At 53.1% G+C, this 69,288-nt stretch overlaps 3 protein-coding genes across 6 annotated transcripts in view; 1 reads left to right on the top strand and 2 right to left on the bottom strand.

The window, feature by feature from the left end:
• Window positions 1-1,924, top strand: part of CBX7 (chromobox 7) — a 20,377-nt gene extending 18,453 nt beyond the window's left edge. For both annotated transcript variants that reach the window (XM_047064838.1, XM_047064839.1), the window contains exon 6: window positions 1-1,924. This exon is cut by the window's left edge and continues 1,218 nt beyond it. The gene's annotated coding sequence lies outside the window, so the exon portion shown is untranslated.
• Window positions 1,925-20,388: 18,464 nt separating this feature from the next.
• On the bottom strand, window positions 20,389-25,585 carry LOC124501387 (DNA dC->dU-editing enzyme APOBEC-3H). Of its 3 annotated transcripts, none has more exons than XM_047065516.1 (5): window positions 25,407-25,585; window positions 22,431-22,587; window positions 21,513-21,780; window positions 21,198-21,313; window positions 20,389-20,658 (listed from the first exon to the last, which is right to left on the bottom strand). In XM_047065516.1, the coding sequence occupies exons 2-5, from the start codon at window positions 22,578-22,580 to the stop codon at window positions 20,611-20,613; spliced, it is 582 nt and encodes a 193-aa protein (XP_046921472.1). In that variant the 5' UTR covers window positions 22,581-22,587; window positions 25,407-25,585; the 3' UTR covers window positions 20,389-20,610. The 3 variants fall into 3 exon arrangements, with proteins under 3 accessions (XP_046921472.1, XP_046921474.1, XP_046921473.1); XM_047065518.1 differs by having other exon boundaries at window positions 22,431-22,737; window positions 25,407-25,494; XM_047065517.1 differs by lacking the exon at window positions 25,407-25,585 and adding an exon at window positions 23,439-23,586 and having other exon boundaries at window positions 22,431-22,737.
• A 2,765-nt stretch (window positions 25,586-28,350) lies between these two features.
• On the bottom strand, window positions 28,351-41,781 carry LOC124501386 (DNA dC->dU-editing enzyme APOBEC-3Ca). Its single transcript, XM_047065515.1, has 7 exons — window positions 41,693-41,781; window positions 40,015-40,171; window positions 37,715-37,994; window positions 37,373-37,484; window positions 30,899-31,055; window positions 28,917-29,196; window positions 28,351-28,686 (listed from the first exon to the last, which is right to left on the bottom strand). Exons 1-7 carry the CDS (start codon window positions 41,716-41,718, stop codon window positions 28,571-28,573), a joined length of 1,128 nt encoding a protein of 375 aa, XP_046921471.1. The 5' UTR covers window positions 41,719-41,781; the 3' UTR covers window positions 28,351-28,570.
• Between the last annotated feature and the right edge of the window lie 27,507 nt (window positions 41,782-69,288).

Genomic DNA, 69,288 nt, shown 5'->3' with positions numbered 1-69,288 from the left:
TGCCCTCCCAGAGAGGGAGGGAGCGTCCCGTCACCTTCTCAGGGCAGCCTTCTACTCCCGAAACTCTCCCTCCTCCCATTCCGTGTCCCCTTCCCATTCGTCCGAAATGCCACAGCCGGGAGCGACCTAGTTTTCCTTTTGGGGGGACCTCTGCCATGTCTCTCTGCCGTCTGGCTGCGGTGGACGGTGGGTCAGGCTGTGTGTAAGCCCCGGGCCCACCCGGCAAGGGGCTGTGGCTGCCAGGAGGAGGGGCCCTCGGTTCCTGGTTTGTGCAAATGTGCCCCGAGGGCAAGTGGCTTCCCAGGCGATGAGGAGCGTCCTCTCCCCCTCTCCCCTGCCCCAGCCCTGTAAGGGAGAAAAAGCCAGATGGCAGGGGCGGGGGGGGGGGGGGGGGCGGCGCCAGGGGAACAAAAGTAAAAGGCTGGCTCCCTCTCCCTTTCCCCCATCATCAGAGTGGGGGCGCTTGGGGGGGGCCTGCCCGCCCTCTCCCAGGGCTCTCTCCCCACTCTGCTTTGTCCTGAGGAAGTCAGCAGAACCCTGCTGAGGCAAGGATAGGGCGGTTCTTCCCCCAGACCCCTTCTCCCCAAGTTCCCAAACCAAAGACAGCCTGTACCCCATTTTTGTTTGGGGTGCCCTGCTGGCAAGATTCCTAAATCCCTGAGTCTCTCTCTCCCCTCCCTCCTTAATCCTTCGTTGTCCAGGGTCAATTCAGTGCTTCCATTGGGGGGTGGTCCCCTCTGGTGGTTCCTCCCAGCCTGGGAAGTTGACTCTAGAGGAGTATGTGGGGGTGGACCGGGGAAGGAGGGGCAGCTGGACACCTCCACCCTGCCCAGCTGGGAGACCCTGGGTGGGGGAAGGGCAGTTTGGAATTGGGGGGGGGGTGTCTCCCAGGACAGGGGCTCCCAACAGATGTGAGGGTGGTGGGGAGGGTGGCCGGGGGTGGGGGTCCGTCTGATTGAATGCCGTCGCCCGTGGCTTCGGGACCCGGCTGGCGGCTTGCAATAGAAGGAACCCCCCCCTCCCCCAGGGGACATGGGACCTCCTCCTGCCTCATGGGCACTTTGAAAGAGCTGTTTGTGCAATTAGCAGGCCTGGAGATTTGGGGGGCTCTTTGTGGAGTGAGACGGCTGATGTTCTGTCTGCTGCAGCAAAATGCTTCTTGCCCCTTCCTCAGCATCCCGCGTCTCGGGGAGGGCAGAACCCTGGGAGCCGGGGCTCCCCGCGGCTCCCTGGGATGGAGACCTCTATGAGGGGCTGGGTGCGGCCTGGCAGGCCTCTTCCCGGCCCTGAGCGTCCCAGTGGGGCCTGGGACACTGAGCTCCCACCCCACCCCTCCCCAGAAGGCCAGTACTTGCAGGGGTGGGGGTTCTTAGAAAGAGACGGACCCCCTGTCTTCCCCCCCCTCCAGCCCCCACCCATTTTGAATGTAGAGAGCCCGGTCGGTACTTTCCTCTTGCTGTGGGATGGGGCGAGGAGAGGATTCCTCCACCCCCACACGGCCACTTGTGATGCCCAGCCGAGCCCTGTCATCCCTCCGGGGTGATGATCCCCTTGCTGACTCCCCTCCTGCGGGGGCCGCTATGCCCGTGTAAGGTGGCTTAGCTTTGCTTTGTAAGTGGCCAGCCCGGCCTCCACGTCTCAGCACAGGAACGCTGCCTTTGCGCGGAATGAGCGTCGAGCTTTGTTCAGACAACGTGAATGTATTTGGGAGGGTTGGGGGTGTGAGTTGATTCCAAGCACATGCCTTTTCCGAGTGAGTGTGTGCTGGGAGGGCTAGAGCGGACGCAGAGCGCGGTTTATTTTTGTACTGATATTGGTAAGAGACTGTATAGCATCTATTTATTTAGATGATTTATCTGGTAAATGAGGCAAAAAAAATTATTAAAAATACATTAAAGATGATTTTGAAAAAAAAAAAAAAAAAGCTCTTGCATTCGAGCCTTCGTTTTCGGCGGAGTCACAGCTGGGCCGAGGAAGGAGCTCCAGCCCCCAGGGATTTAGGTCCCAGGTCTGCCATTTGCTGACCGTGATCTTGGACATTTTCTGAGCCCTCCAGATGCACAGCAGGATTACTTTGGGTGGGGGTGGGAAAGTGGTTGGGGACTGGAGGCTGGAGCATAGATGGGCAGGCGCCCACCATTAGGGTCCCTCCAGGGTGTCATCAGAGGCTGGGATCCCTTCACCTTTTCTCTGCTTCCTGCCAAGAGTGTTCTTTTCTAGAACCCAGGGGTGGTCCATATCCCGAGTCTCTGCAGTTGCAGGTTCTGGAACCCTGGACTCTCATGGGCTGATGCTCACCTACCGTTCAGCTAAGCTCGGCACACCTGTCTGGGCCCACAAAGTGGCGGTCAGAGCAAACATGAGTGGGGGCTGGGAGGGTCCGCTACCCTCCTCTGCATTTAGGCTCATGCTGGGCTCAGGGTAGAGACCGAACAGGAGCGTGCCGGACTGGTAACAGAGAACAGGTAAGAGTCAACTTGTGTCCCAACCCTCCCAGTGGCCGCCCAGGTGGGGAGTGGTGGTGCCCACAGCCACGGATGTGTCAGGGAAAGAGGGAGAACGGATCGGCTGGCGATAGACTTAGGTGGTAGAATTACCAAGACTTGGGAAACGATTTGGCGTGAGGGCGAGGGAGGCGTCACGATGATGCCCCGGTTTCTGGTTTGGACAACTGGGTAGATGGTGGTTCTTCGTGTGGGTGGAGGCTAGAGGAGGAGAAGCGGGTTTGGAGGTGCCTTGGTCACCCCCAGAAGCAGAGCCCAAGACAGGGGTTTTATTTGGGAAGTGATCCAAGGAGTAGGGGTGAGGGGGGTAGAGTGGGTCAGGGAAGGAGGAGAAGCCGCAATGAGGTGGGCTATTGAGCTCACCATTATGGCAACTACCATGTCATTCCACCTGAGGTCACCCCAGAAGGACACACGTGTCGCCCAGAGTCGCCCATTCCCGAAAGATGAGGGCCGGGAGCATTATTCCCTGAGCGCTGGTCAAGGGTTGCCCCAGGGTTTGCGAACCCACCCCCCAACTTCCAAGATTTGCACATGTCGGCGGCCACCGTCCATTACCCCATCTGTCTTATTGGAAGAGCCTGGGGCAGAAAGGGGAGACGCGCTGCCAGTCTAATTGCACACGGAACCGTCCCCTTCCACAGCTGACCCAGAGCCGAGGCCAAGTGTGCCCGGGGGGCCACTAAAGGCGTCTGACACGGCCCACGCCTCACACCGCTCCTCTGTGCGTTCGCCACACAAATTCACTCTCGTGGAGTCTTCCAGGCGGTGGCCAGTTACACTCTCTAAACAAAGACTTAGCAGCGAGAGTCCTCGGTGCCATAGCCAACCCCAAGCCTGTGTCTGACCCTCACCATCTCCCTCACTCAGCCCGAGTTCCCATTGGTCCAGGCTGTCTGCCCGGTGGGGTGACCCAGCCTCTTGTCCACGAAGAGTCTGAGTCCTTGTCGACTCGTCTTTGTCAGATCAGCTGAGTTTGCCGCGAGTGCCCGTTTAAAGTCGCCACCGGGCACCGAGAGATGCCTCAGTGACCTCTCTACCCGCAGCATGTGGCGGTGACCCTGGCATCTCGGGTAAGCAAGGTCAGTTCGCCACATCAGTTAAGTAACCACGCTTTTCGCCAAAGTGACCGGCTGGTGCTTGTAGCTTCCGAGGGATTCCTTACCCTGTGCCGGAAACCAGGTCGACCTCTGATTGACCAGGGTCTACACTGCCGCGGTGGGGAGGACCAGTGTAGCGTCTGCCCCTCGGCTCTCCCTGGACACAGCACTGTTGGTGTCTACACTAGGTCCTGGCGGGCAATGGCCCAGCTCTGCAGGGCGATGGTGGCGGTGATGGGATGGATGGGTGGTGTGGGCAGAGAAGGCAAACCCTCATCGCGCGTTGGTGTCCGATCTGCTAAGCGCGAACTGCCGACTTCTCCAGGAGGGAAGGAAGCCAGTGTAATCGAAGGGTCGTCGACCCTTGCCACGAAGGGTCCGGCCGATCTCCTTGAAGGATGATGCCATATCGAGGGCGAACCCTCGGCACCTGCCTCTGACAGGTTGGCCATTCATCAGCGATGGGAACTAGCCTCGGGACAACTTTGTGAAAGGAAGCCCGGGCGGCCAGGCCACGCACACCCTCCGTGTCACACCCACTATGGTCATTCCGCTGGCGGGTTTACTGTGCAGGCACCGGCTGTCAAGGGCAGAGGCTGGCTGTCGTCCCCTGTCAGATGGATCGGTGGCTCACCCTGTCCTCCTTGTGAGATCCTCTCTGCGGCGAGTGCTCTCCAATGGGCACAAATCCAGCGGCGCACGAGAGAAGAACGAGACACGAACAAGTCAGGGGCAAGAGAAAGGGAGCAGGGGTCGACAGTTGGAAGGACAGTCGCCCCGCACGGCTCCTCATTCCCATATTTATCGGGAAAGTGCGAACCATCAACAAAAAGACTTCAAGATTCACTAGAGCGTTCAAAGAGCCTTCTCGGGAGAAGGACGGAACTTGCTTAAGCGCGTGGCGGGAATCATCTAGGGTCGAGCGGGCACAAAGACCCCGATCGGATCCGTGGCAGGTGGTCGTGGTCTCTGAGGAAGCGGAGAAGTACAGACCAAAGAGGCAGGCGGCGGGTCCACCTTGAGCGGGTCTCCCAGCTGCTCGGCTTCGCGACGTACATCAGCCGCCTCTCCAGAGAGACCTTCCAATATACATTTTCTCAAGGCTCTATTATTTCTGGCATAGCTCTGCGTGGTGTTTTTCTCCAACCATCGCGTTGTGGTGACGGGCCGTCACTGTGTGCCCCCTTCAGGGGAGAGCAGGTTCAGATGTCAGAAATCCATCCCCAAATTTCCACCAACCCGAGCCTTCCGACCCCTCGCTGGCAACTATGCCCAGGCGGGTTTTAGCACCTGTTGCGGTCACCTGTAGAGGCAAATGAGCCCCACCCACCCCCCCCTCCCAAATTTGGTTCAGATGTTGAGATTCATGCCACACACACACACACACACACACACCAGAAGGGTGTGGAACTACCGATTACATGCATAATTGAGATCTCTGGGGAGAGTGGGGGCGGGGTGTCTCTCAGGCGGGCCCAGAATGACCTGAGAGGAGAGTGGCCCGGGTTTTCTCGCTGTTGGAACGGCGGGCCGGGGCCAAGCTCCCCGGTGCCGGCCAGGTTTGAATCTTTTGCCCAGATGTAGGCTTAAAAGCTGGCAGCAGTTAAACACCAAGATGGGGATTCAGGTCCCTTCCGACAGCATCTCCATCCCACAGTAGGCCGTCAGGGCCAGGCTTTGCGGGGCCACCTTGGCCGTGCCCCGGCGCTGTCACCAGGTGTCCTTGTCGGCTGGGGAGATCCTGCGGCCTGGGGACGCTCTCACGCCGACATCTTCTGTACGCTTTATTCGCGCCACTAAGTCTCAAACCCTCCAGTCCAGCCCCGCGTTGCGCGCTGCGCATTCCTGCTCCGCTGTGTCCGCGGCTGCCCCGGCTCCTGGGAGCGAGTTGACAATTTCCTCCTGGGGAGGGAGCGTGTTTCCCTGCTTGGTCCACGCCGGGATAAGGAAAGGAGGCGGAGGGGAACCTTGAGAAGGAAGAGTGTAATCTGGAGGGGTATCTGCCTCAGGTGAGGCCTTCACGCGGTCACCAAGCGAGGGGTCTGCCCTTCCCCAGTCAGGGTGACGGGCTTCCGATGCCAGCCCGAGGGGTCAGGAGACTCTGGCGGTCAAGTTTCTCAGACACCTTATCCCAAATGTTTCCATCCCGGGGCTTAGGGTTCTGTTCCTTCCCTGTCAGGGTCCCCAATAAGAGGCCTGCCGAGGCAATGTGCCCAGCCTTGTCTGCACCTCCTGTAGCTAAATATCGGGCCTGATGGTCAGCAAGACGTACCCCAGGGCTTTGGGAGATCAGGGGTCTTTAAACGCTGTCATAAATATGAATATATGTCATAAAACATGAAAAAATATGATATATATATAGACATATATATAGACACACATATATATAGACATATATAGACACATATATATATAGACATATATATAGACATATAGACCGTTTATATATATATGCTATATATATATGTCTATATATATATGTCTATATATATATGTCTATATATATATCATATTTTTATGTGACATATATATATATATAAATGAAAAATAACTATTTTCCCAAACAAAAAACTTACAAGAGCTTTCACAGCATAACCAGAGTTGACGGTGGCTGGTCTGAGGCCGCCATTTTCTTTCTCCAACGCCACCATTCAAAGACTAGAGCCCTCGCTATCCCAGCACCCTCACCTGTTACGGGTTCACTTGTGTCCCCGCCTCCCCCTGCCTCCCTAAATTCACGTATTAGAGCCCTAACCTCAGGTACTTCAGGATACGACTTAATTTGGAGACAGGTTCTTTACAGAGATAGTTAAGTGAAAATGAGGCCACAGGATGGGCCCTCGTCTGATGTGGCTGATGCCCTTAGGCAAAGGGGGAATGTGGGGCCCAGAGACAGAGATAGAGGGAAGACGATGTGAAGGACACGCTGAGGGGAAGGCCGTCTACAAGCCGATGACAGAGACCTGGCACAGACCCTTCCCTCACAGCCTCAGGGAACCAACCTTGCCAAACACCTTGGCCTCAGACTTCAGCCTCCAGAACGTTGAGCAAATAAATTTCTGGTGTTTGAGCCACCTGGTCTCCCTTTGTTACGGAGGCCCCAGGGAACCACTACCGCGTCCGTGAGAACGGAGTCTGAGACGAGGCTAGTGTGCAGGCACCGTATTTGGGAGGTGGTCCTAGGAAGCAAGAGTGAGGACGGGGGGTCATTGAGGTTGATGCTGTAGGAAACGAGGGCTTGATTCCGCCTGAACTTTCTGAGAAGCCTCCAGATGTCCCTCCAGTTCTCCTCCGGAAGGACCCACACAGGCCTGCTCACTCACAGGCCTCTATCCCTCAATGTCAAGGGGCGTCGACTCCTTTGTACTTCCGAGCTGTGCAGAGGGCAAGGGAGTTCCCACCCAGGGTCAGAGGAGCCCCCCAGTCAGGGGGTGAAGGTGGGGGGCGTCGACCCAGCCGGAGTCAAAATCAGAAATGCGGGCGAGAGGACCGAGTTGAGCCCAGAAACGTGTGCAGTAGAAGACAGAGGCACGTTTTTCATTCTGAGTTGAAGATGTCTGTGTGTAGAGAGGTCCCGAAAGCAGTCCACATGCCACGCTGAAGCTTGGGGAGAGAAACATGTTTGAAGGAGTCTCTTAGTTTTAAAACTTAAAAAAAAAATGATTACGTATTTATTGAGAGAGAGAGAAAGATAGAGCGAATCCCAAGCAGGCTCCTTGCTGTCGGCACAGAGCCCGATGCGGGGCTCGAACTCACAAACTCAGGTGAGATCATGACCTGAGCCGAAATCAAGAGTCAGACGCTTAACCGACTGAGCCACCCAGGCGCCCCAGGTTTAAAACTTTTAAGGTGAAAAAGCTCCAACCTATCCCAAAGCAGAGGCCACAGTGTAAAAAGCGCCCACGGGCCGCCTCAGCCAGACTTGATCTCAAGCAATATTAGGAAAACCTCTGGACCTTGCAGATCCCTGAGAGGGTCCCTGGGCCACACTTGAGAGCCGCCGCTTTTCCCCTTGTGACTCTGGGACGGAGGCTGGCGGGGCTCTGGGTCTGATGCCCTCCGCCCTCCTAGAAGGCCCTTGCCAGCTTCTCCCGGGTGTGGCCTTGAGAGAGCTCCCTGCCATCTGTCAAGTCCCCGCCACCGCCACCTGCTTCGCTGAAGGCTGAGGAAGAAGTTTGAAGGGAGGGAGGAGGAAGAAAGAGGTGGGAGAGAAAAGCGAGGCAAGAGAGGGAGGATTTAAGGCCAGTGGGAGGAAAGGGGGGGGCAGTGGAGCTGGGGGGGTAGAAGGGGGCGGAGGCTGGACCCTGGTCTGGAGGAAGGGAGGGTCCGGCCCAGGGGAGGCTTCAGGGAGGGCCAGCTACGGTCAAGGAGAGGCAGGCTGATGGTGGGGGAAAGGAGAGGGAGGCCGCCCTGGCTTTGCAAAGGCTCCCAACTTTGGAAAGGGGAAGAGACAGCCAGGTCCCTGGGCTGGGGGCTGCAAGCCCCACCTCCCCGCCCCCTCCCCACACCGCACGACAGGGCCTTCCGTCTTCTCCTGGGCCCCCCTGCTTAGGTGGCATCGGAGGGTGTCTGAGCCTGGTGTGATCCTAACAGCCCTGAGCTCTGAAGCGCTTTCCTGGAAGTCTGATCTCTCCTGCCCTCTCCTTCCTTCTGTGCGTGTCTGTGCCCTAATCTCCTCCTCTTATAAGGACACCAGTCATACTGGATTAGGGTTCACCCATATGACATCACTGAATCTCTTTATTTTATTTTTTTAAAGTTTATTTATTTATTTTGAGAGAGAGAGAGAGAGGAAGAGGGTGCGGGCGGGGGAGGGGCAGGGAAAGAGGGAGAGAGAGAGAGAGAGAGAGAGAGAGAGAGAGTTCCAAACAGACGCCTCGCTGTCAACGTGGAGCCTGACGTGGGTTCGATCGCACGAACCGTGAGATCACGACCTGAGCCCAAATCAAGAGGCAGAAGTGTAACCGACTGGTTACCACCCAGGTGCCCCTAACCTAATCTCTTTAAAGGCTCTGTCTCCAAATGCAGTCACGTCCTGAGGTCCGGGCGGTTCAGACTTGAGCACAGGAATTTTGCAGGGGACACATTCCAGCCCATCGCACCTGCCCACCAACACCCTACTCATCTTGCTGCTGACAGAAGCTTCATTCAATTGGGAGGAGTGGAAGCCACGACTTACCCAACCTCCCTCCCCAGCTCCCCACCGCTAGGGGTGCTATACGACCCACCGATAACAGGTGAGCGCTCTGTAGAGTCTGCAGCCCGAACTGGGGCTCATCGGATGCGTCCTCATGATTAGGTTCCGGTCCTCATGCATCTTCCACAGGGACATGACCAAAGTGATGCTGTGTTCTTCTCAGGGTACCCTGGCACAGAGCACCTGGTGTCCGTTTGTCCCACCGCTCCCGGCATCCGCTTGGATCATTCGGTTAAGATCCCTCCCCACATTTGCAAAGTAGTTATGTATTTATGAGTATGGATTCATGGCTTCCTATTTCATTCAACGGGCTATCGTTCGCTGTACCGTTATTTACCTGAATGCTCAAAATTTCTCAGATTTGGCTGGTGGGAGCCCTTGTAACTCGTTTAGCTACTCTAGCTTTAGGGTATGTTTAATCTTCAATATTTTTAAGGTTTTAAAAATACTTTGCAGGGCAATTCCTCTCCTTCCCCCGCCCCCCCCCCACATTGTTATTCTTTTCCAGAATTCTCTTGGCTATTCTTGAAGATTTTCTCTTCTCATACTGAGATGAAAACTGATATGGCCAATTATGGGGGAAAAAAATTCAAAGGGAAACTTTGGTTAAGATTCCTGTGACTTTAGAGAAGAAAAAGAAAAAAAAAGTAAAATATTTTCTGTAAGGACATTGCATTTTTCCTCCCTTCGCGTAGCTTCTATTTTTATGCCCTTTATTCAAGTTTTTAAATTATGTTCATAAAGCGTACCTATTTCTTCTTAGGGCTTTTCCTCTGCATGTCACAATTTTTGTGACAGTTGTGAATAGTATCCCCCCACTAACCACACATGAATATTTTTAAGCTGGAGATTGTTAGTTCATAGGACCCCTATTCATGTATACATTGCACTCATTTCCAGGGCGCCGTGACAAATGATCACAAACTGGGCGGCTTTAAGCAATGGAAATCAATTCTCTCACCGTCTGGAGGCTGGAATTCTGTCATCAAGGCAGGCTGTGCTTTCTCTGAAGGCTCTAGGGGAGGATCTTTCTCGCATCTTCTATACATGGGGCCTTTGCCCTTCTGATGGCCTTCTCCCTGAAAGTCTGTCTGCGTCTCTTCTCTTGTTTTTGTTTTGTTTTTTAGAGATAGAGGGTGCAAGTGAGTGAGGGGCAGAGGGGGGAGGGGAGAGAGAGAGAAAGAGGGAGGGAGAGAGAGAGAGAGAACCGGGGCTCACCCGGAAGTGGAGCTCGAGCTTACCTGACATGGGACTTGAACTCACAAGTGGTGAGATCATGACCTGAACCGAAGTCAGAAACTTAAGGACTGAGTCACCCAGGTGCCCCTGAGTCTCTCCAATTCTTCTCCTCCTCCTTCTTCTTCTTCTTCTTTTTTATGTTTATTTACTTTTGAGAGAGAGAGAGAGAAAAAGCACGAGTGGGGGAGGGACAGAGAGAGGGGGGGACAGAGGATCCAAAATGAGCTCTCTGCTCTCAGCGAGGAGCTTGAACTCATGGGGAGCTTGAACTCATGGGGGAGCTTGAACTCATGAACTGAACCATGAGATCATGACCTGAGCTGAAGTTGGGCGCTTAACCAAGAGAGCCACCCAGGAGGCCCCTCTCCAATTCTTATAAGGACACCGGTCGTATTAAAGGCCCATGCTGCTTCAGTGTGACCTTATCTTAAATGCTTCCGTCTGCAAAGACCCCGTTTCCAAATAAGGTCCCATTCGGAGGTTCTGGAAAGGATATGCATTTTGGAGGGAATACGATCCAACTCAACACATACACATTTCACATTTATTAGATACTTTCTCATGTATGTGGCACAGACTACTAATTGTTCCACTCTATTTATTCTCCTTTTTTGTCACTGTATAACCCCTGAGTTTTTGCAAGTTACATGGCCCTCCATACATAATAAAGGCTACATTTCCCAGACTCCCTTGCTGCCGGATGTAGCCGAATGACTAAGTCTTGGTCAATGGGATGTGACAATAAAGGCCAAATGGCAGCTTCTGGGACCCTTCCTAAGAGACAGCCAGCTTGGTCCTTTGCCCCTTTCTCCTCCGCTTCCCCAGCCGGGCTGACAGATCGTCCTACCTCTGCAGCTTATATCTGGACTTTTCTGTTTGAGATAAACCTCCGCCCAGGGAGTCCCATACTGCATATACTGTCCCATACTGCACAAACCTAGGGGGTGCGTTCACACGGTAGAAGACAGAAAGGAGACCTTGGAGCTTTGAGGTGAACAGACCATCCTCAGAGGCCCCTGCTCCCAGCTGGTTTCAGCCTCTAGTTGGGGGCTTTCAGTTACTTTCAGGCAGTCTTGATTTCACGAGTACATTTTTGACAGTTCTTTAATATCCAGTAGGTTTTTGTGCCCGGAGGGGAGCACTCAATTGTATTGATACTTAGTGTATTGGACAGTTTATGAAAGTAATAGAACTCTGGAAATCAATTTTCCTTGAACATTTAAACATTATTATTAATGTGATTAATTACACGTCCTTAAAACTTAAATGGCAATTATAAATCTAGTGTGATTGATTTTTTTAGACCCTTTAGACATTTGAAAAAGATTTTGATGTTTATTTATTTTTGAGAGACACAGCACAAGCAGGGGAGGGGCAGAGAGAGGCAGAGACACAGAACTGGAAGCTGGCTGCGGGCTCGGAGCTGTCACCACACAGCCCGACACGGGGCTCAAACTCATGAACCGTGAGATCATGACCTGAGCCAAAGTCAGACACTTAGCCAACCGAGCCACCCACACGCCCAACCCTTTGGTGTCTTAAATAACAGGTCAAACATTATTTCAGGCTGATTGAGATTTCAGGACTGAGGAATCTAGACTGATTCTTTACTGAGATGCACACACGAAGGAAATTTAGACTGAAATCTTCGATTGTTAGGCTTGGTCTTTTTAACAATGAATTTGTGATATTTATTTGTGGCATCATCAGGGACTGTTACGTTTCCCTTTGTCATTGAGACTTTATTTTTGAAACTTGGCGTCTTTCTTAGAATTTCTGCATTTTCTAAGTTTGCATGGCAATTTGGGGTCTCTTAAGATTTCACTGGAATTTTAGGATACTTTTTCCTGTTCCAGCAAAAAATGAGCTTAAGATTTTGATAGTTACTGCACTGAATTTGTCAGTCGCCTTGGGTAGTTTCGACATTTTAACATATTAAGTTTTCTAATCCATGAACATGAGGCATCTTTGAATGTATTTGTGTCTTTTAAAATGTCTTTCAGCAGTGTTTTAAAACTGGCCATGTCCAGGCCTTATGCCTGCTTATAATCTCTTAGTAACACTGAAATTATATATTCTTTAGATGTATGATAAAAAGATGAAACGTACTCTTAAGTATTTTAGTCTTTTTCCTTAAACGGGATTGTTTTCTTAATTTCCTTCTCAGATTGTTCGTTAGTGGATAGATGTACAATCGATTTTTGTATGAATTGGATTTAATACTTTTTATTGCTATTCTAAGTATAATACTTTCCCCTTTTCCATTTTTAGATGATTGTTGTTGATATAGAGAAAAGGTTTTATATATTTATGTTGTGTTCAGCTGTCTTATTTACTCTTTCTTTTTCCCCACGAACTGGAGTCTCTTGGGTTTGGAGGGTGTCAAATTGTCAACAACAGAAGACAGTTAATATCTTTTTTCCAGTGTTTACACTAATTATGGAGTTTCTTTGTTGTATTTCATGCATTAGAACTCCAAGAAAACGTGGAATAAATGGTGATAGGTGCCCTCCCTGTCATATTCCCGATTTAATTGAAATGATTTTAATGTTTTACCTTTTATAATATTCATTGCTGCATTTTCCATGAAAATCTTTTCCTACACTTCAGCATTTTTTATTTTTCTTTTTGCTTAATCTTTTAACGCTGGCCACGTCTTATGAAATTCTGTTCAGCATGTATTGACGTGACACCACATGGTTTTTCTTCTTTAATCAGTCATATAATGGATCACGTTGATCTATTTCCTGTGTGTAACTATACTTGCATTTTTGGAGTAAATCTTACTTGGTCATAATATATTGTTCTCCTCATACGTTGTTGATTCTATTTGTAAATATTTTATTTATAATTTTTGCATCTATATTCATAAGTGATATTGACTTATAGAACTTAATGTTCTCTGTTTTGGGTGCTATCTTTATCAGTTTATGTATTAAGGCTATCTCTTTACAACAGGAGTTGGGAGAAATTTTCCATATTTTTCTATAACTTTTAATCTCTTAGTAACACTGAAATTATATATTCTTTAGATGTATGATACAAAGATTTCTGGGGCGCCTGGGTGGCTCAGTCAGTTGAGCGTCTGACTTCAGCTCAGGTCATGATCTCACACTCCATGAGTTCAAGCCCCGCGTCAGGGTCTGTGCTGACAGCTCAGAGCCTGGAGCTTGCTTCTGATTCTGTGTCTCCCTCTCTCTCTACCCCTCCCCTGCTCATGCTCTGTCTCTCTCTGTCTCAAAAATAAATAACAACATTAAAAAAATTAAAAAAAGATTTGTGAATACAATAGGTCCTGGTGGGTTTTTTTTGTTCTTTCTTTTTCTTTCTTCTTTCTTCTTTCTTTCTTTCTTTCTTTCTTTCTTTCTTTCTTTCTTTGTGGTAGACCTTTAATTATGTTTCCAATTTCCTCCATGAGAATAGGTTTATCCAAGTCTTCGATTTCTTCTTGGGTCAGTTTTGTTAATTTATGTTTTGCCAGGAAATTATTCATTTCCTCAAGGTTTTCAAATTCATTTCTATCAATTCACATGAAATATTCTTTTGTAATTCTTCTAGTCTTTTTGGTATCAAGGTTATATTTTCTTTCTCATACTTTATTTTTGTATATTTTGCTGTCTTTTTTCTTCCATCAGGTTCTTGCTGGATTTATTTACTTCACTAATCTTTTCAAGGAATAGATTTTTTAATTTATTTGTTTTTCTTACCATCTAAAATTTTCTAATTAATTTCAACTTTGATCTTTATTAATTTCCAATTTTTGGTTCCTTTCATTTTTCTAATTTCTTTTTGAAAATTTTTTCTTAATTAAAAAAATTTTTTTAATGTTTATTTTTGAGAGGGCGAGAGAGACAGAGCATGAGCAAAGAAGGGGCAGAGAGAGAGCGCAGAATCTGAAGGAGGCTCCAGGCTCTGAGCTGCCAGCACAGAGCCCAATGCAGGGCTTGAACCCACAAGCTGCAAGATCATGACCTGAGCCAAAGTCGGATGCTCAACCAACTGAGCCTACAGGTGCCCCTAACTTTTTTTTAAGCCATGTTTTATAAACAGCCCCTAAGCCAAGCCCCTAAATCATTTTTTTTTTTTTAGGTAAACTCTATCCCCCAATGTGGGTCTCAAACTCATGACCCTAAGATCAAAACTCATGCTCTACCTACGGACTGAGCCAGCCAGGTGCCCCTCTGAGTATAACTTTTGCTGTGTTCTCTAGATTTGGGTTTGAAGTTACATCAGTTAGGGCACATTCAGCTACAAGTAACAAAATATCTGACTCACAATCACTTGAATAATGCAGACATTTATTATCTTACTTAAAGGGAGATTGGAGGTAGATGTTTCTACCTCCAGTGGCTTAACAATGTTATAAAAAAACTCATATTTTTTCTAGCTTTTTGCTTCACCATCCTCAATATGTTGGCTCTGTTTCCTCATGGGCATCATCATCTTATGGTTGCGAAATAATCGCCACAGTTCCAGTCATCACGTGTTCTCTCCCACTCATAGGCAGGAAAAACAAGGGAGGGACAGTGCAGTGAAACCCTACTTGCCTGAAATGTCTTTCCAAAGCAAAAACAAAACCAAAAAGCTCTCCTAGTAGACATTTTCTTATGTTTGATTGGTCATAAGTGGGACACAAGGCACTCCTAGCTTCAAGAGAGGCTAACATGTGGCAAAGGGCAATAGGGTTACATGACAGATACAGGCCAGTCATGATGCAAACACTTAGGAGGCACAGGACAGAAACTAAAGGAATTTATGACCACAAAACCAAACCTGCAGGAGATCCTAAGGGGGACTCTGTAAGTGGAAGGCAGCAAAGACTACAAAGGATCAGAGACATCACAACAAACACGAAGTCTACAGATAACACAATGGCGCTAAATTCATATCTTTCAGTAATCACTCTGAATGTAAATGGACTAAAAGCCCCAGTCAAAAGACATAGGGCATCAGAATGGATTAAAAAAAAAAAAAAACAAGATTCATCTATATGCTGCCTGTAAGAGACTCATTTTAAAACCACAGGATACTTGCACAGGAAAAAACCTCTTTGATCTTAGCCGCAGCCACTTCTTACTCAACACATCTCCGGAGGCAACGGAAACAAAATAAAAAATGAACTACTGGTACCTCATCGAAATAAAAAGCTTCTGCACAGTGAAGGAAACAATCAGCAAAACTAAAAGGCAACCGACGGAATGGGAGAAAATATTTGCAAATGACATATCAGATAAAGGATTAGTATCCAAAATCTATAAAGAACTTATCAAACCCAACACCCAAAAAACAAATAATCCATTGAAGAAATGGGCAAAACACATGAATAGACACTTCTCCAAAGAAGACATCCAGATGGCCAACCGACACATGAAAAAATGCTCCACATCACCCATCATCGGGGAAATACAAATCAAAACCACAATGATATCACCTTACACCTCTCAGAATGGCTAACATTAACAACTCAGGCAACAAAAGATGTTGGTGAGGATGTGGAGAAAGAGGATCTCTTTTGCATTGTTGGTGGGAATGCAAACTGGTGCAGCCCCTCTGGGAAACAGTATGGAGGTTCCTCAAAAAACTAAAAATAGAACTACCTTACGGCCCAGAAATTTCACTACTAGGCATTTATCCAAGGGATATAGGTGTGCTGTTTCGAAGGGACACATGCACCCCCATGTTTATAGCAGCACTATCAACAATAGCCAAAGTATGGAAAGAGCCCAAATGTCCATCGATGGTTGAATGGATAAAGACAATGTGGTGTATGTATATATACAATGGAGTATTACTTGGCAATCAAAATGAAATCTTGCCATTTGCAACTACATGGATGGAACTGGAGGGTATTATGCTAAGTGAAATTAGTCAGAGAAAGACAAAAATCATATGACTTCACTCCTATGAGGACTTTAAGAGACAAAACAGATGCACATAAGGGAAGGGAAGCAAAAATAATACAAAAACAGGGAGGGGGACAAAACAGAAGAGATTCATAAATATGGAGAACAAACTCAGGGTTACTGGAGGGGTTGTGGGAGGGGGGATGGGCTAAATGGGTAAGGGGCACTAAGGAATCTACTCCTGAAATCATTGTTGCACTAGATGCTAACTAATTTGGATGCAAATTTAAAAATATAAAAATAGGGGCGCCTGGGTGGCGCAGTCGGTTAAGCGTCCGACTTCAGCCAGGTCACGATCTCGCGGTCCGGGAGTTCGAGCCCCGCGTCGGGCTCTGGGCTGATGGCTCAGAGCCTGGAGCCTGTTTCCAATTCTGTGTCTCCCTCTCTCTCTGCCCCTCCCCCGTTCATGCTCTGTCTCTCTCTGTCCCAAAAAATAAATAAACGTTGAAAAAAAAATTAAAAAAAAATATATAAAAATAAAACAAGTTAATAATAAAAGTAAGTAAATAAAAATTAAAAAATTAAAAAAAAATAGACCACAGGATTCCTGCAGATGGAAAGTGAGGGGTTGGAGAACCATCTATTATGCTAATAGACATCAAAAGAAAGCCGGAGTAGCCATACTTATATCAGACAAACTAGACTTTAAAACAAAGACTGTAACAAGAGATGAACAAGGGCATTATATCATAATTAAGGGGTCTATCCACCAAGAAGAGCTAACAATTGTAAATATTTATGCCCCCAACATGAAAGAACCCAAATATATAAATCAATTAATACTTTTGGATAATAATGCCATAATTGTAGGGGACAGATCATCTAGGCAGAAAACCAATAAGGAAACAATGCCTCTGAATGACACATTGGATGAGGTGGACTTACCAGATATATTTAAAACATTCCATCCTAAAGCAGCAGAATACACATTCTTCTTGAGTGCACATGGGACATTCTCCAAAATAGATCACATACTGGGTCACAAAACAGCCCTCAACAAATATAAAGGGATTGAGATCATACCGTGCATATTTTCAGATCACAACGCTATGAAACTTGAAATCAACCACAAGAAAAAATTTGGAAAGCCCCCAAATACATGGAGGTTAAAGAACATCCTACTAAAGAATGAATGGGTCGACCAGAAAATTAAATAAGAAATTAGCAAATACATGAAAGCAAATGAAAATGAAAACACGACAGTCCGAACCCTTTGGGATGCAGCAAAGGCAGTCCCAAGGGGAAAATACATTTTAATTCAGGCCTATCTCAAGAAGCAAGAAAAGTCCCAAGTACACAACTGAACCTTACTCTTAAAGGAGCTAGGTTTGGGCAGCAAATAAAGCCCAACGCCAGTAGAAGAAGGGAAATAATAAAGATTAGAGCAGAAATACATGATATAGAATCAAAAAAGCCCAGTAGAACAAATCAATGAAAGTACTGTGTTTTTTTGAAAGAATAAACAAAATTGACAACCCCTAACCAGACTTCTCAAAAAGAAAAGAGAGAGGGCCCAAATAGATAAAATCATGAATGAAAGAAGAGAGACCACAACCAACATCACAGAAATACAAACAATTGTAAGACAATATTAAGAAAAACTATATACCAACAAACTGGACAATCTGGAAGAGATGGACAAATTCCTGGACACTCACACACTCCCAAAACTCAAATGGGAAGAAATAGAAAATTTAAGCAGATTCATAACCAGCAAAGAAGTTGAATCGGTTATCAAAAATCTCCCCAAAAATGAGTTCTGGGCCAGATGGCTTCCTAGCAGGAATTCTATCAGACATTTAAAGCAGAGTTAATACCTATTCTTCTCAAACTGTTACAAAAAGTAGAAACGGAAGGAAAGCTTCCAAACTCATTCAGTGAAGCCAGCATTACCTTGATTCCAAAACCAGACAAAGACCCCACTAAAAGAATTACAGGCCAATATTCCTGATGAACATGGATGCAAAAATTCTCAAAAAGATACGAGCATATCGAATTCAACAGTACATTAAAAGAATTATTCACAATAATCAAGTGGGATTCGTTCCTGGAATGCAAGGCTGGTTCACTATTCACAAATCAATCAATGTGATACACCACATTAATAGAAGAAAAGATACGAACCATATGATCCTGTCAATAGGTGTAGAAACAGCATTGGACAAAATACAGCATCCTTTCTTGTTAAAAACCCTCAAGAAAGATGGGATAGAAAGAACATACCTTAACATCATAAAAGCCATATATGAAAGGCCCACAGATGATATCATCCTCAATGGGGAAAAACGGAGAGCTTTCCCCCTGAAGACCAAACAGAGAATCAAAAAACTATAAGACTAAATCCAGAGAAAGAGAAAGGAAAATAAAGAAGAAGAAGAAATAGAAAAGGTGTAAAAAGAATAGAATAAAAATGCCTGATCAAACAAGTAAACAATTACGTGTGTGTATGTGTGTGTCATATATATATAATAAGAATTGACTAAAAACAAATCAGAAACTATAGCTTGATTGCAAAAGGAGAAAAGAAGAGGGTAGAAAGAAAAAGAAAAGAACAGAACAGAAAAGAAACAAGCAAAAACAGTTGTCTGGTGGTGCCTGGGGACCAGTAGCTGTGCTGGTCTGGAGTGTGGTCAGTGTAGATAAGCAGTTACCAGGCACAGAGGGGCGGGGTCTGGTATAGACGGGTCCTGCCTCCACTGGGGGCTGCTGATTTATTCCTGGAAGACGCATCGTGTTGGTGATGAGGAGAAAAATGGAAACACCCCAATCTCCCCTCCCCAGGATGGGTGTCTCCAACCATGCTGTTCCAGCGGCCCTCAGAGAGTAGCGGGTGGGGCCATTTGTCCTGCTGTAAGGTGTCCCGTGCCTCCTAGGTGCTCAGCTGGGATCTAAAACCCGCTGTCTTAAAGGATCCTGCACTGTGTGGACCCAGTTCTGGGGTAGTGCCACTCTGCCCAGCCGACAAAGGCCTTTGGCTGGTGTCTGCAGAGTCTTTTGCTCTTGTGGGGCGGGGGGGGGGGGGACAATAGACCCTCTTCCCACAGTGCTCGAGGGAGGGGACTGTTATCTCCCAGTGCTCCCCCATATTGCTACCGGCTGGAGGTCGGCTCCCCCACAGTGGGTGCACACGGCGGCGGCATCACTTTGAAGAAAGTCCCACACTTTGGAACCTCCAAGTTTCAGCTCCTAAGGCTGTTTGCAAAATAGAAACCAGTTCTCTCTGTATTTCTCTTTCCCTGTCCATGGTCTGGAGAGGTTTTCCTCTTCTGCTAACTCAGTACCTCAATTTCACAGTTCCTCTCTGCCTTTCTCTTCCTTTTGTCGTCCACGGAACGGGTTCCCTCCCCTCTGTGCCTACTCCGTTTTATCTCCCCCAATTCACATACATGCACCGCACCTTGATCCCGCCAAGCTGTCTCCTTCCAACCGTGGAGATGCTTCTGCCACTGCAGATTGATTTCCTGGGTGTTCCAAGTGATCTGACCTCAATACAGCTCTGTTTGAAGGAGGAGGGAAATCCTGGTCCCCCTACTTCTCTGCCATCTTAACTCCGCCTCTTGACTATTATTTTATTCTTTCATTGTTCCTTTATATCATTATGTTAATTAAGTCCTTTAACCTGTTCGATCCATTAATGTATACCTTGTGTGATATTGCCAATATTGCTTTTTTTTTATTTGCCTGCTCTCTTTGTTCATTCCTTTTATTTTCAATCTCTGTTTCCTTTTTCTTTCTTTTTTTTTTTTAAAGAGTGCCTCTTGGGAGCAGCATGGAAGAATTTATTCTGTTCGTATTTAGTGTTACACACTCGATTTTACTTTTTTCATCTTCTGCTGTGTTCATTATTTATTGTCACTTGTTTCTTCTTTCCTTCTCTCCATCCTGGGCGGGGCTGTCCCTAGTGGAGGCAGCTAAGGCAGGCCGTTCTGTGTCAGCATCCGGCTTCCAGGCACGGCTGGGGTGAGCGGAGCACGCAGCCATTGGCAACGCCACCTTCATTAGACCAGCTCTGCAGCAGTGTGGGGGCTCCTTCCTGGCTTGGGAGCCTCCAAATCTAGCTCTCCCTCTTTCCTAGAGTTTCAAGGAATCACCCAACATCTTTTTAACAAATCTTTCTTTTCTGCTTTAATCAGCCAGAGTCGGTGCCTATTTCTTCAGCTAAGAACACCAAATAACACTGTTCCAAGTGGTTTTCTTCCCCCCTCCCCAATCAAGTCTATGAGCAACTGTGTGCGTTCAACAGTTTTACCCTATTTGTTTAGATACGCAGTAGATACTGAGAAAGAAAAGAGCATATTCGGGCGACGAAATGATCCAGCCATTCTAGACTACAGGAGCAAATTCCCAAACACATTTTTTTTTTCTTGGTGCCGTAAAATGAAAATCCTTTAAGCTCATTTTTTACGAAGGAAAGCCCTGATTTCCCTTTCAGAAAGTAACCCAAGTTTTACAGACTTGAAAATCATCTTTATTTTTTCAATTACAAAAATATATACCCACTTATAAAAGAAAACAGAAGAATGAAGGGGAAAAGAAAGGTTTCCTGGACTCGGGGAGGAGGGTCCGGTGTGCACGTGGAGCTCACAACTTGCTCCTAAGAGTCAGCAGTTTATGAAGCATTGAGATGCTGCAGGAACAGGGTGGGCGGCGGGGGGGAGGGTTGATGGTCATTCAAGTTTCAAATTCCTGAAGTCATTCCTTAAATCATTCAGGGGCTGTTGAGAGAGAAAGAGAACAGTTTAAAGCGTCACTGGCAACAAGCAGTGCAGGGGGCAAGAGAGGGAGGGGGACCAGAGGAGCCTGGTCAAAGAGGCCAGGGAGGCCTTGAGGGAAACGGAAAGCTGATGAGATCCTTTTTTTTTTTTTTTTAATTTTTAATGTTTCTTTATATTGGGGGCGGGGGGGGGGGGAAGGGGCAGAGAGAGAGAATCTCAAGCAGGATCCTTGCTGCCAGTGCAGAGCCGGACGCGGGACTGGAACTCACAAACAGTGAGATCGTGACCTGAGCCCCAATCAAAAGTCGGACGTTTAACCGACTGAGCCACCCAGGTGCCCCAAGATCCTAAGAAAAGGGAGCTAAGGAAGGAAGTGGGAGCCTGGGAGCCCCTACTGGGGGGACGGGTGTCTCAAGAAAAGAGAAAGGTATGGAGGGGCACTGAGGACAGAGAGCAAGGACAGAGAAGGGGGCGGTGAGCTGGGAAGGGGAGTCCCGGGGGAGGGAGGCCAGGCGCCTGCAGCAGGGACAGCTTCTCACCGTCAGGATCTTCCCGAGCCTACGTTTTATGCTTTGACTGTATTGGTCCAGGTTGTGCCAGGGCTGGAACGGCCTGTCCTGGTGGTCCACAAAATTCCTCCAGCAGTCCTCAAACTCTGAGACGGAGGAGGAGAAGGCAGTGAGGTCCCAGGACAGGGGAGCAGCCTTCCTTTTCCCTTCCGGGCGGCATCACATCTTGGGCCTCAGCTGGGGCACCCCGCTTCGGTCCAGCCTCCCCACCCACCCCCCGCAGTGGCTTTTCCCTCTTGGAACCGCACACCCTCCCATCCCCTGACAGCTGTGCCCTCTCCCCACCTGGGAGGCTCATGACAGCCACTGGGATCCCGGATGCGTGCAGGTGTCTCAGCCCCTGCTGATACTTCCAGTGCCAGTGGACGTACAGGCGGGAGGCAAAGATCTGCAGGCTGAGGTGGGGGTTGTCTTTGACAAACGCAACCAGTTCCTCGGCACAGAAGGGGCAGGGGCTCCATGTGATATAGCAGATGATTTCGAATCTCTGGGATGTGTCCCGCGTCAGTGACTTGATCTTGTCAATAAAGCACATTTCTGCATGGCGCTTTTTCTAGGGAGTGTCCCAGACAGAGAGAAGGGTTGGTTACAAGGCAGAGGCCAGAGGTCACGCGCTGTGGGTGCCATTGGGGATGACAGGCTCTGCTCTGTGAACTCACCTGGGACAGGGAAAGAACCTTCCTTCCCTCCTTCCTTCTCTTACCCATTAATTGAGTACCCCCAAAGCACCCGCGGCTTGATCTGAATCAGACCCAGCAGCACCCCCCCTCGGCCACAGACACCCCTACAACACGGTCTCAAATGCTCTGCAGACCTCGCCTTTTGGACATCTGGAGATGTTTGAATGCTGGGGGGGGGGGGTCCCGAGGAGCGAGGAGCGGGTCAGAATGGGAGGGAGGCGGGACAGGGCAGGCGGGAAGGCGGGCAGCAAAGCAGAGGGCAGGGATAGGAGGGGGTTCTCGCAGGGGGGGTCGAGCGCTCCGTCCTTGGAGGACCTCTTGGCTTCTCAGAAACGGCGACTGAGCTGAGATCCAGAAGACAAGTAAATATTAAATTCTCAAAGAGGGGCAGGGAGAGCATTCTGCTGGAGGGAACAGCTTCTGCGGAGGCCCGGGGACAGGAAAACTGTGGAGAGTTCCTGGGGAGCGGGGCTAACGGAGACCCGGCTAAGCCTGCCCTGTGTCCAGACAGCCCGCTCGGCACCTTGTTTCGAAGGCAGTCTTTGTCAATTAGGGTGCCTTCGGGCAGCTTCAGCTGGTAGCACAAGTAGGTTTTCCTCCGGTAGTAGGGCTTTGGGACCCGGTGCCGGTTGCCAAACTGACGGTAGAATATGTCTTCCTGTAGTGGATTCATTGTGGGTCTGGGCAAGAGGAAGGAAACCAAAAGGTGCAGAGAGTGTCTTCTGGTGTTTATCCCAGGCTCTGTCACCTCCTGAACCCAACTCCTAGGGTCTACTTGGGCCCCTGGGCGGGGAGGGAAGGGCCAGTCTCTTTTTCTTTGTTGGCCGGGACTGGGGAGAGAAAAGGAAGAGGGTGAAGTGAGTGCCCGCCGCCCTCCTCCCCCCCTCCCGCCACGGCCCAACCTCCAGTCTGGTGGAGCGCCCATCGTCACCACCCTGGAGGCCTTAGCAGGCAGGACGCCTTGAGCTGGGTGGGGGACCCCGCCCCGAGAACCAGCGTCACGTGTGCTTCTTTGGCTCACCCATCTTGTCCTGTGCCCCAGACCCCTCTGCTCAGGCCCCACAGGCGTCTCAACCCTGACACGTCCAGTGCAGATCCCTTCTCTCTGGGGCGGGAGGGGGTGCACTGGCACTTCTAACTCCATGCTCTTTGCCTAGGCGTGGGTATCACAGCTTTGTCAGTACAAAGCCCAGAGAGGCTGGTGAACAGGAAAACCTGCTGTCACCGAGGGAGAGCTGTGATGGCGACTTTGGCCACAGGACTCACACAGCTTTTCCTCCCCCCCAGCGGTGATTACACTCTATAGACGTTTCCGTCCCGTATCTTGCTTTTTGTGTTTTCATTTAATGTTACATCGCAAAGTGACGTGGCTCATGTGGGCGGACGTGCACGGATTCTTTTTGATAAATGCTGTTGGCTCTGCACAGATAGAGGCAGGTGGACAGACCTGGGAGCCTGCCTGCCTGCCTGCCCGGGACAGGTGCGCGAATCTCCGTCTGGCGGAGCCCCACTGCGTGTGGACGTTACTGACCAAGCAGACGCCGAACGGTCTGAAGAAACTGGGGGAGCTTGATGGAGCCCCAGCCGCTTTCCTTCCGGACACTCCAGCCAAAGGCAACGCGACCTGGGTGACCACGGAGTCTGGCTCAGGTGACCACAGACACTTGGAACTGGACACAGGAATCAAGCCGCGGGTGTCTTTGCTCAGGGCACAGACTACGGGGTCCGTTCCGTGTTCCTTGCAAGGCCAGAAATGCCTTCCCCAGATTTCCGGCCAACTCGTTGAAAGACAACCGATTCCACCAACCAAGCCATTTCTGTCCTCTGATCTGCCGATGAACACAGCCACCAATTTCATCAATGGAAACCCATCCCTGATGTCTCTTATGGGCATCAGTAAAGCTTCAGGTGGATTTGGATGACTGTCATTGAAGAAGCCATGTCTGCCTCGTGGCTTTGGATCACCCCTCAGCGACCTCACCGGAAGCTTGGTACTCTCAGGTAGAGACCCCAGCTGCCCTCACCATGAGGATTGGGTTGAAAACCCCCATTCATAGCACACTTAGGACAGCTGACTGGCCCGGGGCTCCGCTTCCTGATTTTAGCACTGAAGTTCCCACGTTCTGGGAAACTCCCCCAGTCCCTGGCAAACCCAGACGCTCAAGGCAGAAACACTTCAAGTTTTGGACAAGTGCACTATGGTAACAGCACAAATGTGGAAGCTTGACCTTGCACGGCTAAAATTCAGGGATGATAGAAACAACTTGTGAGAAACATTTCAAGACTAATTTAGTTTTTCACAGCTGGTAGCGAGTTCATGGGAAACAGTTTATCTTCTTGTCTTGCAAATGAGTGTCACGTCCACAGAACAGAAACGAAACCGTCCACAGAATGAAGTCTGCAGAAAGGCGCGACGCCCACGGTTAGAGATACGGGACAAACACCGAGAGGAAACTTAAGACTGTGCTTTGCTTAAGATGATGAATGCTACCCAGGGAACAACAGTGAAATAGCCTGCAAGGTCGTCACGGTCAGGAGGCGTTGGGCTGCTTCTGCCAACAAAGACAGCATCGCTGACGCACGTTGCCGAGATGGTCCTCAGACCTGGACCGCAATCTGGATGAAACCAGACCGGTGGGTGCCAGAAAGCCAAGCTAATCGGTCTTGACGTTTACCTAACCCCCGATCAATCAGAAGAACCCACGGCCCTGGACCCCTGACCCTTAATTGTTGCCCGTAAGCACTTGCAGACCCTAGGGGAGTTCAGGACTCTGGAACACGCGCCCCCTGTCGTCCTGGGTGGCGCCACACTCTTAGCGAGCCTCTCTTCCCTGCAGAAGCCCAGTGTCAGTGTCTCATTGGTTTCCTGAGCATCCGGCAGATGAACTCTTGCTCAGGGTGGTTACAGACACGAGAGGATTCTTGGCCAAATCGTGCAAGTCTTTAGACTAAAATGTATGAATAAGCTTTTATAGCTGACTCCAACAATTGTCTCAATCATCCTTGAATGGAAAGTCTGTAACGAAGCCTAAACAAAGCACTTTAGAAAGACCCATGGCCACCCCCATGGGATGGGAGGCAGAGGGGCCGCTGGAGGCAGGGAGGGGGGTGGTAGTGGTGGGACATCGGCCCTGGCGGTGCCCACAGACCAGAGGCAGGAGCAGACCCTGCGGATGAGGTGTCAGAGAAGGAGAGGACCGAGGGCTGGGGCAGGACGAGGGCAGAGAGGAAAGCAAGCAGTGGGACCTGCTTCCTGCAGCCGAGTGCCAGACTCGGGGGCAGGCTTGTCCCATCCTGCCTTGGGCTTTGTGCTCTCCAGCACCAGTTCTCTCTCACAAGGCTGCCCTTGGCCTTGGGAAAGCCCCTTATCTGTGAGGGTCCTCCCAGATTAGTCTGAGGGTGGACCCAGCCCCTTCCTGCCTGACACAGCAGGGATGGAAGGCCCCAGGTTGGTGTTGCTTCTCTGGGCTCCCACCCCCCTTCTTTGCTCCTGACTTACCTGCCCCTGACGGGCCCTGTGCAGCTGTCCCTCCTCAGCTGATTTGTCGCAGCCCTGCCTTTATCCGGGGCACCAGGGCTCCATTCCTCTCACCGGCTTTGCTTTAGGAGAGCCCCAGTGTGACAGTGACCTCCCAGGCTGCCTCCTCAGAAGCCCCACCTCCTTCCTGCTTTGGCCCCAGGGGTGGGAGGGCCCGCAAAAGGTTGCACTTCCTCAGGCTCAGAGCACCCATCCCCAGGGCTACGCCCCCCGCCCTGGGCACAGCCTCCCTCAGAGGGAGATGGGCCCCATTGGGCAGCAGGACCCAGGTTATGGAAAAGGGAAAGAGAAAGTACTTTGCCAGAGGGGGTTGGGACACACACTGGCTGGAGAGAGCAGGACAGAAGCTGGTGGCTGGGGAGGGGCGGGCTCTCTGAGTGGCATGAGCCCTCTCCTGTCCACCACTGTGTGACCCTTAGGAGCCATTCAGTCCCCCAGCAGGACGCTGGGTGTCTGGAAAGGGAGGGCCAGGGCTCAGCCCTGCAGATCTTCATCCCCATTCCAGGAGAAGGCAGGTGTGTTGAGCACATCCTCTCCCACAGCCCCCAAGAGCTTTGGGAGGGGCCGATCACTGCCCTCCCATCTTAGATGAGGTCCCAGCACAGAGAGGCTAAGGTACTCTCTGGAGCCACTCAGCAAAGCAATGGCCGAGCTGGAATGCCTTCCAGGGGGCCTGGCCTGGCTCCTCCTGCTTCCTCATTATTCCATGGATAGGAGTGGGTGGGGGGCACAAGGGGAGGGCCCTTGCTGCCCCTAAAGGCCTCCCAGGTCAGGGATCAGGGATCTGGGCTTGAAGCGTGCATCCGGTGAGCTGTGTGCTTGCCTCGCCACGTGTCCACCAGGACCCCAGATGGAGAAACAAAGAGCAACCGGGAAAGGTGACTCCTAGACAGGAAGAGGAGGCCTTGGAGCAGACACCTGTCACCCCAGGCCAGACCGCACGCGCATGCGAGTCCCCAAAGAGCTTCTTCCGGCTGGTGCCCCCACACCACCTCATTCTGCCCACCGGCCCTGGGATGGCCCCAAGGGGGGAGGGTAACAGGAGCGTGGGCAAGAGTTGGAGGATTCCCGGGAATGGCGTCCCCTCCACTCCCATCTCTTTCAGTGTCCAGAGTTTCTAGCCAATGAATAATTCCAGAATGAGCCGGGCCCTTCCAAAAGAGTGATCAGATCTGCACACTCAGGTGTGGCTCAAGTTGACAGCTACGCGGTCTCTGGCCCGAGAAGCACTAAGGGTGGGCAGCAAGGCTCAAAGCCCTTCTCGCCTTTCCCTCGTGACAGCACTCCTGCAGCTCTGGCCTGGAGAACTCCCGCTAGCCCTCGGAGATGGGCAGAGAAGGGGGGTGTGCCAGAGCGCGACAGTGACTCTTGGACGAGACCTCCCGGAGGCCCCTGTGGATCTCTAAGATGGGCCTCCTGCCTTGTTCTTTTCTCCAGAAGGAGCAGATATTGTGAGCTGGCCACGGGGGCCCGTTTGCATGACCGGGACAGTGGAGAGGCGTGTGGTCCACGGGTGTGGCCCTCGGTGCCTCCCAGCTTGGAGGACGCGTGGACAGGGAGAGCAGCGGGACAGACTGAACAGCCAGAACTCTTCTGCACCGTGCCTTCTGCCCCAGGCAGCAGGGCAGACAGGGAGGGGAGTGAAGAGACAGGTGTCGGGGGTCACCGCTATGCACACCTAATGGGCCAAGGTCACAGGAAGAAACAACGGGTCCGTGTGGGACCCAAGAGGATCTCCACAGTGATTTTCTGGATGTGACCAACCGCACACCTGCCCTGCTGCTTTTCCTTCCTGGCTTTTGTCTGCCCAGAATCCCAGCATCTCAGGCTGATCTCCTCTCCTTTTCACCGTGCCCGGTCCAGGCCACCCCGTGGGGCACCGCCACTGACTTTCCAAAGTTCACGCGGTAGTCAGCTCGGCGGTCGAAGGACCAGGTGTTCCCTCTGTTTCTGTTTCTGTTTCTGTTTCTGCTTTATTGCCTCTAATGCTTCTGCCTGTTTCCCTGTGTCCCCAACTTGACTCTCAGCCACCTACCACTTTTTATTCTGCTTTATGGAAACGTCCTCCCATTCCCAACCCTATGTTTAAAAAAAATAAAACACACTTATTTAAATGTTTACTTAATAACTAATTTCTTGCTCACTCTCTGTCCTCATCCCCAGGCTGCAACCTGTCCAGAACTTTCCCTCTGGCAGCCATGTGGGAAAGGGGAGAAGGGACAAGGGAGCCAGGATGAGTGTGGCGGTGACCCGATGACAGGCGGTGGGGGGTCCAGGGTGGCAAGGGCTGAAATGGAAGCAGGTGAGACGGGGCGGGGAGGTGGCAGGTCAGGCAGAACCCAGGAGACAGGTACGCAGAACAAGGATCCTGCTCTTTCCCACCCTCTTAGCTCCAAGAGGCTGAACCGTGTGTCCCCCAAATCCAACTGCTAAAGTCCCAACCCCTGGAGCCTCAGATGTGACTCCATTTGAGGCACAGGCTTTAAAGAGATGGTTGTTAAAAGGAGGCCCTTAGGATGGGCCTGATCCAATCTGCCTGATGTTGTTATGAGAAGGGGAAACTGGGACACACAGAGGGGCACCAGGGGCTCCCCACAGTGAGCACAGAGGACAGACCATGCCAGGGCGGAGCAAGAAGGTGGCCCTCTGCTGGTCAAGGAGAGAGGCCCTAGGAGGAGCCTGACCCAGGGACACCTTGATCTCCAGTGAGATCAAGCTTCCAGTGTCCACGCTGTGAGGAAACAAACACCTGCCGTGACGTCCCTCAGTCCGTGGGGTTTTGTTCTGGAAGCCCTAGCAGAGGAATGCGGTCACTGTCCTCAAGGACCCTGGTTCTCTGATAAGTCACATCCCCGGTAAGGATGTTACTCACATCTTCCAATTCTCACAGCTAGACATACTCAAGCCCATTTACATTCAGTTTATTAACAACAAGGGGAATGTGGTGAGATGGGAGGAACCAGGCTGGGGGCTCCCTCATGGGGGAGAAGGAGGCCTTGAGGGAGGAGGGAGGATGCGCAGGAGGAAGTGGGGGTGGGGTGGGGCGGGGACCGGGGGCGCTGGGGAGGGAGGTGCTGTGGTGTGAGACGCAAGGAACAGCAGCTGCAGGGGGGCTGAGGACGCCCTCACCTAAGGATTTCTTGAAGCTCTGCAGCCAGGACATCATAATCTTTTAACAGATTCCGTCTCTGGAAGCGCATTCCCTTGTTGTACACAAAGTTGTCCCAACAGTGTTTAAAATCTGAGATAAAGAGGGAAGAGAGCAGTCATGTGGGCCCTGGGAGGCCTTCTCCTCCTGATCCTTCTGTGCCCCCCTCCTCAGGGCCTAGTCTCTTCCCCGCCAAGTGCCACCAGTCTTGCCTCAGTTTCCTCCCACTCACTCGCCCTGGGGACATTCTAGATCCTCCCCCACCCCTGGCTCGGTACTACTCTCTCCCACAGTCTGGGTCCCCAGCTCCCCTCTGCTCTCACCATCATAGGACATGATGTCCAGCTGGACACCTGCATCCCGTAGTGTGCAAAGCCCCTCCTGGTAATTCGGGTCGCCGAAGTAGTAGAGGCGGGAGGTGAAGATGCTCAGCGTCAAGTTCCTGTACTCCTCCAGGAACTCAACCACCTCCTCTGCACAGGTGGGGCAGGGGCTCCAGGATAAGAACCAGGTGACATTGTAATACTCATCACGGTATGGATACTGGTCACGGAACCAAGAGAGGAAGCACTGTTCTGCATGGCATCGAGCCAAGGGATGGACCTGGGAGAAGTAGAGAAGAGAAAGGGACACTCGTGGCTGGCAGAGCAGAGAGAGTGGCAGGACTGGGTGCCGTGGGAGGAGGAGTAAAGGGGCAAGAGCCTCAGGGGTATGTCGTTCATTGATTTATCACTGCTTTCCATCTCTCCCTGCCCTGTCTTTTTTTTGGAGCCATCCCTTCCCATAGTTATCCACCATGCATCAATTCTAACATCTATTCTCCTTCCATCCATTTATCCATCCATGCAACCATCCAACCATCCATCCATCCAACCGTCCATCCATCCAACCATGCATCCATCCATCCAACCATCCAACCATCCAACCATCCAACCATCCATCCAACCATGCATCCATCCATCCATCCAACATCCATCCATCCAACCATCCATCCATCCCTCCATCTATCCATCCCTCCATCTATCCATCCAACCATGCAACCATCCATCCATCCAACCATCCAACATCCATCCATCCATCCATCCAACCATCCAACATCCATCCATCCATCCATCCAACCATCCATCCATCCAACCATCCATCCATCCATCCATCCAACCATCCATCCATCCAACCATCAATCCATCCAACCATCCATCCATGTATCCATCCATCCAACCATCCATCCATCCATCCATCCATCCATCCATTCTGCCCTCAGCCAGGCCCTTTTGGGTCTAGGCTGGTTCCCTGGGTGATGGCACCTGGGGAGGGTCACACAGCCATGCTGCCCCACAGGGGAACCGCTAGCTGCACACATCTTCAGACCACTTGACCTGTGGCTTGTGTGAACTGAGATTGGGGGCAAGTGTAAATACACATCTCATTTCAACAACGTAGTAAAAAAGAAGAATGTAAACGACCTCACGAAGAACTTTTATATTCATTACAATTTGAAAGAATCTCTTAGATATATTGCCTAATACATTATCAATACTAATTTCATAAATTGCCTTCAGCTCTTTGAACACCGGGTACTAGGACAGGTGAAACGACCTTTCACCTGTTAGTACTGCTGAAGCATACCCTCGACCCAGCCCATCATGGTTCTTTCCTGGAAACAGGCTCTGCAAAGTCTGCAGTATCGGGGGGGAAGAGGGCAGGGGTATGGTGGGACCTGTCTCAGGAGTGGCAGTGGTTAGGGGACAGGGCTGCAGGGTGGTGGCTTGGCTGTAGCAACTGCTGATGCTGGTCACTGGTGCCGTGACCTCCTTCCAGGGACATCGAGGCTGTGGCTGGGAGAAGACCAGGGGTAGGCAGGACGAGGGGTGTGGGCTGTCCTCTGAGAGATCAGGGGCCTGGGAACGGAGGAGTCAGCCGTGTGGCCAGGGGACGGCTCTACCAACGGAGCCATTACCAGGGCAGAGAAGGCAATGGTGTCCAACAGGCCCTGACTTTCGAAAGATGCTCTGTCATCCAAGACTGCCAGAGGCCAAGGTCCAGGACAAGATTTGAAGATGGCCGGAATGCCAGCAGACTCTCTGAAGGAGCCTCATCGGATGGGTCAAATGCCATCCCGTATCAGGTTCCCAGAGGGTCAAGCAGGGAGCTCATTGGGTCCATGACTTAGGACAACGTCGTGGGAAGGAGCATCCACCACTAAGAGCCCCCATCTGGCATCTTACATATAACATTCTTCTCCTCACTGCCCCCTGACTCTGCTCCTGCCTGATAGGGCCCGGGGAGGAGGGCAGGGGGTGCGTACCTTGTTCCGAAAAACTCCCCGGTCGCTGTCATTATACGAGAAGTCGTCTTCTCTCTCCACTTGGAAGCAGAGATAACAGAGTTTCCGCCCATTAGCATAGAGCAGGTTTCGAAAGTTGAAACAGAAGGTTTTAGGATATATCCTGTCCATTGGGTTTCTGGGGGTAAAGGAGAGAAAACAGAAAATGCAGAAAGTGCCCTCTGGAGTTGTCCCTGGTGGGTGGCCTGCCCTGGGCACGGTGGCTCCCTCCAGCCCTCCTGGGCCCTACGCAGTGCTGCTGCTTTTCCAGGCTGGAAGGGGGACGTGCCTCCAGGGACAGTAGGGACAGGGACCCCACCTCTAGGGCCCCCTGGGCCCTGCTCCTTCCAGTAGCACACACACTCGTGTTTTCCTGCCCGCCCTACCCCCAACCCATTAGAAAAATAGCAAAGAGAAAGAGAAACTTCTCTATCCCAAAAGAACAGCTTTTTGAAGACCTCAGTTCGATTCATTCCTGATTTTTCACCTGTTTGTTTTTTCTTTTTAAGTATCAGGTTAATGCTTAAATTCGGAGGCTCAGGCTACTGTTCCAAGTGCCTCAAATATCTGAACTCACCGACTCCTTCCCAGATCCTGGGGGAGTCACACCCACACTTTAGAGGGACAGGAGCAGGGGCTCTGGCAGGTGAAGCAGCCTAGCCAAGTCCACGGCTAGTAAGTGATGGAGCTGGGGCACCTGTCCAGACAGGTTATTTCCAGCAGGGACCTTACATGGCTGCCGCAGCAGCATATGCAGTCTTAAATGTGTCTTTTTTTCTACTTCCTTTTAAATAGGCACATTCCTTCCAGCCAAGGCATCTTCCGGTGGTAGTTACAAACGTGAAGCATGAAGCTCTCTCCCCTAGGTTGTGGGTAAGGTTGAGAACAGTCTGCATTTACACGAAAACCTTGGATGGCGAGTAACCTGTCCTGCAAGTGTTCTGCAAGACGAGCAAACATTTTTCATAAAGTTTAACTTGATAAAGGAGTGATGTCTTTCAATATGAGTAGTTCGCGATGCCAAAGGTCACATGATCACAACTGAGCCAATGGTTCTTCTCTCTGTCTCTCTGTCTCTCTGTCTCTCTCTCTCTCTGGCTGCAGGATGGTGGGTGATCATCTCCCATGCTCGGATGCTCGGTCTCAGGCAGGGGTGTTTGGCAGAAATGGGTGATTTTTCAGAACGTTGGAAGGTGCCCACAACCGACACTAACGTGTTTTTTGTCTCTTCAAAGTTCCTATGGACAGTCCTTTGCTTTTCCAGACAAGAGTAAGCTTAGGAATGCTTTGCTTCATTCCAGGTGAGGCTGCCTGCGGATATAGACCCTTTCCTCTGCTGCCTTATCGCCAGTTGCATTAAATACAGTCTATGACAAGAGTTTATTAATACTGTACTATAGTCAACATCCATTAGTAATAGTGAAAGTTGTCCTACCAATAACCCTCCTCTTTCTTGTCTCCCTCGCTCCAGCCACGAAGGTTTTCAAAGGTAAGTGCAGGTTAATTTGTTTCTTTTTCTTTCTCTTTTGTGTTCTCCTTATTATTTTGTATTCTATTACAGCTTTGTAATCATTTTTACATGAATATTTGGGGTTGTGGAATGCATCATCTGAGTTTCCATCATTTCTTTTTTAAACAAAATTTTTAAAATGTTGTATTTATTTTTGAGACAGAGAGAGACCGAGCGTGAGCGGGGGCGGGGGGGGCAGAGAGAGAGTGAGACGCAGAATCCGAAGCAGGCTCCAGGCTCTGAGCCATCAGCACAGAGCCCGACGCCGGGCCCGAACCCACAAACTGCGAGATCGTGACCTGAGCCAAAGTTGGACGCTCAACCGACTGAGCCACCTAGGCGCCCTGAGTTTCCATCATTTCTTATGGGGAAATTCGCTTTGACATACAAGTGCTTTGGATTACAAGCACGTTCCCGGAACAAATTATGCTCACAAACCAAGGTTTTACTGTACTCGTCTGTGGCGGAGAGAGCTTTGCAATAGACGACTTCTCTTCTTGCCTCTGAGAGCTATCCTCACACTGTGCTTATTGTATTGTAAATGATGTGGGAAACAAAGGCAGAAGAAAACATTTCAATTTCCTACTGCCGATGGCCCATTTAGAAGTCCTTGGCACAGGCAGAGTGACCTTCCTCTAGGAGCTTAGCTGCCTCAGTGATGACACTTTGCTAAGGGCCAAAGGGAATCTTAGCTAAACATTATCCCAACCCCTAGGACCTGCTAAGTCTACTTTAACATATACAAATTCCTTGGGGAACCTCCTTTATCTCTACCCCCCAAGACGTATGTTGGCAATCATCCTCCAGACATATGGCCGACCGATATACATGTGAAGGGTCTCATGACTGAGTTTTACTGAACAGTAATAAATGACCTTGTCCTAACAGCAGCTAGACCCTCAAAGTCCTGGAAACCTTGTTTCCAAAATAACTTAGAGACTTATGCTGTCCCTAACCCCCTCCCAACCTGTATGTATATAATCATTCACTCTTCAGAACCCCAGTGTGTCTCTTCCTGCCCATGAGCCCTGTCCCCATGCTTTAATAAAACCACCTTTTGGGGGGCACCTGGATCGCTCACTCAGTCAAGCATCCGACTTCGGCTCAGGTCATGATCTCGCAGTTCATGGGTTCGAGCCCTGCGTAAGGCTCTGTGTTAACAGCTCAGAGCCTGGAGCCTGTTTCAGATTCTGTGGCTCACTCTCTGCTCCTCCCCCATTCACATTCTGTCTCTGTCTCTCAAAAAAATAAATAAACATTAAAAAAAATTTTTTTTTTACTGAAAACAAATTTAAAAAATAATAAAACCACTGTTTTTGCACCCAAGACGTCTCAAGAGTTTTCTCGGCCATCGACTCCGAACCCCTACACTTCAAACCACATCATAAATATGAGAGAAAAACCGATTCAAGTGCTTGAAAGGAAATCCAGCAACTGCTTCGACCACCCTGTGGTTAGATTCGAAGCGTTTAACAGAGCACAGGAACTTCCGGAAGCCTCTGAAAGTGGGCATCACCCGGCACAGGCAGGGCCAGACATGCCCAACAGACTTTCAGACCCAGAGGCTGGCCTGGGGGGGAGGCACGGGGGGGGGGGGTGGGGGGGGAGGCGGGAAGGGGGAATTCAGAAGCAATCCCGGGAACATCCCGGGAACAGGGTGAGGATCCAGTTGGGAGTGGGTCCTGCGGAGAAGGAGCCCAGAGAGGGAGAGAAGGGAAGGGGGACCGCGGGGAGGAGGAGGCCAAGGACAGAGACACAGGCTGCAGGGCCGCCAGAAGGAGGGGCTGCAGAAGGGGGCCCAGCAGGACAGAGTGAGCAGAGAGCAGGGGTACCTTGGGTTGGGGCGCCAGGGCTCCATTCCTCTCTCCAGCCTTGGTTTGGGAAAGCCCCAGTGTGACAGTCACCTCCCAGGCTGCCTCCTCAGAAGCCCCACCTCCTTCCTGCTTTGGCCCCAAGGGTGGGAGGGCCCTCAGATGGTTGCACTTCCTCAGGCTCAGAGCCACCTCTCCTGAGGCCTTCCCCCCGCCCTGGGCACAGCCTCCCTCAGAAGGAGATGGGCCCCATTGGGCAGCAGGACCCAGGTTATGGAAAAGGGAAAGAGAAAGTACTTTGCCAGAGGGGGTTGGGACACACACTGGCTGGAGAGAGCAGGACAGAAGCTGGTGGCTGGGGAGGGGCGGGCTCTCTGAGTGGCATGAGCCCTCTCCTGTCCACCACTGTGTGACCCTTAGGAGCCATTCAGTCCCCCAGCAGGACGCTGGGTGTCTGGAAAGGGAGGGCCAGGGCTCAGCCCTGCAGATCTTCATCCCCATTCCAGGAGAAGGCAGGTGTGTTGAGCACATCCTCTCCCACAGCCCCCAAGAGCTTTGGGAGGGGCCGATCACTGCCCTCCCATCTTAGATGAGGTCCCAGCACAGAGAGGCTAAGGTACTCTCTGGAGCCACTCAGCAAAGCAATGGCCGAGCTGGAATGCCTTCCAGGGGGCCTGGCCTGGCTCCTCCTGCTTCCTCATTATTCCATGGATAGGAGTGGGTGGGGGGCACAAGGGGAGGGCCCTTGCTGCCCCTAAAGGCCTCCCAGGTCAGGGATCAGGGATCTGGGCTTGAAGCGTGCATCCGGTGAGCTGTGTGCTTGCCTCGTCACGTGTCCACCAGGACCCCAGATGGACAAACAAAGAGCAACCGGGAAAGGTGACTCCTAGACAGGAAGAGGAGGCCTTGGAGCAGACACCTGTCACCCCAGGCCAGACCGCACGCGCATGCGAGTCCCCAAAGAGCTTCTTCCGGCTGGTGCCCCCACACCACCTCATTCTGCCCACCGGCCCTGGGATGGCCCCAAGGGGGCAGGGTAACAAGAGTGTGGGCAAGAGTTGGAGGATTCCCGGGAATGGCGTCCCCTCCACTCCCATCTCTTTCAGTGTCCAGAGTTTCCAGCCAATGGAAGATTCCAGAATGCGCCGGGCCCTTCCTAGAGAGTGATCAGATCTGCACACTCAGGTGTGGCTCAAGTTGACAGCTACGCGGCCTCTGGCCCGAGAAGCACTAAGGGTGGGCAGCAAGGCTCAAAGCCCTTCTCGCCTTTCCCTCGTGACAGCACTCCTGCAGCTCTGGCCTGGAGAACTCCCGCTAGCCCTCGGAGATGGGCAGAGAAGGGGGGTGTGCCAGAGCGCGACAGTGACTCTTGGACGAGACCTCCCGGAGGCCCCTGTGGATCTCTAAGATGGGCCTCCTGCCTTGTTCTTTTCTCCAGAAGGAGCAGATATTGTGAGCTGGCCACGGGGGCCCGTTTGCATGACCGGGACAGTGGAGAGGCGTGTGGTCCACGGGTGTGGCCCTCGGTGCCTCCCAGCTTGGAGGACGCGTGGACAGGGAGAGCAGCGGGACAGACTGAACAGCCAGAACTCTTCTGCACCGTGCCTTCTGCCCCAGGCAGCAGGGCAGACAGGGAGGGGAGTGAAGAGACAGGTGTCGGGGGTCACCGCTATGCACACCTAATGGGCCAAGGTCACAGGAAGAAACAACGGGTCCGTGTGGGACCCAAGAGGATCTCCACAGTGATTTTCTGGATGTGACCAACCGCACACCTGCCCTGCTGCTTTTCCTTCCTGGCTTTTGTCTGCCCAGAATCCCAGCATCTCAGGCTGATCTCCTCTCCTTTTCACCGTGCCCGGTCCAGGCCACCCCGTGGGGCACCGCCACTGACTTTCCAAAGTTCACGCGGTAGTCAGCTCGGCGGTCGAAGGACCAGGTGTTCCCTCTGTTTCTGTTTCTGTTTCTGTTTCTGCTTTATTGCCTCTAATGCTTCTGCCTGTTTCCCTGTGTCCCCAACTTGACTCTCAGCCACCTACCACTTTTTATTCTGCTTTATGGAAAAGTCCTCCCATTCCCAACCCTATGTTTAAAAAAAATAAAACACACTTATTTAAATGTTTACTTAATAACTAATTTCTTGCTCACTCTCTGTCCTCATCCCCAGGCTGCAACCTGCCCAGAACTTTCCCTCTGACAGCCATGTGGGAAAGGGGAGAAGGGACAAGGGAGCCAGGATGAGTGTGGCGGTGACCCGGTGACAGGCGGTGGGGGGTCCAGGGTGGCAAGGGCTGAAATGGAAGCAGGTGAGACGGGGCGGGGAGGTGGCAGGTCAGGCAGAACCCAGGAGACAGGTACACAGAACAAGGATCCTGCTCTTTCCCACCCTCTTAGCTCCAAGAGGCTGAACCGTGTGTCCCCCAAATCCAACTGCTAAAGTCCCAACCCCTGGAGCCTCAGATGTGACTCCATTTGAGGCACAGGCTTTAAAGAGATGGTTGTTAAAAGGAGGCCCTTAGGATGGGCCTGATCCAATCTGCCTGATGTTGTTATGAGAAGGGGAAACTGGGACACACAGAGGGGCACCAGGGGCTCCCCACAGTGAGCACAGAGGACAGACCATGCCAGGGCGGAGCAAGAAGGTGGCCCTCTGCTGGTCAAGGAGAGAGGCCCTAGGAGGAGCCTGACCCAGGGACACCTTGATCTCCAGTGAGATCAAGCTTCCAGTGTCCACGCTGTGAGGAAACAAACACCTGCCGTGACGTCCCTCAGTCTGTGGGGTTTTGTTCTGGAAGCCCTAGCAGAGGAATGCAGTCACTGTCCTCAAGGACCCTGGTTCTCTGATAAGTCACATCCCCGGTAAGGATGTTACTCACATCTTCCAATTCTCACAGCTAGACATACTCAAGCCCATTTACATTCAGTTTATTAACAACAAGGGGAATGTGGTGAGATGGGAGGAACCAGGCTGGGGGCTCCCTCATGGGGGAGAAGGAGGCCTTGAGGGAGGAGGGAGGATGCGCAGGAGGAAGCAGGGGTGGGGCAGAGGGGGTGGAGACCTGAGGCGCTGGGGAGGGAGGTGCAGCGGTGGGAGACCCAAGGAACAGCAGAGGCACAGGAGGCTGAGCATGCACTTACCTAAGGATTTCCTGAAGCTCTGCAGCCAGGAAATCATAATCTTTTAACAGATTCCGTCTCTGGAAGCGCATTCCCTTGTTGTACACAAAGTTGTCCCAACAGTGTTTAAAATCTGAGATAAAGAGGGAAGAGAGCAGTCATGTGGGCCCTGGGAGGCCTTCTCCTCCTGACCCTTCTGTGCCCCCCTCCTCAGGGCCTAGTCTCTTCCCCGCCAAGTGCCACCAGTCTTGCCTCAGTTTCCTCCCACTCACTCGCCCTGGGGACATTCTAGATCCTCCCCCACCCCTGGCTCGGTACTACTCTCTCCCACAGTCTGGGTCCCCAGCTCCCCTCTGCTCTCACCATCATAGGACATGATGTCCAGCTGGACCCCTGCATCCCATAGCTTGCAAAGCCCCTCCTGGTAATTTGGGTCCCAGAAGTAGTAGAGGCGGGAGGTGAAGATGCTCAGCGTCAAGTTCCTGTACTCCTCCAGGAACTCAACCACCTCCTCTGCACAGGTGGGGCAGGGGCTCCAGGATAAGAACCAGGTGACATTGTAATATTCATCACGGTATGGATACTGGTCACGGAACCAAGAGAGGAAGCACTGTTCTGCATGGCATCGAGCCCAGGGATGGACCTGGGAGAAGTAGAGAAGAGAAAGGGACACTCGTGGCTGGCAGAGCAGAGAGAGTGGCAGGACTGGGTGCCGTGGGAGGAGGAGTAAAGGGGCAGGAGCCTCAGGGGTATGTCGTTCATTGATTTATCACTGCTTTCCATCTCTCCCTGCCCTGTCTTTTTTTTGAGCCATCCCTTCCCATAGTTATGCAGCATGCATCAATTCTAACATCTATTCTCCTTCCATCCATTTATCCATCCATCCAACCATCCATCCATCAATCCATCCATCCAACCATCCAACCATCCATCCAACCATCCATCCAGCCATCCAACCATCCATCCAGCCATCCATCCGTCCATCCGTCCATCCATCCATCCATCCATCCATCCAACCATCCGTCCATCAGTCCAAACATCCATCCATCCATCCACCCATCCATCTGTCCATCCGTCCATCCGTCCATCTGTCCATCCAACCACCCAGCCATCCATCCAACCATCCATCCAACCATCCAACCATCTGTCCATCCGTCCAACCATCTAACCATCCATCCATCTGTCCAACCGTCCATTCATCCATCTGTCCATCAGTCCAACCATCCATCCATCCATTTGTCCATCAGTCTAACTGTCTGTCCATCCATCCATCCGTCCATCCATCCAATCATCCAACCATCCATCCATCCAACCATCCAACCATCCATCATCCATCCATCCATCCATCCATCCATCCATTCATCCATCCAACCATCCATCCATCCATCCATCCATCCATCCATCCAACCAACCATCGATCCATCGATCCATCCAACCATCCAACCATCCATCCTTCCATCCATCCATTCAACCAACCATCCATCCAACCATCCAACCATCGATCTATCCATCCATTCATCCATCCATCCATCCAACCATCCAACCATCCATCTATTCATTCAACCAACCATCCATCCATCCATCTATCCATCCATCCATCCAACCATCCATCCATCCATCCATCCTGCCCTGAGCCATGCCCTTTGGGGTCTAGGCTGGCTTCCTGGGTGATGGCACCTCGGCAGCCATGCTGCCCCACAGGGGAACCACTAGCTACACACATCTTCAGACCACTTTACCTGGCTGGTGTGAACTGAGGGGAGGGGCAAGTGTAAATACACATCCCGTTCCAACAACGTAGTAAAAAAGAAGAAAGTAAATGACCTCACGAAGAACTTTTATATTCATTACAATTTGAAAGAATCTCTTAGATATATTGCCTAATACATTATCAATACTAATTTCATAAATTGCCTTCAGCTCTTTGAACACCGGGTACTAGGACAGGTGAAACGACCTTCCACCTGTTAGTACTGCTGAAGCATACCCCTGACCCAGCCCATCATGGTTCTCTCCTGGAAACAGGCTCTGCAAAGTCTGCAGTATCAGGGGAGGGGAGAGGGCAGGGGTATGGTGGGACCTGTCTCAGGAGTGGCAGTGGTTAGGGGACAGGGCTGCAGGGTGGTGGCTTGGCTGTAGCAACTGCTGATGCTGGTCACTGGTGCCGTGACCTCCTTCCAGGGACATCGAGGCTGTGGCTGGGAGCAGGCCAGGGGTAGGCAGGACGAGGGGTGTGGGCTGTCCTCTGAGAGATCAGGGGCCTGGGAACGGAGGAGTCAGCCGTGTGGCCAGGGGACGGCTCTACCAACGGAGCCATTACCAGGGCAGAGAAGGCAATGGTGTCCAACAGGCCCTGACTTTCGAAAGATGCTCTGTCATCCAAGACTGCCAGAGGCCAAGGTCCAGGACAAGATTTGAAGATGGCCGGAATGCCAGCAGACTCTCTGAAGGAGCCTCATCGGATGGGTCAAATGCCATCCCGTATCAGGTTCCCAGAGGGTCAAGCAGGGAGCTCATTGGGTCCATGACTTAGGACAACGTCGTGGGAAGGAGCATCCACCACTAAGAGCCCCCATCTGGCATCTTACATATAACATTCTTCTCCTCACTGCCCCCTGACTCTGCTCCTGCCTGATAGGGCCCGGGGAGGGGGGGGTGCATACCTTGTTCCGAAAAACTCCCCGGTTGCTGTCATTACACGAGAAGTCGTCTTCTCTCTCCACTTGGAAGCAGAGATAACAGAGTTTCCGCCCATAAGCATAGAGCAGGTTTCGAAAGTTGAAACGGAAGGTTTTAGGATATATCCTGTCCATTGGGTTTCTGGGGGTAAAGGAGAGAAAACAGAAAATGCAGAAAGTGCCCTCTGGAGTTGTCCCTGGTGGGTGGCCTGCCCTGGGCACGGTGGCTCCCTCCAGCCCTCCTGGGCCCTACGCAGTGCTGCTGCTTTTCCAGGCTGGAAGGGGGACGTGCCTCCAGGGACAGTAGGGACAGGGACCCCACCTCTAGGGCCCCCTGGGCCCTGCTCCTTCCAGTAGCACACACACTCGTGTTTTCCTGCCTGCCCTACCCCCAACCCATTAGAAAAATAGCAAAGAGAAAGAGAAACTTCTCTATCCCAAAAGAACAGCTCTGTGAAGACTTCATTTCAATTAATTCTTTTTTTTTTAATTTTTAAAATTTAATTATTTTTGAGAGACGGAATGTGAGTGGGAGAGGGGCAGAGAGAGAGCAGGAGACACAGAATCTGAAGCAGGCTCCAGGCTCTGAGCCACCAGCACAGAGCCTGATGTGGGGCTGGAACCCAAGAACTACCAGATCATGACCTGAGCCAAAGTCGGATGCTTAACCGACTGAACCACCCAGGCACCCCTCCTGACTTTGTTTTTACTGAACAGTAATAAATGACCTTGTCCTAACAGCAGCTAGCCCCTCAAGATCCTGAAAACCTTGTTTCCAAAATGCCTTAGAGTCTTACGTTGTCCCTAACTCCCTTATCATTCACTCTTAGCAACCCAAGTGCAGCTCTTCCTGCCCATGAGTCCTGTCCCCGTGCTTTAATAAAACCACTTTTTTTTTTAAATTTTTTTTTCAACGTTTTTTATTTATTTTTGGGACAGAGAGAGACAGAGCATGAACGGGGGAGGGGCAGAGAGAGAGGGAGACACAGAATCGGAAACAGGCTCCAGGCTCCGAGCCATCAGCCCAGAGCCCGACGCGGGGCTCGAACTCACGGACCGCGAGATCGTGACCTGGCTGAAGTCGGACGCTTAACCGACTGCGCCACCCAGGCGCCCCATAACCACTTTTTTTTTTTTTTTTGCACCAGAGATGTTTCAAGAATTCTTCCTTGGGGGGTCCCGAACCCCTACACTTCAAACCACATCATAAATATGAGAGAAAAACCGATTCAAGTGCTTGAAAGGAAATCCAGCAACTGCTTCTACCACCCTGTGGTTAGATTCGAAGCGTTTAACAGAGCACAGGAACTTCCGGAAGCCTCTGAAAGTGGGCATCACCCGGCACAGGCAGGGCCAGACATGCCCAACAGACTTTCAGACCCAGAGGCTGGCCTGGGGGGGAGGCACAGGGGTGGGTGGGGGGGGGGGGCGGGAGGGGTGCGTTCAGAAGCAATCCCGGGAGCATCCCGAAAACATCCCGGGAACAGGGTGAGGATCCAGTTGGGAGTGGGTCCTGCGGAGAAGGAGCCCAGAGAGGGAGAGAAGGGAAGGGGGACCGCGGGGAGGAGGAGGCCAAGGACAGAGACACAGGCTGCAGGGCTGCCAGAAGGAGGGGCTACAGAAGGGGGCTCAGCAGGACAGAGCGAGCAGAGAGCAGGGGTACCTTGGGCTGGGGCGCCAGGGCTCCATTCCTCTCTCCAGCCTTGGTTTGGGAAAGCCCCAGTGTGACAGTCACCTCCCAGGCTGCCTCCTCAGAAGCCCCACCTCCTTCCTGCTTTGTTCTCAGGGGAGCCCTCAGGTGGTTGCACTGCCTCGGGTTCAGACTCGCCTCTCCTTCTCTGAAGCCTCTCCCCTGGGCACAGCTGCCCTCAGAAGGAGACCGGCCCCAATGGGCAGAGTTATTGCAAAGGGAAAGAGAAAGGAGGATACCAGAGGGGGTCGGAACAGATTGGGTGGAGAGAGCAAGACAGAAGCTGGCTCCTGGGGAGGGGCGGGCTCTCTGAGGACTCGGGGTGAGCCCTCTCCGCGTCACCCCTGCGTCCCCATGTCCTCACATCTGGGCCCAGGTGTTGCTCTCCACAAGCCTGTTGAAAGAATGAAGGTAAGGATGCAGGGTGTACTTTATGTCAGAACTCCTGTGTTTTCTCCTGACTCCACAGTAGTAAAGGCACAGATGGGCTTTGGGTTCCTAATTCTGTGGTTGGTCCTCTGCATAAATCCCCTCAGCCTTCATGTGGCAGATTGAGGGCAGAGACAGGTGGAGACGGAGAGAGGGAGGAAGGGAGAGGGAGAAGGAGGGACAGCTTAGGTTTCTCTTCTCTTCTTAGAAGGACACCTGGGGCGCCTGGGTGGCTCTGTCAGTTAAGCATCGGACTTTGGCTCAGGTCATGATCTCATTGTTGTGAGTTCGAGCCCCACGTCGGACTCTGTGCTGACAGCTCGGAGCCTGGAGCCTGTCTGGGATTCTGTGTCTCCCTCTCTCTCTGCCCCTCCCCTGCTCACGCTCTGTCTCTGTCTCTGTCTCTCTCTCAAATAAATAAACATTTTAAAAAAAGAAAAGAAGAAGGACACTAATCCCCTCACGGGCCCCACCCTCATGATAACATCTAAACCGAATCACCCCAAAGATTCTACTTTTAACACCATCCCACAGGAGTTTAGAGCTTCAACATATGAATCTGGAGTATACAATCTTTCAACCCATGACAGTTGTGACTGACAGGATTCCTTTCGATGACTCAGGGACAGGATGGCTGATGTGTCATCACACTGCTACACGAGGGGTGAGATCTGCCTTACACTCAGAGCTGAGTCTCTAGGCCCTGGTGCTGCCTTTCTGGAGGTTGGAGGATCGAGTTCGTGCTCACCACTTCCTCACGGGAGGCCCAGAATGTTAGTGATGGTAGCTGGGCCATTGCTGCCCTTAGCAGGATGGAGATTTCCTGGTGGGAATAAAAGAAGCAAAGGTGTGTTGGCTGGGAAGTAGGTTCATAATGGATGCGCGTTAGAGGAGCTAACTGAAGCCGGTGTCTCTGGTGGAGGCTGTAGGGAGTCCTCACACTGTGCCCTGGGTGCAATCGTGACAAAGGAGTGATAGGCAGTGGGTCCCCCCTTCTACCTCACCCACCTGAGCTCTTTGGCTGGGCAAGTTCCCTTGGGTGCTTCTTTACCCTTTATCACAAGGCCCAGTCTTGACAGGTGGCATTTCCATGCCATCATGGAGGTAGTTCCCCTTGGGCGCTGTCTCACCTTTGCTCTGCCCAAGTGAACGGAGGTGAAATCAACACGCAGCTCTCTGAGGACCCCGTGAAGAATTTGGCCGCTCATGGCCCTCTCCCCACACTCACCCTGAGTGTCTCTCTGCATTTCCAACCAATCTCTGGTTCCCAGCGTTTCAAGTGCTCCCTCAGAGAGCCCCAGGCCCTTCTCAGGAACACTGGTGCCTGCGTGAGTCAGGGAAAGTGGAACTGAAAGGCAGGTCTCTGGAAGGACGGGCAAGAGGGGCAGGGATGGTATAGCGGGCTCCTGGTTTCAAGAAACAAGGTAGGGCCAGAGTGTCTGTTTTGATCTACCGCCGGTGAACCCCTCGATCCCTGTCCCTTGTCACTGGTTGCGTGACCCAGGCTCCAGGTCAGGTTCAGCTCTGAGGGCTGGCTCAGTTAAGGGCTCCTGTGGTGGGCAGGGTCCCGCTGAACAGCCAGAGTCCATGGAGCAAAGAAACAGGAAATCCAGTGACAAGTTCAGTGTTGTGCCCACCTGTCCAGCCTCTTTTTGTGTTATGTGAATTTCACCTCAGTAAATTAAAAAAGGAATGGGACACATGAACAAACCTCAAATTGTTCGAAATTGTACTGGCTCTTTATAGATCAACATGAATTTATGGACAAATTTTCAGGTTCCATGACAAATCCTGCTATCAACGTGCAGGTTAATTTTGGGAAGCATAGACATGTTTGTGGCACCGAAGGTCTCTATCCATGAACATGGTACATACTTCAATTTATATAGTTCTTCTTTTTATGTTTTCAATGAATCTTGTACTTTTTAAAATAAAGGTCTCACACATTTTGTTAGGTTCACTTCTAGTAAACTCTTTGGGAGATATTGCAACCTTTATCTACCTTTACCTTTATCTACACTTTTGTTTGTTGCTAGTGTCTGGGAACACTATTAGTATTCCTAAACTGAAGTTGGATCTACCAACCTCACTGAGAATTAGCTTGCTGTTTCTCATAGTTTCTGTTTTTTGTGTTTTTTTTTGCGATCCCCACAGCTCTTGTCCTTTATTGAAGCCTGTGGGGCACTGGCTTGGACAACAACACAGTGTTGAACAGTGACAATCATAAAGGGGACTTTTGTGTCATTCTATTTTTAGGGGAATATTTCTAAGAGGGAAATAGAAAACTGTCCCAAATTCTTCATTTATCTTTTTTAAAAAATAATTTTTTGAGTATAGTCGAAGTCCCATATTCTTTAAATCTTTCTTGGCTTGAATATTTGTTTGCTAACCATTTAATTATGATTTTTGCGTTTATGATTATAAATATGGCTGTAATTTTTCTTACTCATGTTCTCCTTATTTAGCTTTTTTATAATTATTATTTTAAAATAATGTCTACACCCAAAACCGGGCTTGAGTCCACAACCCTGAGACCCAGAGTCACCCACTCCACTGACTGAGCCAGCCAGACATCCCTCTTCTTATTTAATTTTAAATCAAGATTATTGTAGCTGCCCAAAATCAATTGGGGAGTTTGGCTTTTTTTTTCCCAATTTCCTAGGAAAGCTCAATTCTGATCCTTACATGGTTGATTGAACTCACCATAAAACCTCTGGGTCTGGTAATTTGATATGGTTGTTTATGTAGTCATTTTAAGTAATAATTGCATTTCTTTAATGGTTTAGGGTTAACCCATGTGTTGTGTTTCTTTTGGTATCATTTTTATCATATTTTTTCTAGAAGGTTGTCCATTCAGTCTCATTTGTCAGATTGATTGTGTAAGTGTGTTCACAGTATTCTTTTCTGACTTTTTACACCTCTATAAAAGACAACCCCAGGGGTGCTTGGCTGGCTTAGTCAGTAGAGCATGTGACTCTTGATCTCAGGGTTGTGAGTTCGAGTCCCATGTTGAGTATAGAGATTACTTAAAAATAAAATCTTTTGGGGCACCTGGATGGCTCAGTCAGTTAAGTGTCTGACTCTTGATCTCAGCTCAGGTCTTGATCTCAGGGTTATGAGCTTTACTTATAAATACATACATACATACATACATACATAAATACATAAATAAATAAATCTATATTTTAAAAAAGATGACCCCATTTTTCACTGATAATATAGTTTTTGCTTTCTTTCTTCATTACTTTTTTTCAAAGTACCAGGTTTTGATTTTAATCAAAATCAAATTTTGTTATTCCCATTTCATATATATATATATATATATATATATATATATATATACATATATATAAATCTCCCACATTTTCTTTACTCATCAGTCAGTTGGGCATGTATGTTGTTTCTATATCCTGGCTATCATGAATAATGCTGCAATGAACACAGGGGTGCAAATATCTCTTCAAAATATTGATTTCATTTCCTTTAGATATTGTCACAAGCACACTATGAAGATGCACACACAAGTTGTCTTTCCACAATGTCAGCGTTATTCAGTCACAAACAATGTTAATGTAATTGTAAACCTGGTTCAGGATTCCAAACTCAATGACATTTCATATGCATTTAACTTGGCTTCATACACACCGTGCCAAGCAAAGCACAAGACAAAGTCACACAACAAACAAGTTACAAGGGGTAAGAAGTTAATGAACTTAACTCGAAGCCAGTCTGTGGGCGCATAGTTGAGACGAGGCCTCCATCTGATCTGCGTCAGCTCTTGGCACTTGCTGCCTATCATATTCAAGCAGTGGAGGATCTGTATTATGCTCAGAGATCAATCTGGCAGAGCCTTTGGCCACAGTTGCCTTTCTGATGCAGTCAGATAGATGCGAAAGGGTCAGCATCTGGAGAGTCTGACTGTTGGCTGCAGCTCCTTTTTAGGCTCGTTGGAGTTTTATCAGCCTTGGGCCTTAGCAGACCTCCTTTGGTTCTGCCGGTTATCAGTTCTGGGTGTTGTCAGCCTGTGCTGGTTTCGAGGATATCTGGTCTTACCTGCAACAATCTTGGCTGCTTAGATCTCTGCTTGACAGGAATGACTATCTTGCTCTCTATAGATATATACCCAGAGGTGGGATTGCTGAATCATATGGAACATAAAAGGACTTCTTATGGGACTCTGACTTTATGCCAGTGTAGGGGCAGGTTAAGGAGTGTCGGTAAGGTATTGTCTTCATGTCTGGTGTGCAACAGACATAAAGCCCATGGGATAAACACTTTGTGACAGGATGGTGGATGTAGGGTGTGGGAGAGCAAGAACAAACTGGAGAGTATAAGGATGAGCTGTAGAGCACGTGGGGAACAGCAGAAATCCATGTCCTTTTTCTTGTCCCTGATTTCAGTGGTCTGGGTGTCCTGTGGGGTCTTGTTAAAAACAAAATTCAACAGAGTAAATTTGAAGATCTAATTGGCTTCATTAAGCACTTCATGAATTGGGTGGCACCCCACCTAGCAAGTAGAGATGTTCTGAGGGGTTGTACAAATGAAGGTTTTCATAGAGACTGGAGTAAGGAAGTTGTTAGCAAACAAAAGAAAGGATTGTTTCAGGCCAGGACATCTTCTTTGGGGAGTGAAGGGACCAGCAGTGTTTTTATCATGCAGATGACCTCACTAGTGCTGATCATGAAATTTCAGATTGACTATTAAAAGGTCACATTCCTAGGATGTGATTGCATCTGTAATTAAGTCTTGGCTTGCTGTCATGGGGGGGGGGGTGAATGACTCCATTTTGTATTTGTTTTTTCTTTCTTAACACTCCCTTCACCACAAAGCTAGAACACATGCCTTGCTCCAGGGTAGGAGAAGCTCAAGGAGGATGTGGGGGAGGTTCTCATAGTTGTGGCTTCACACAAAGGAGGTGAGTCAAGTCAGTACCTCAACACGAGAGCACATTAGAAAAGGCTGCTTCTTTAGTTGGCCAAACTAGGCCCAATCTAAGACTACTGTAAGGGGAATTCGGGCAAATGTAGTTCAGCCTGGCCAAGTCCTTGCATCAGAACTATTGCAAGGTGGCAGAACCCTGAGAATGCATTTGGGATTACATGGAATCTACAGAATTAATATTTTAACAATATGGAGTCTTCTGATCCATGAACATTGTATATTTTCACATCTTCTTTGCTTTCTCTTAGTAATGTTTTGCATTTTTCAGTGCACGGGTCTTAGACAACTTTTTCAAGATGATGTTTAGTGCTGTTTTCAGAGACAGATTTCTAGTAATAGGTAACAGCAAAACCTTCCATCATGTTTACTATAGGTCAAGCACTCTTCAGAATATATGTAGATATAAATATAAACAAATTCATTTAAGCCTCACAACCACGTAGGTGAAAGTTCTATTATTATCTCCATTTTACATGCCTACAATTTGGCTAAACAACTTGCCAGATGTCATAATCCAGTAAGTGGTGGGGGCAGGATTGGAACTCAGGCAGCCGCTCCAGAGTCTCTCCTTCCACCACTACTCTATACTACTTGGTAATAGCTGTTGGTGTTCACACACTAGCACAGAAAATCAAGACTGATACTCAGTGAATGTAAGATTTTAATCTCGTATTCAGATTTATTGAGCTAGTTCTTTGAACTAATTCTATGACACAGCAAGATCTCTCTTCCTCAATTGCTGGGGTGTTGAGGAGGGACATTTTCAACTCTGTCTTACATTATTCAGTATTTATGAAGATTTGCAGATCTTTTTAAGTTTATTTATTTTGAGAGAGAGAGTGAGCATGAGCAGGGGAGGGACTGAGAGAAAGGGAGACTGTCAGTGTGGAGCCAGACTTGGGGCTCGATCCATGAGATCATGACCTGAGCTGGAACCAAGAATCGGAGACTCAGCTGACTGAGCCACCCAGGCATTTCCCCCTGCCCCACCAAATTTTTAAATATATAAGAATGAGCTCCCAATAACTTTCGTTATTGTGGTAACTAATGTACCCCACCATTGCTTTAAGGAGTCCTCCTTTTATGGGACCCAGTTGAAAGCCAAGGACATAGCCTGTAACCAGAGTTGCTGAGCCAAGGACTGAATGAGCAGTGGGGTGGACCAGGGTCTCTGTCCATTGTTGCAACAGGTACACAATCTTTCCAAGATGGACTGAGCTGGGCATCACAGGACAAGTGGACTGTGGCAGCCACTTGGTAGAAGCTGGACATCAACACGAGAGAACAAAGGATGCTGTTTCCTGCTCTAAAAGAGCAAGGATGAAACACCAGACTCCAAATTCTACTGAGGAGCCCAGAAAGACATCCAGACACAGAGACACAAGGGGGCGTCTGCTGTCTGTGGTGATCCAAGGACGTGGCTCAAGGTTCAAGGTAGCATCTCAAAGAAGGGCTTCTTCAGGCCGAGGTCATCTGAGATGACTCATGCCAGGTCATCTTGGAGAGGAAAGTTCCAGAGAGTGCAAGGAGAAGTTAAAGGTCTTAGTTCATGCTGGATCTAAGAGAGACAAAACTCTAGTAGTCAGAGGTGAAGCTCCAAGAGGAGGAAAGAGGCAGCCATGAGGGAGAAGAGGAGAAACATGGGGTGAGGAAAAAGAATCAGGATCAAAGAGGAAGATAAAACCCTTTGGGCAAATGGAGAGAAACAAAGGATCCATGAGAAGGAAACAGAAGGAGGCAGGGAGAGAGGGAAGTAGGTAGGGAGAACAGAAGAAGGGAGGGAGGGAGACCGCAAGCAGGGGTGGGATCTGGGGACAGCAGAGAGCTAAGCTGACGTGGGCACAGGCACTGGGAAGGCGCAGCAGGAGCCTGGGACAGAAGGAAGACCGATAGAAAGGAGGGTCCCCCAGACGGAGGAAGGGCCAGTGAGGGGTGAAACGGGAAGGAGAGGGGGCAGCGGGGCTGAGGGTGTGCCACACCAGGACGCCTGCCAGCACCTCCCTGCCGGCTGTTCCAGGACTCACGGGCCTTCCCTGCCCCCGTCCCCCGAGTCTGCCCAGCATCCTCTGTGGTGGGAGGGGAGACAGCCAGCTTCCATGCAGGGAGCAGAGGCCGCCCCGCCACACACACCCCTGTCCAGCTCCTTGCCCTCACGGGGACTCTGAGAGATGGTCCCCGGTGTCACCTACAGTCCTAAGCCTGGACTCTGCCCCCACTCTCAGCGTGGGCCAGAATCCTCCCTCTGGGGGCTGACTGGGCCCTGCACACCGCCCCTGCTGGGCAGCTGACCCCCAGGGCCCCCTCCCCGAGGAGACCCCAGCCCTGGGCCAGGTCCCAGCTCTTGCCCATCTGCTGGGACCACCTGGAGTGGAGTCCGGGCTACAAAGTCCGCAGGCTGAGGTCCCTGGGCTCAAGTCAGGAACGTGGGCAAGGTCTGGGCACATTCACAACCGGGGCTCGGGGAAATGCCCCGTGGGACTGGGCACCTGTGCACTTTCAGCTTCGCCAGGATGCCCTCCGAGAATGCGCACACGTGCACGTTTCCACGTGGCAGGATTCCCGCACATAGGGAGGGCAAGACTGGTTGGGTCCTACACTGGGTCCCTCAGCCATTCTTCCTAGGTACCCAGGAGCCCCTACTCAGGGTCCCACCCAGGCAGGGTCCCACCTGGGATGCAGGGAAGGGACAGGCACATCCCGCCCTCGAGGAGATCGGGGTCTGGAGGAGACAGGGGAGGGTCCAGGTGACCCCCACCTCTCCATCCCACAGACTCCCATCTACCTGCCTGTGGACCCCAAAATCTGGTCTTGGCCCCTCAGCTGAGGGCACGGCCCAGGACCGCCTTCCACCTTGGTTGGCCCCACCCGCCTCCACACTGCTACCATCTCTGTTCCCCGCGTGATGGAGGATGGGTATATGATTGTGAAAAACCCACCGGAGAGCTTCGCCGTTCCCCCTGCACATCGGCCACGTCCGGGCTTGTCCCTGCCTGGTGCCCGGCTGTGAAGGACATCGATGTGAAGCAAGACGGGTGTCACTGGCCCGTTGTACCAGGTGGCAGCGTAGGGGAGCTTTGTGCCACCAGTCCGTGAAAGCTAAAGACTTCAGGGACACCGAGCAGCTGGAGCCAGAGAGGGGAGATAAAAAGAGCGGTGCAAAGGGCTTTCTGGGGTCCGGGCAGCTGCCTTATTGTCTCTGCGTCTCCAACCACTTGACACGAGCTTGGGAAGCTATCGTTGCCTTTGCTGGCAGCCTTCGGGCCAATGTGCCCTGAATTCAGCTGCTCCCTGTGGCCACAACTCATGCTTTTCTCTGTTGGAGTTGGGAACGTGGTCACCCCTGAAACCCAATGGCTGTCTGCTCCCTCTCTCAGGCCCCCCTCTGTGTGATGACTGTCCCCAGGCCTCCTGTCCCAGGCCACTGATCCCCGTGTCCACTGGGCTTCTCCCCTGCCCATGACCTCTGACCCCATGGGTCCCAACCTGAAACCCTACTCCTTTAGCAAGCAGCCCTAGGTGGCCAACATGGGACCCTCTAACTGGGTAACTCCGCTAAGCCCAGCTGTGGAAGGCGGGGCCTACATCAGGAGTGATCTGAGCTCAGATCTGTTCCAGAATAGCGGCCAGGACTTGGTTTGGGGCTGATCTCCTCCCAAGCCGCGAGGCGGTCCTGTTGTTCCCCTGCCATGACACCCCAGATGTGGGGGACTGCAGGCAGGGGTCTCACCAGGCGCGTCTCTGGGCCAACCCGGGGAGAGGATCTCCAAGCAGGTTTTCACGGGGAAGTCTGTCAAAGTGCACCAAGCTTCAGTATCCAATTCTTCTGGGGTTTCCTACAACCGTGTGTCCAAATGCCAGATTGTTTCTAAAACTCAGCGCCACAGCTTTCTTGAACGTACCGAACATTTGGAAAGGACCCAAGTGTGCTCCATTGGGGGACTGGCATACCCACTCCTGAATCGGGGCCCATCTGCACATAGAATATTCTGCATCCTTCTGAATATTGATGCCGTTGTCTCAATACTTGAAGAGTATGCATTCCTTTTATGACACATATTAAAACTTGGGGGAATGTGTGTGTCATGCTATGTGTGGGCGAAAGCAGGCCCCCAACTGTGCGCACAGTAGGGTTTCCAGGGAAGGGCAGCTGATGATTTGTGGTACAGAGGCTGCCCCTGAGGCCAGTGCTGTACTTGTGTTCCTCCCTTTACTCTTTCAACTCTCCTGACTCCAGTGCTGAGGCACAGAGAGGGTTGGTCACTCAGCCGAGACCACACAGGTAGGAGGGGGAAGAGCTGGGTGTTGAACCCAGGACATCTGTGACCACACGCCTTTGAGGGCTACCCTCTATGGTCTTTGATGCAAAGATAATTAAGCAAAAACAAAATGAGGCAGAAGAAACACAAAAATATTCCTGGGCTTAGCTCTGTGCTGGAAGTCGGGGGGACTGATTTTCTCGAACTTTCCAGCTGACAGGAGATGGGAGGCTCCGGGGTCGAAGTCAGCTTTCTTGTCTTCATTTCTCAAGTCGGGGAGTGGACACTGGGCGTTCACATTTAAATCTTTACTTACGGAAACATTTAAGAAAGCATTTTAATGGTGGGTTTGTATTTTGACACGGGAGTGATTTAGATTGTTTGGAAAGTTCTGCCTGTTAAATTAAAGGACATGTGGACTTCCTTTCTGAGAAGTGATAGTTTCCGGTAGGAGACTGTATCACTTCCTCTCCGCCTAGAAGGGAACCCTTTTCTTTTTTCTTTTTGAACGTTGTATCTGAGATAAGGATATTGCTTGTAAAATCGCACACACTTCTCTACTCGCAAAGAAGGCTTGGTGCCCGATGTCAGGCTTTCCTCACCTTCCCGGGCTCAGAGTTGGGGCCCGTGGGCCCAGCACGTGGGCACGTGGGTCAGCCCCCAGCTCTGCTTGTGACCTCTGACCCCAGAGCCTCTGTTTCCTCCTGGGCGCAGGGCACCTGGGAAGGACCCGTCCTCACGGCTGGGCCGGCGGGCTGGGGGGTTTCAAAGAGCCGCTCCGCTCGCGTCCGTTCAGGCACGAGGCACGGAGCCTGGTGGACAGCCGGCGCTCAGCGAGTGCTGCCTGTTCTCCCTCGTTCCTGCCTCGGACTGAGTCCGTCAAGTTTACCAGGCGGGAGCCAGCTCGGGATCCCGTGTCGGCTCCCGGGTCCCGTGGTGGCACACGCTCAGGGGCCTCCAGCACCAGAGGCAGAAAGAGCAAGGACGCGGAGGGGGGCCCCGGAGAGTCAAGGTGACCCCAGGCTCCAGCCCGGGGGGACTGCAGGCGACCAGCTGACCTGGGGTCATCGTACAGGAGGAGGGTGCACGGCTCAAGACCTGCATGTGTTCCTTTCTCTCTTGCTTTCCTTCCCTTTTTTAAAATTTAACTTCTACATTTTATTTTAATATTGTACACGAAATTCTACTTAATTACATGGAGGAAAACGGTCATTAAAAATCCCACCGCAGCCGTGGGTGTTAGGAGAGCCGGTGACATGGGAATACACAAGGGGGACAGCCCTGGTCCCAGCCCCCCCGTCCCCCGCGCCCTGCTGAGTGAGGGGAGCACGGCTGGGGGGCCTGGGACCCCACCCGGAGTTCTGGGGCTCACAAACACTCAGGCACAGTAGAGAAGTCAAACGTCAACTTAAAACGTAGGGGAGAGCCGTCAAGATGGAAGAATGGAGACGTTCGAAGGGCATATGCGTCAGGCGCGTGCTGCGAATTCGTCCCCCACCAGAAAGAGAAGAGCGAATTCTTCAACAGGCAGCCAGCAGCCTGCCGCCAGTGACACGGCTCCCGGCCACACGGCACTCACAGAGCCGGCCGGGCTGGCCACCCGATCGATCGCAGAAGAGCCCTCGGCCCCAGGTGACTGGCGGCTGAGTGGCCTGCCAGGGCGGCAGGTCCCCGACGCGACGCGTCCTGAGGTCCGGCGCGCATCCCCCGGGGAACCCAGGCGACCGCGCCGCACCGGGCCGGGAGTGTGCGCTTCGTATCCCGCTTCCCCCTCACCTTGCTGGGCACCTGCGCACGAGCTGAGTCCCACAGACATGCTAACTGTGGCCCTGCGCCTCCTGCAGCCCAGACGCCAGCCAGCTGCCGGATTCTGGAAGCCAGGGCTCCTGGGGGCTTCTGCTCGCTGGTTTCACCCAGACCGCGGGGAGGGGCCCTCTTCCCTTTCACGCCACGTCCTGGCTCACGTCCCCTCCCTGGTGGCCCCGGGCTGCCTCCGGCCCACGAGCCCAGGAGACATTGGCTGCGTCACCGTCCCCCACACGCTACCTTAGCCCTTTCTCTAGCCCCGTGAACCCAGTGGCATTTCTACAAGTCCAACGATCAGGGTCAGGGGGAAGCAGTCACTGCTTTCCTGTGGATTCCTATCACCTTCATATATCCCTTTAGTTCGGGTATTTCCTATTACATTCATTACAGAGCATTTTCTAGAGCCTGTGTCCCTGTCGAGAGGGGAATGAGAAGGTACTAAGATCAGGACACGCACCCTCACAAAATCACAGCGACAGAAAAACCCCAAACCACACCCAGCGTTGTGTCTTTTTCCTGCTGGCTCAGCACCTGCCTAACACCACCGTTGGCCACTTCGCTGTACCGTGTGGTCCGTCACAGGCTTACCAGCTGTGCCTGTGCTGCTGGGTCGGCACCCACCCCGTCTGACCTCGCTGCTGATGCTGAGAATCGGCACCACGGATCTCCCCTCCCTTGCTCCCAGCGTCGAAGGGACACCGCTGTTCCCTGACCCTCAGTTCCACCCTCTCCGGCTTAAACTCCATTTCTCCATCAGTCCCCCGCCCAGGGCCTCCCTTGCTTCCCGTCTTTGGAAGATGAGGGTTCGGCTCCCTGTTCTTCTCCCCGCTCCCCACCCCCAGCCTCGCCCCCTGAGAGAAGCCCACTCACTTCTCCTTTTCCATCCAGAACAAGAGACCCTGTGCTGCGTTAAACACCTAGTCCTTTCTGCAGTTTATTTTTTTAATTTTTTTTTTCAACGTTTATTTATTTTTGGGACAGAGAGAGACAGAGCATGAACGGGGGAGGGGCAGAGAGAGAGGGAGACACAGAATCGGAAACAGGCTCCAGGCTCTGAGCCATCAGCCCAGAGCCTGACGCGGGGCTCGAACCCACGGACCGCGAGATCATGACCTGGCTGAAGTCGGACGCTTAACCGACTACGCCACCCAGGCGCCCCCTTTCTGCAGTTTAAATGTTAAGGACACGCACACATCTGTCTTGCAGGAGCGAGCAGAGATCACCCTCCTTCTGGGGCGGGGACTACCATGTCACTTGTGTGTCTCCAGGATGTCCTGTTAGTGCCAAGTTCAGATGCCACCCCTTCTTGATGTTCTGCAGCCAGGCACGGCCTGGGGAACCCGACTCCTGCTTGGATCATGCTGGAAAACTTGCTGCGAACGGGACAGGGTGCTGGCATCACAGAGAAGGACCGGGGCCAAGGTCCCCAGGGAGGGTGCGGAGCCTGCTCAGGGTGTCACTCAGATGGAAGTTCCCGGACTGTCTCCTAGCAAAGAGGACAGACAGACTGAGCAGGTGAAAATGTAGGACAGCAGGCGGTGTGAATCCTGTTTTAGTTACGTAGGTTCCAAATCACTTGTTGCTTTCCTGAAAGTCAAAGCCAACGGGGCCTGCGGCGTTCATCACTGGTCGTGCTCTGATAGCTCCCGTGGGTCTGGAACCCTCCCCCCCCCCACCCCCCCCACACACCCAGACTCCAGGCCCCATGGCTTCAAGTGTTCCAGGACGACAAGGATTCCTCCCCGCCAGCTCTCCAGGTGACACATGCTCCTGTCCCCTCGCTGGGAACCTCCACCAGCCCTCACCCTGCCCCTCCCTGACCCTGCAGACATTTCCCTGGGATCTGGCCCTGTCACAGTCCCTCCCTCTGCCCTAAAGTGTCCCTCAGGGCACTCTGCACTCCCCCAGGCCAAGCCCACACTCCCCTCCAGGCTAAAAATCCCGGCTTCCCTGTGCCCTTCTCTGCCCCACTCTGCACATCCTCATGTAACTCAATGTAGCCTGTCATAGAAAGTTCTCTCCGTGCTGTGCTGGCTGTGGGTCTGCACAGACCCAGGTGTGAATCTGGAATCTAGAGCATCCTGCCTTAGAAACCTCAGGAAAGGGGAACAAGGGTTTTGCCTCCAGACAAAGTGTGCTAATTCCCCAGGCTGAGACGGGTAAATCAGGAGAGGCTCAGGCATTAAATGGCTGAGCCCAGCCCGGGACACAGGCCCCAGTTTGCCACGAAAGGTAGATGCTAATGTCAGGCGAGGGAAAGGAGTCCCTTCTCAATCCATCTCCTCACGTGGCCGTGACCCTTTCCCCTCTGGGGACTCGCGCACTCCCTGGCACGCCTGCAGCTGGACAAGGGGGGGACACCCAGAAGTCGGGGCACCAGCCCTGGAAACATGTCTGGGAGCCACAGGGAGGGTCCAGGCCCTGGGGGAGGGGCAGGGGACAGGAGGAGCCTGGGGAGGAGGGGCCTCCCTATCAGGGAAACCTCCTGACCCGAGGAGGGGACCGGGCCTGTCCTGGTCTCAGCCATGACCACCTACTGAGGCCCCAAAGCGACCCACCCAGCTCGGCTTCCCTGCGCCTGGCTGCTAAGGGTGGGAGCAGCGTGGGCAGGACCCACGGAGCTTGTGTGGACTGAGGGATCCACTGAGGCAGAGATATCCCCTGTTCCACACCAGCACCAGCGTGTGTCCGCGAACAACCACCTCGGGCATCGTCCTAAGCCCTGGCCACTTAACTGTCACACAGCCCGCGGTCGGTCACTATTACCGTCCAGATGTTCCAGGCAGGAGTCCCGCGGATAATCTTGTTCCCTGTGCAGCCCAAGAGGGGCTCTAAGGAATCCCCGAGAGAAACCGTGATTATGGGGTGTCCCGCCAGCCGCCCTTCAGGGTGGGACCCGGCTCTTGTCCATTAAAGGATGGGATGGTTCCCAGGTTCTGGGACTGTCCACCCTCTCTCTTCCTGGGCGTGGCCCGGCCCAGGCTCCCTGGGCCTGCTGGGCTGAGACATCTGCACACGCCGCACACGACACGACACGACTCCCGGGTAGGGCGGAAGCATCTGGTCTGATCAGCCGCAGCCTGGCCTCAGCCCTGGTCCTAGGAATGGAGGAGGACAAACATGTGCTGAGCTGTCCTTAGAAGCCCCCCCCCCCCGCCGTGAATGACTGTGACGTAGACGTGGAGCATGTCACCCTTGTCCCCGCAGGAGAAACGCAAGGCTCCCAGAGGGGATGGGGCTTGGCCAGGACCCCACAGGGAGCAGGTTGATGCAGGGATGTAGGGATGCAGGCCTCCCACAAGCTCCTCTCTCTCCAGGTCCTTCTTTCTGGCCCTGGTCCTGCTCTGGCCACACCCCTCCCCTCTCTGCTGATATTCCTTACTTGCAGCCCCATCCAGACATCTCCCCCCAGTCTCCTGGGCCCACCCTGCCTCCTGCAGCCCCTCTCGTGCTCCTCCTGCACCCCCAGTGTCTGAGCAACAGCCTTAGTCTTTCCTGTAAAGTCTCTATAAAGATGCTTCACAGTCAGGAGCCCCGCGTGGGGCTCTGTGCCGACAGCTCGGAGCCTGGAGCCCGCTTCGGATTCTGTGTCTCCCTCTCTCTCTGCCCCTCCCCCACTCGGGCTCCATGCCCCTCTCTTTCTCTCTCTCTCAAAAATAAATAAACATCAAAAACATTTTAAAAAGAAAGTAAGTTGTGTTTTAGTCTGAAAAAGAAAATAAATCACTCAATTCACAGTTCATCCACCCCGTGCTCCAAGCACTGTGGCTCATCCCGTGTGCAGTCTGGCGTGAGGGAGGCAGGGGCGACAGTGGCCTCAGCGGAGTGGTCACCGCTGAGATTCAGGACAGGCCAGTTCCTGGGGAAGGAGCAGAGCAAAGGATAGGGTGTCCAGGGCCGTGCCCCGAGAGGGGCAGGGAGAGAGGAGCGGCCAGCAAGAGACAGAGCCCCCGCCACAGAGGAGTGGGGCAGGTGTTTGCAAAACGGACACAAAGTTGCAGCACCGGGGTCGCAGGGGGTCAGGGTTGGCTGAAATTCTGTGTCCGTCCCCAGGGACTTTGGTGGCGTGGCTTTCTGGATCTGTGCCTGGCGGTTTATGCTTGATTACAGCTGGTGGTTTCACCTCAGGATGCCCTGCGGGAACTCAGGCATTCCGTACGTTACAAATGTGGGGCCTGGCACAGCTGTGCCTGGGCACCTGCCCGGACCCACAACACACACACACACACACACACACACACACACACACAGAGTGATGATGTCACAGAAAGGAACTGCTTTGGGGTTCTCAGCAGACCCGCCCAGAAGCACTGTCACCATGACAGGAACTGAAAGGATGTCAACATTCCTTAAAGGAGAATTATTAGAAGAAACGCATCATCCCATCAGCCCTTTGGTTTTGCTTTCTAGACTCTGACAGCGGCCCCACCTCTGTCGCTGGGAGCAAGTCACTAAAAAAATCCGCGATGCGGTCACTCTGGGCACCGGGGGCAATCAGGTAGAGGACAGATGGCCTTACACTAGGGAAGGGTCCCCACAGTCAGTGCTGGCGGAGGACCGGTTCCAGGAAGACCTGCCCCCATCTTCCCAGACCTCATCTCCCCAGGACCCCAGGGCGCCATCTCCCCAGGACCCTGTCTCCCCAGGACCCTGGTCTTAGAGTTCTGCCCATGACACAGGGACCCCGAGGTGCTGGAAAGGGGACACGACACAGCCTGGGAACACTACTCAACCCTGGGCTGGGCACCTCCAGCCTGACCTCCCACCTGGCTCTAGGGAAAGGAGGCCACCTACAGGGCGACAGAGCTGGGACCTCACACAGAGCAGCCTGGCCTGGATTCCAGATACTAACCGGACCTTCCATTGCCCGAGTCCCAGAGACACTCAGGCTGGGCGGGCCCTGTACCCTCCCTGGGCTCCGTGGACTCCAGTCTGTCTCCCCCCGGGGCAGCCCGCCCTGTCCCAGTTTTCCTGACGGGAGGGGGCTAGTCCTGGCATGGCCTGCACCTGCTCAGGAGACCACGCCTCCACTCTCATGGGGGACCCAGATCCTTCCTTCCCTTCTTGGACCCTCGCACACTTTGGTGGAGATCTCGAGCTGGACGTAGGGATCTTTGCACATTTTCACTCAGCGTTCCAGAGGCAGACTTGGCAGAGGGGGGCTGTCATTCCCCCGAGAGGACAGGATCGCCTCCTTCTTACTTCTTGTCTGGGACTGAGGTAGCCTTGAGCTCTTAGATCATCGCCACGTCAGCGGTGTTGAGCGCTACTCCTGGACCCAGAGTTCATCACTAGTCTCGACTGCGGCCTTTACCGAAGCGTGTCCCCCCCCCCCCCCACCGGCTCAGGGAGATGGGGACAGGGAGAACTAGTCTCCGGGCCTCTGCTGCCTCCAGAGAGAGGGTGCAGGAGGATGCTGGGGCGGGAATCCTTCCGGAAGGTCACGGGCATGAGAACAGAGAGGTGAAGCCCCCTTGGTCTCAGGCGGTATTTCCTCATGCTCCTGCCCCTCACGGCCTTGACTCAGACAGGTGGCTCAGGACGCAGGCCTTCAGAAGAGCAAAAACCTTGTTACCGGTGGCGTGCCCTCTGGTCTTCCCAGGACATGGATCCTCTTACCGCCTCTGTTCTGGTCACTCACTGCAAAGCAACTTCCCGACGTGGAGACATGCTGGGCCAGTCTTGTCTGCATTCGAGGGGGCAGCCGGGCGGCAGGAGGGAGCACACAGTGCACCGGTCATCAGGCCAGGCAGGGGCCAGGGGGGCGGGGAAGGGGGGGTGCGGGGGAATATTCCAGAACTGGAGACCTCGAAGCTGCTGGCAGAGGAGCTAGACCAGTAGGCAGACTGCCCGTGGGGCTGCAGAAGGAGAGTGTCCTCCCTGCAATGGAGCCCCCATCGGTGTCCCCACGAGATGCTCCAGAACGATCGAAGGGGCACGTTTGCTCTGGAGAGCTAGGGATGCGGGGCTGAGCCCAGTGGGATGCTGGCGTTCAGGCTGCAGGAGCCACCTGGGAAGGCAGAGGTGTGGTGGTGGGAGGGCTAGGCCCTTCCAGGGCCTCCCCGGGACCTCCCTCCTCCTTCCAGGGGCTGGTGCTGCGGGACCCCACACTCCTCGAGCCACCCTCTGCCCCAGCACGGGGCTTCGTGCCCAGGAATCTCCACCTGGGAAATCTACGGAGTCGGGGACCAGCGGCACTCACTCAAGTGGAACAAGTGACTGGAGAGACTTTGAGGGTCCGGAGGGACAGCCGGGACTACATCAGGGCCATATCCTTCCCACTGGAAGGAAAGAGCTAGGGACCCGGCTGGGAAGTCCTCAGGGGTCCAGGACTGGTCTCTGCAACCCTGGGGCAGGGAGGGAGGAAGGCTGTGGCTCAGGAGGACAGGACCAATGTGGGTGTGTCTGGTCCGTTTGTGCGGAGGCTGTGACCTGGGAAGTGTGGGCACCAGATCGGACCCGCCAGATAAACTCTCACCTGGAGACCATCTAGGCGCTCAAGGGGTCAGAGTCCAGGCTAGAGAGTGGAGGAGATGGGAGGGGCCAAGGCACAGGACCCGGGGGTCGGGGGGGACACCCTCCTGTTGGTCCAGGACCAGGGGTGCCCCCCCCCCGAGAAGGAGGGGACGCCGGGCTAAGGTTTCCACCCTCGGGATTGTGACCAGACAGCCTGGGAGGGTGAACAGCCTGCCTCTCGGTGCAGGTGACCAAGGTGTGATTCAGCGCGGGCTGCCCGGCTTCCCCGAGAAAGACACATCCTCCGAGGGCTGGGGAGGAACGTGGGGCCAGGCCAGGTGGCCAAAGGGAAGCCAGAATGGGGGAGTCCGTGGGACAGAGGGGCGGCCAGCTGGGGCTCAGGGTTCCCTCTCGGGGCTGGAATACAAACTCCCCCTCGTTCCTTGGGGCCTGGAGGTGGACGGAGAGAGCGCAGTGGCCGCCCTGTGGGAGGCCTGCATCCCTACATCCCTGCATCAACCTGCTCCCTGTGGGGTCCTGGCCAAGCCCCATCCCCTCTGGGAGCCTTGCGTTTCTCCTGCGGGGACAAGGGTGACATGCTCCATGTCTACGTCTCAGTCATTCACGGAGGTGGGGGAGGGCTCCTAAGGACAGCTCGGCACAGGTTTGTCCTCCTCCGTTCCTAGGACCAGGGCTGAGGCCAGGCTGCGGCTAATCAGACCAGACGCTCCCGCCCTACCCGCCCCAGTCGTGTCGTGTCGTGTGCGGGGCGTGCTGGTGTCTCAGCCCAGCAGGCCCAGGGAGCCTGGGCCAGGCCACGCCCGCACAGGCTGCTGAAGGGGACTCAGGGACGGGTCACCCGAAGCCTGCCCTCCGGGGGCTCCGTGTCCTGCGTCGGGGATTTCCTCCAGGGTACAGACACCTGTCCTCTCGCCTCCTGCCTCGCTGGTCCCTGCTGCCCAGAGAGACCCTCCCCTCCCCGGACCTCCTTTGCCCTTGGACACTCCTTGAGGCTTCCAGGTAGGAAGGGCCTTTGTCAGAACAGAGAAACCAAAACCTAAACTTGCCCCCGAGGACTTAGGGATACGGCAGTTGGGGACCCGCCACTCCCTCAAGGTCTCCTCCCAGGCCTCTGAGGGCTCCTCCTCTTCTCTGCCTCTCTCCTGCTGGCCCGTCCTGGGCCCACCGTGCCCCTGGGGCTGATGCCCAGTCTGCTTGTCCGGCCGGCCTCCCCAGGCTCCCAGGGACTCATCCCCAACGCCTCTGTTCCTCAGCTTCCTCTGCCCCCCTAGGGAATCTATCCGTGCTGCTAGGGAATCCCTTCGGAGCTGTGGGCCAGGAAGTCTCTTTTGGCTTTACGATTTCGGTTTTGCAAAGGGCACGCATTATTTTCGTAACACAGAAATTCCCATGATTGTTTAAGAAAAATGGTCTCTGGTATTCTCTTTTTCAGCACAGGCATGTGTAGGGCCTCGGTGCACTATGTGGCAATGGTTACTTACCCTTGAAGTCTAGGGGGAAAGGCCCCAGGGGAGTGGGTCAGTGGGGACAGGGATGGGACACCGAGGCCAGGAGGTGGGATGGGAGCCTACCCGAGCAGACAGAGAGGCCCCGTCTGAGGGTCTGAGTGTCCCATGCTGCTCCGGGGGTGGGGGGGCACCTGTGAGCAGAGTGGGCTGGCCCCCCTGGAGCCCCCACAAGGGGTCCCAGAGGGAGGATGGGTGGCTCCAGCAAAGTGAGTGGAAGCCTGTCCTCCGTGGGTCTGGCCGGTATGTGGGGTGCAGGGGTCAGGGGTGTGAGGTAAGGGATCCAAAGAAACCAGCAAATGGCAATGAGCCCAGAAGAGATAGTTTAGGTTTCTAAAGCTGTAAGCATCTTTACGTCTTATGTGAAATCTCTCTTCTGTTCCAAACATACATCAGTAAGATGACACTCCCTCCTCCGGGGGGGCCCCGGTCTTTGAGCTTTTCCCCCACCCCCCTGTTGGCAGTTGCCTGCTGGACAAGGACACCTTCCTGGAAAACTTCCACCTTGAGTGGTGGCCAAATAAGGCCTACATCTGCTAAGAGACGGAGCTCCCCAGCGGTGACCCCAGGGTCCCTCTGGGCCAACACAAGGACATCCTGTGCAATAAGGTGAGTGGCCCAGGCTGACGACAGCACGCAGGGCTTCCCAATCCTGGGACGTTCAGGGGAGATGTTTCCCAGTGGACACAGGGGTCCCCCAGAGCAGTCACCTGGGGTCCCTGCAGCTGCTACACGTCAGCCTGGAGTCAGGTGGGACTGTTCCTGCTGTGGTCGTTGGCTTGGGGCCACCCATGGGAAAGCAGTCACAGTGGCCCAAGGTCTGGCACCGTCAGCCCCTGTCACCCTAAGCCCAGGGCTCAGCCACTCCCCTCCTGCAGTGCCTCTGAAGGAGGGTGAGGACAGAGGAAAAGGCTTCTGGACAAGGGGTCAGCTTTTCCCCAGGCCCCTGCCTGGGACAGCCTCCCACCAGAGAGCCCGAGTCCCATTGGCTCTCAAAGATCCCCTCCCGCCCGTCATTACAGGGGGCTCTGGTAGGACCCCCACCAACTGCTTGCAGATCCCGTCAAGGGCACTGTTCCCCACGCCAGCATGGCCCGGGGAGGCCCTGTCAGTGTCGGGGTACCCATCACGCCCCCCCAGAATCTGCACTTGCACTCCCGACCTGAGTCGCCCCCTGTTCCTGGTTGATAATCCTTCCCTCAACAGGTTGGACCGATCTCCACAGTCCTAGGAGCCCCCACAGTGACATTCATCCCATGGACCCTGGGGGCCTCTCTCCTTGGCGCCCCTCCCCCCTTGTCACTGCACAGGGAGCCCTTTTGTATCCCACAGGTGGGAGTGGGGTTGGGGGGGGGTGGATCCCTCCCTGGAGGTTGCACTCACTTCCCTGGCATCAGGCCAGCGACCTTGAAGCCCACCCGGCCTCCTCCCTCCCCACTAGGGGACCATCCTGAAGCCCCCTCCTTTGGGCGCAGACCTGGCGGGGCTCCAGAAACTCAGTAGTCGAGTTGAATCCCATTTGAATGCCACAGCTTAAAAGCCAAACTTCATGCCAATCCCACGACGCGTGAAATGGCAACAATTTAAATGAAGACCTATCGGGGACAGAGTGGCACAGACCACAGTGAGCGGGGCAGGATGCCAAGTCCTCCCCGGGTCCGGGCGCCGGACAAACGCCCCATCCTGTGCTGGTCCTGGAGGGCTGGGGGCGCTGGGGGTGCTGGATGCTGCCTGAAACCCTGCGCCCTCTGCCTGCTGAGGGGGCCCTCCTCTAATTCTGTGCTGGAGGCCAGGACCTCGGCCTCCTCACGCTGGTCCCCTCCTCCCCCGCGTTCACAGCAAATGACACAACCCTTTCCTGCCTCCTCTGTGCTCGGCCTGCCCGGGGAGGTCAGCCGGACGGCCACGCGGAGTTGCGCCGGCTGCAGCAGATCCAGGCCTGGGAGCTGCTTTCTGTCCTGGAGAACAGACACGTGACCCCACACCCCTTCGCCTCCCGCCTCTATACCGAGGAAGGATTTCAGAATGGGTTGCGGGTCCGTGTGGAGCTCCCGGGGTGGGCGGTGGGCAGGGAGAGGCCTGGGGGGACTGGCTACGAAGGCGTGGGCAGGAGTGGAATCCCTGGCGGAAGCCTCTGGTGGCTGCACAGGCCAGGCTGACCTGGGACGGCAGGGGACAGCAGAGCGTGCTGGAAGAGAGAGTTGGGGTCAGGAGAGGAGTCTGGAACGGGCGGGAGAATAGCAGACGTGCAAGAGAGACGTGGGGTGTCCCGAGAGGAGGGGAATCCGGCTGGCCGAGACTGCAGGCTGAAGAAAGAGTCCCGGGGGTGAAAGGAGTCCCTGGGAGGACAGAGGGCAGCGGCGCCGTTATGAAGGGCAAAGCCTGTCCCTGAGAGTCAGACACCCTGTGGCCACCCCTGTGGCCCAGCTCACCTCCCGCCCCGTCCCGCCCCACTGCAGAGTTTGAGCACTGCTGGGAACCCTTTGTGGACAATCAGGGAAGAGCCTTCGAGCCCCGGGACACGCTGGTCTCCCAGAGTCAGGACCTCGCTGAGACGCTGCAGGTCACAGGTGAGCTCCCTCCTCCCCAAGGCCTCCCCTGCCCTCCTCCATTCTGTCCTCTCTGGCCTTTCCCTGCCCCCCTCCTCTTCCTCTGGGTCACCTGCTCCCTCCCAGGGTGCCAGCTCCACCCCTGCCCCACCCAGGCCTCCTGCCTCGGCTTCCCCACCTCCTCGTGTCCCCCTTCCTTCCCATCTTTGTGGCTGCCAGACCACTTCTGTGTGCCCTCTGTCCACCTGTCTCACTGCCCGCCCCACTCACCTTCACCCTCCTGTCCTGGAGCAGAAAGCCTGAAGGGTGGGCCTCAGTCCCGCTAAGAACGCAGGAGGCCTCTGTTGGACAGCAGAATAAAACACTTCCTCCCAAGAAATGTACACTTGCCCTTCACCGCCATCCCCAGATTGATGTAATGAAGCCAGCAGAAGGCAATGAGCCCAGAGCAAATAGTCTTAAAAAAAAAAATAAATAAGAACTGAGTAGGTTTGCTTGTCATTGAAAATCTCTCTTCTGTTCCAAATATACATCATGAAGATTGCACTCAGCGCTGTCAGAAGAGTTTTCAGAGTTTAGAGAAGTAATTACTGTAATTGATTCTGGGCAACCCTTATGGCCAGGGATCTAGAGACCAAAAACCTCCTCCTACAAGCCATCCTGTCAGCAGCACTGACTGGAAGTGACAGCCACGCTCTGCAAGAGAAGAGGAAGGAGCCTGCTGGAGAGGAACCTCCCCTCTGAGGTCAGGTGGGGGCGGGAGGCTCTCCAGTCCTCACCCCTCCTGACTGGCCTGCCCCGGAGAGGAAGCCAGAGGGAGGGACTTCCATGCCCAGAAGGCGAGCTCTGCCCCTTCCTGACACAGGGCACGCAGTGCACAGACAAGGGACTGGACGCACAGGGGACCGGGACCGGCACCCAGACGGGATACCCCCCCCCCCCCGGGCTCACCGTGGCCCTCGTGCCGGGCTCCGTGGAATCCAGAGCCCGCTGAGTGGAGCCCCGGCTGCTGGTGGGTGTGCACGAGGCCTTCCCGAAGGACAGCAAGAGTCCCCGGTACCTCCTCACACACTTCTGCTCACCTGTCAGGGCCCAAACGGTGTCACAGCCTCCCTCACGCAGTGACCTAAGGGGCGGGGGAGGGGAATCCTTTAGGGAGAGATCTTGGAGGGACAGAGAGGAAGGGATAGATGGCCGTGGCCGTCGGGGAGGAGGGGACCCAGTCAGGGAGGGCTGGCACCCCAAAGGGGAAGACCTGGCCAAGCAAAGTGACACAGACATGGAAGGAAAGGGGGGCAGAGGAGCAAAGCAGGGCACAGGGCCACCATGGATGATGGGGCAGGAGGACCCCAGGGATAAAGGGGCTGCCAGTGACAGTAGCTGCCTGGAGGGGGTGGAAGTTGGGGTCATATGACAGGAGACAGGCTGCTGAGGTTCCTGGCCCTCCTCCCCTGCGCCTCGGGGATGGTGACGCAGCCAATGTCTCCTGGGCTCATGGGCCGGAGGCAGCCCGGGGCCACCAGGGAGGGGACGTGAGCCAGGACGTGGCGTGAAAGGGAAGAGGGCCCCTCCCCGCGGTCTGGGTGAAACCAGCGAGCAGAAGCCCCCAGGAGCCCTGGCTTCCAGAATCCGGCAGCTGGCTGGCGTCTGGGCTGCAGGAGGTGCAGGGCCACAGTTAACATGTCTGTGGACTCAGCTCGTGCGCAGGTGCCCAGCAAGGTGAGGGGGAAGCGGGATACGAAGCGCACACTCCCGGCCCGGTGCGGCGCGGTCGCCTGGGTTCCCCGGGGGATGCGCGCCGGACCTCAGGACGCGTCGCGTCGGGGACCTGCCGCCCTGGCAGGCCACTCAGCCGCCAGTCACCTGGGGCCGAGGGCTCTTCTGCGATCGATCGGGTGGCCAGCCCGGCCGGCTCTGTGAGTGCCGTGTGGCCGGGAGCCGTGCCACTGGCCGCAGGCTGCTGGCTGCCTGTTGAAGAATTCGCTCTTCTCTTTCTGGTGGGGGACGAATTCGCAGCACGCGCCTGACGCATATGCCCTTCGAACGTCTCCATTCTTCCATCTTGACGGCTCTCCCCTACGTTTTAAGTTGACGTTTGACTTCTCTACTGTGCCTGAGTGTTTGTGAGCCCCAGAACTCCGGGTGGGGTCCCAGGCCCCCCAGCCGTGCTCCCCTCACTCAGCAGGGCGCGGGGGACAGGGGGGGCTGGGACCAGGGCTGTCCCCCTTGTGTATTCCCATGTCACCGGCTCTCCTAACACCCACGGCTGCGGTGGGATTTTTAATGACCGTTTTCCTCCATGTAATTAAGTAGAATTTCGTGTACAATATTAAAATAAAATGTAGAAGTTAAATTTTAAAAAAGGGAAGGAAAGCAAGAGAGAAAGGAACACGTGCAGGTCTTGAGCCGTGCACCCTCCTCCTGTACGATGACCCCAGGTCAGCTGGTCGCCTGCAGTCCCCCCGGGCTGGAGCCTGGGGTCACCTTGACTCTCCGGGGCCCCCCTCCGCGTCCTTGCTCTTTCTGCCTCTGGTGCCGGAGGCCCCTGAGCGTGTGCCACCACGGGACCCGGGAGCCGACACGGGATCCCGAGCTGGCTCCCGCCTGGTAAACTTGACGGACTCAGTCCGAGGCAGGAACGAGGGAGAACAGGCAGCACTCGCTGAGCGCCGGCTGTCCACCAGGCTCCGTGCCTCATGCCTGAACGGACGCGAGCGGAGCGGCTCTTTGAAACCCCCCAGCCCGCCGGCCCAGCCGTGAGCACGGGTCCTTCCCAGGTGCCCTGCGCCCAGGAGGAAACAGAGGCTCTGGGCTCAGAGGTCACAAGCAGAGCTGGGGGCTGACCCATGTGCCCACGTGCTGGGCCCACGGGCCCCAACTCTGAGCCCGGGAAGGTGAGGAAAGCCTGACATCGGGCACCCAGCCTTCTTTGCGAGTAGAGAAGTGTGTGCGATTTTACAAGCAATATCCTTATCTCAGATACAACGTTCAAAAAGAAAAAAGAAAAGGGCTCCCTTCTAGGCGGAGAGGAAGTGATACAGTCTCCTACCGGAAACTATCACTTCTCAGAAAGGAAGTCCACATGTCCTTTAATTTAACAGGCAGAACTTTCCAAACAATCTAAATCACTCCCGTGTGACCAAGGTGGAAGGCAGTCCTGGGCCGTGCCCTCAGCTCGGGGGCCAAGACCAGACTTCAGGGTCGACAGGCAGGTAGAAGGGAGTCTGTGGGATGGAGAGGTGGGGGTCACCTGGACCCTCCCCTGTCTCCTCCAGACCCCGATCTCCTCGAGGGCGGGACGTGCCTGTCCCTTCCCTGCATCCCAGGTTCCTGCCAGGGTGGACCCTGAGTAGGGGCTCCTGGGTACCTAGGAAGAATGGCTGAGGGACCCAGTGTAGGACCCAACCAGTCTTGCCCTCCCTATGTGCGGAAATCCTGCCACGTGGAAACGTGCACGTGTGTGCATTCTCGGAGGGCATCCTGGCGAAGCTGAAAGTGCACAGGTGCCCAGTCCCACAGGGCATTTCCCCGAGCCCCGGTTGTGAATGTGCCCAGACCTTGCCCACGTTCCTGACTTGAGCCCAGGGACCTCAGCCTGCGGACTTTGTAGCCCAGACTCCACTCCAGGTGGTCCCAGCAGATGGGCAAGAGCTGGGACCTGGCCCAGGGCTGGGGTCTCCTCGGGGAGGGGGCCCTGGGGGTCAGCTGCCCAGCAGGGGCGGTGTGCAGGGCCCAGTCAGCCCCCAGAGGGAGGATTCTGGCCCACGCTGAGAGTGGGGGCAGAGTCCTGGCTTAGGACTGTAGGTGACACCGGGGACCATCTCTCAGAGTCCCCGTGAGGGCAAGGAGCTGGACAGGGGTGTGTGTGGCGGGGCGGCCTCTGCTCCCTGCATGGAAGCTGGCTGTCTCCCCTCCCACCACAGAGGATGCTGGGCAGACTCGGGGGACGGGGGCAGGGAAGGCCCGTGAGTCCTGGAACAGCCGGCAGGGAGGTGCTGGCAGGCGTCCTGGTGTGGCACACCCTCAGCCCCGCTGCCCCCTCTCCTTCCCGTTTCACCCCTCACTGGCCCTTCCTCCGTCTGGGGGACCCTCCTTTCTATCGGTCTTCCTTCTGTCCCAGGCTCCTGCTGCGCCCTCCCAGTGCCTGTGCCCACGTCAGCTTAGCTCTCTGCTGTCCCCAGTCCCCCCGCCCCTGCCTTCTGTCTCCTTCCCTCACTCCTTAGGCTCCTTGGGGCCAGGCTGGGGCAGGGGAGAAGGGGAGGGAGAAGGGAGGGAGGAGGAGCCTCTGGGGAGACTGGAGTTAGGCTTTTTCTCCTGCTTCATAATCCCCAGGTCTATTTAAGCCACAGTTCTGGAAACTAAATATAGAACCACCCTACCATCCAGCAATTGCACGATTAGGTAATTACCCAAAGGATGCGAAAATAGAGATTCGAAGGGGTGCACGCACCCCAATGTTTATAACAGCACCATCAACAGCAGTCAAACTATGGAGAGGGCCCACATGTCCAAAGACTGGTGAATGGATAAAGAGGATGTGGTGTAGGGGCGCCTGCGTGGCTCAGTCGGTTAAGCATCCGACTTTGGCTCAGGTCATGATCTCACGGTTCATGTGTTCGAGCCCCACATGGGTCTCACTGCTGTCAGCACAGAGTCTGTGCTTCGGATCTTGAATCTCTCTCTCTGCATCCTCCCGTGCTTGTTCTCTCTCTCTCTCTCTCTCTCTCAAAAATAAACATTAAAAAAGAAGATATATATATAGTGGAATATTACTCACCCATAAAAAAGAATGGAATCTTGTCATTTGCAATGACGTGGGTGGAGCTAGAATGTATTATGCTGTAAGTCAATCAGAGAAAGAGAAATACCATATGATTTCACGTATATGTGGAATTTAAGAAACAAAACAGATGGACGTGTGGAAAGGGGAGGGTGTAGAGAAGGGAGGGAAACAAACCAGAAGAGACTCTTAACAAGAGAGAACGAACTAAGGGTTGGTGGCGGGAGGCGGGTGGGGGATGGGCCAGATGGGTGATGGGCATTCAGGAGGGCACTTGCCGGGATGAGCACTGGGTGTTGTATGCAAGTGATGAATCACAGAATTCTATTCCTGAAACCAATATTGCACTGCATGTTAACTAACTAAAAGTTAAATTAAATAGATATGTGTTTTAAAAATAAAATAAAACACAATGAAAAATATCGCTGGAATGGAAAAAAAAAAAAAGCCCACATTTCCTTCATTTCCTATCACCGCGACCTGCACGTTCATAGCCTTGTGCATTTATTTTTTTATAAGGTTATAGAGAAAAGGCAAAAGCTAGTGAAGTAATGTCACCTGCCCGTCTGCAGAGGCAGGGGGTGGCATTTCTGGGCACCTTTGTACCAGCGGCCATAACACCAGCAAAGGTGCCCAGAAATGCCACCCCCTGCCTCTGCAGATGGGCAGGTGACATTACTTCACTAGCTTTTGCCTTTTCTCTATAACCTTATAAAGGTTATAAGTCCCCAGAGGCTATGGTCCCCAGAGCGCAGTGATCACATCTCCCAATAATGAGTTAGGATCATGTCTGGGGCCGTCCTGGGGCCTGGGCCACAGCAGTGAC

The sequence above is a fragment of the Lynx rufus genome, unplaced genomic scaffold (genome assembly GCF_022079265.1).
Source record: "Lynx rufus isolate CCGP_SWC_20201006 ecotype Redwood Valley unplaced genomic scaffold, mLynRuf1.p SCAF_7, whole genome shotgun sequence".
NCBI lineage: Eukaryota > Metazoa > Chordata > Mammalia > Carnivora > Felidae > Lynx > Lynx rufus.
This window is presented reverse-complemented; position numbering and strand designations above follow the sequence as displayed.

Excerpts from the sequence above, each read along its gene's own strand:
- LOC124501387 (XM_047065516.1), bottom strand. The coding sequence starts at position 22,580 with ATGAATCCACTACAGGAAGACATATTCTACCGTCAGTTTGGCAACCGG. Across the intron at positions 21,781-22,430 it reads AAGACTGCCTTCGAAACAAG|AAAAAGCGCCATGCAGAAAT; the intron begins GTGCCGAGCGGG and ends GACACTCCCTAG. Across the intron at positions 20,659-21,197 it reads GGCTCGGGAAGATCCTGACG|CCCCTGAATGATTTAAGGAA; the intron begins GTGAGAAGCTGT and ends CTCTCTCAACAG.
- LOC124501386 (XM_047065515.1), bottom strand. The coding sequence starts at position 41,718 with ATGGAGCCCTGGCGCCCCAGCCCAAG. Across the intron at positions 31,056-37,372 it reads GAGCTTCAGGAAATCCTTAG|AAACCCAATGGACAGGATAT; the intron begins GTAAGTGCATGC and ends CTTTACCCCCAG. Across the intron at positions 28,687-28,916 it reads GGACATCATGTCCTATGATG|ATTTTAAACACTGTTGGGAC; the intron begins GTGAGAGCAGAG and ends TCTTTATCTCAG.